The sequence below is a fragment of the Lactuca virosa genome, chromosome 9, assembly GCF_052849685.1.
Source record: "Lactuca virosa cultivar CGN04683 chromosome 9, Lactuca_virosa_CGN04683_v6, whole genome shotgun sequence".
Lineage (NCBI taxonomy): Eukaryota > Viridiplantae > Streptophyta > Magnoliopsida > Asterales > Asteraceae > Lactuca > Lactuca virosa.
In genome coordinates, this window is record NC_136434.1 from 113428352 (window position 1) to 113500440 (window position 72089).

Here is a 72089-nt window from a genome sequence, read left to right on the forward strand (position 1 = left end):
TAGTAAGTTCATATCCACTTTAATAGTGTAACGAGAACCATAATAAATTTATTGACTTATTAAATATACTATTAAATATATGACCAAATAGAAAAAACAACATTTTACATTTTATTTATATGCAAAAAAAACTTTTATCGTTTCAATTATCTTTCACATTAGCCTAAAGATCGGGTTGTTTTGTGACATGATATTTATTTTTTTGTTTGTAGGTTAATATGGAAACAAAAATAAATGACGTTGCCTATTTGTCTAAGGTAAAACGTGATAAATATATTATTTACTAAACGGCTGTTTACTCATAAAAAAATAAGTAACATTGTTTATTTTTTTCCATGTCAACTTAAAAAACAAATAAGATAATTGTCATGTCACAAACAAATGGTAAATTAAAAAAAAATATTTTTTGAGTAAATTTGAAAGATAACTCAAAATGTAATAGTTTTTTATATATAAAGCAAATGTAAAAGTTTTTGTAAATGTTGGTAAATAAATAGTTATGCTTTTCTTCATTTGCCCTTAAATACAATTAAAAATAAATAACTTAAAAAAGAATTATATATTATTGGTCGCCTATACTAACCCTTTTTATTAACATCCAAGTTATTATACATAGAATTTGATATGAATAAAATTACATTAATCTTGTTGTTAAGCTTTAAGTTTTAATATTATTAAATTTTAATAAAAGATTTCGTTGTTACATTTTCAACGATAGATGACCTTCCATAACATTCTCATATTTTTAGGTTAGAAAAACTGACAGACAATGATGTGTATCTTGGCATAGTCAATTGACTCTAGAACACCATGGTCAAGTCCACTGAGATTGAACTCAAAAAATACGAAAGAATCAACAAGAATTTTAATATTTGTGGAGTGAAAGTGAAGTCAATAACGCTGTAATTTCTCAGTAATTGTTTGTGTTCTTGTCTGCACCTTGCACCTTTTGATCCGTTTACACATAATTATACTCTTTATAAGGAAACCTTTATCATTACCGATAGGCGATAACCCACAATAGTTCCCCACTACCCTAAATTGTACCATATTCACTTCTATTCTCTTCGATTCAACCAAGTAAATATGGATGAAAATTAAAGATATCATGTAACTTTTTAACATTCATGGAAGAAATTTTAGTAATTTGGAGTTTGTTATTTGTGTAGGTGAAGGCATGTAAGGTGTGGATAGAAGCTGATAATGTTGAAACAGGTGAGCTGCAACTGAGAAGCTATATTCAAAGTATGAAATACACAATGACTTTCTTTATGCATTAAGTAAAAAAGAAACACACATATAAATGTTAATCAATTTGAGTTTTTCTCCTTCAATTTATCTTCTTTTTTTGTTAATGAACCCAACTCTTCAAGATTGTAGCGATATGTTGGAGCTCAAGTCTAATAAATCAATATATGTTTGCCAAAACGCCCAACTCACATGTCAAATATGGTCTTCTTGCAAGAAAACTCATTTATACAAGGTATTGTTATTGTTAATTTATTGAAAAATACATAAATAGCCCTTAGATTAAACAATGTGGTCTTACATGGAGCAATCTACTAGTGTTAGGTGGGACTTAAGGAGTATGAAGGCAGTATCCTCTTTGCCAACTGGCGGGGATACAATGTTGATACTTTGTTATGCAATTAATGGTGATGTGGAAGTGAAACCCATTCGGTGTTAGGAGAATTTAATGAAAAAAGGGTGTAGCTCTTCAACTTCAAATCATTTGATGATTAATGATATAAAAGATCAATTGGTTTAGTCACTTTCTGATATATTTCAATTTTTCTACGTACTTGTTCGACTGTTATCTATATATATATATATATATATATATATATATATATATATATATATATATATATATATATATAGATAACAGTCGAACAAATTTGTATTTTTACTATTAATCAAACTAGTTAAGGAAAATAATCAAATTTGTATTTTTACTATTAAAAATATTATCATATCCGCTTTCCATTCTTCATCAGTCATATCAAAAGTGTTTGTTACAAGTTATAAACATTTCCTGTTTTGTTCGTAAGTTTCACCCAAACCGTGTACTTTGATTTTAAATAGTCGTATCAGTTCTTCATTTGCCTTTGATCGACTACAAAATTGTGTTCGTTTTTAAGTTTATCTGCTACTACCTTCCATGCATTTGCTTTCAAACTACCACATTCCCGATCATCACTTGCAATTTCATGTATACATGCATCAAGAAAAGCTTTATCAACACTGTCTTGCTTCCAAACTATTATAGGATTCTTTTGGGACATGTCTAGTAGAAAGTAAATGAAAAAAAATATATAAAATTTCAACGTACAAGTTCAAGAAAACAAATTTTATCATACAAGTTTATAATTCCAACATACAAAGTTCAACATAAAAATTCTAATTTTAACATATATATACTTCAAAAATAAAAAAAAGATTTCAACAACACTTCAACATATAATTTTGATTTCAACATATTAGTTTGAAAATTAAAGTGATTACTTCTATAACATGTAATTTCAACAATACATCAACATATATGCATGTAAATTTCTGATTTGAGATCATACATAACAAATAACATGTAATTTTAGCAATACTTCAACATCAACATTTATGCATGTAATATGATTTCTAGAGCACAAATAACAACAAATAAAGTTCTGATTTCAGATCACACATAGTAACTAAGTAAATAACATGTATTTTTTTTATTATTTATTTATTTATTTATTTATTTTTGCGATACTTCAATACATATGCATGTAATCTGATGTATATAACACAAATAACAACTATTGAATTTCCGATTTCAAATCACACATAGCATCTGATCTGATTAACACATAGCAAATAATAAAGTAACATCATACATAGCATATGATATGGTTAATACATAGCATCTGATATATTTGCATCCAATTTAAAAAAAAAAAAATAGAAAATAACATTACCGTATTCTAATGTAGAAGGTGGAGGCTGATTGGCGATGATGGACTTGTGCCCGCAATACTCCTTGAAAGTTGCATCGTCTTCGAATAACAACGTATCCTTAACAAATAATTTAAACTTTGTTATGGAAAAATTTGATGATCATCTTCAAATGCAAAAAAAAAAAATAAAAAAAAAAAATCTAGAGCTTGAAATGGAATTGGGACATGCGCAAGTACTCCTAAGTGATATGAAAATCTTAAGGATGTCGATCAATGTTGATGTTACATATGAGAACCTCAAAGCGAGATTAGCGATAAAGAGTAAAACTCGAGAAAAATATAAAAACAAAATCTAATTTTGTCTTACAGTTATTAATGTAATTTTTGTTTAAGTTTATTAATGAAAATTTTATTTAAATCTGTCAATGAAAATGAATGTTCATTCTCTGTCATCGTATACATCATATTAAAATTACATATTTGACCACTAGTATTATTAATTTACATCTTAGATTATAAGTTTTATATTCAAGGAAACTCTAAGATCAAATTAAATAAAAAATAACAAGTGAAAAGAAAAGCATTGGCCATATTGAAGAAAACAACAAAGTAAAGTTGGACATGTCATTTCTACGAAAGTAGCTTTTGAGTAATTGAAAGTTGGACATGCCATTTCTATGAAAGTAAAATAATCACAACTGCAATATATAATGGAAAATTTTGTCATGGAATCATTAATAAAGTGACATTAATGTTTTTCTATTGTTATAAATTTTTATTCAATAAAACAAGTAGATTGTAAATGGATTTTCGTGTTGGTAGACGTTTTTGTGGGCAAATTTGGTCAAAGCTGCAAACAGTAAAATATCATTGATTATTTGATTATATATTTGTTTAGTGGTAAAATTTAATACTCCGTAGATAATTTTATGAATTGCAAATGGCTTAACCAAAAGAACTCCTTTTATGGTCATTGGTCAATTTCTTCAAAGAGTTTATACGTGTACCGTTTTTATTTTATTTTAGGATTTTTATTTCTACACTCCACCCTATAAAAAACTTTGATCTATATTGATTAATTTTTATTATTTTTTTTAGGCTTTGGTAAAAAATTGCAGAGTCAAAATTGTGGCATCTTCCCAATAAATATTATCTATTTTATTTATTTAATACACGCATCTTTTTTGTTTTATTTATATATCTTTTTTTATATTTAAACATTCATATATTTTTTTTTCACATTCTTTCAGCAATAATGATTAAACTCATACGTTACTAATTTATTTTGTTATAAAATATTATATTTGCAATAAAAATATAATTTTTTTATTATATTAAAACGATATGTAGATATACATTTTTTTAATAAGAATAAAGATTTATCTTATATAATAGAAATATAATTATTGTTTATGTAAAAGAATAGAAAATTTTTATATGATTAATGCAATATGAATAATTTATTTAATAATAATTTTAATATAAAATATTAATATTTTATTTTTGAAACAAAATATTCAGATTTTTTTTTTTTTTTGCAAATATGTCTCATAAATTTGTTTTTATAAGATTTTTATTAATATATGTATTTATTAACATTACAACTTTGGGGTTCTAAAAATACAACCATTTTTTTAAACATATAAAATGACAAACGATATGTTTTTTATTTAATATTGTAGTGATGTTTCCTATGAATCCTTTGCATCGATTGTCATTAAAAAAAATATTTTTTGTTTAGAACATTTTTCAATACATATTTACTTTTTAATGTTTTTTTTTCTAAATTTTGGTATTTATAATCATCTATCTTGTAAAAACATTTAAGAGAAAATTTAGAAAATAATAAAGTAAGTAAAAATTTAATTGAATATAACAAAATAATAATAAAGTTTGAAAAAAATTTAATAATCTGTAATGATAAAATAGTAAAATTAGTGTAATGATTTGAAATTATAATGATGAAGTAATAAGGTTAGGAAAGAGAAATTTTTTTTTTTGGAAAACAATATCTAGTATATTAGAGTAGGTGTAGAATGGAGTGTCTATAACATCATCATTTATTTTATTTTATTTATTTATTTATTTGTTTTTGTTTTGCACAAATATTTTTGATGCATCAATGTTTTTCTTTTGAAAAAGAATTTATTTTCTACCTGTTATGATAATAATTTATGGATTCTCGTTGAATTTAATAAAAAACAATGATACTTATGCTTGAGTGATGTAATTGAGATGCGTTTTAAGCCAATTAGTTGAACTATTTTGGGTCTAAAGTCTAAACCATAATTAAGACAATTAGTTCATCTAGACAAGATATTTTTAAAGATGGTAGTTCTTTAAAATGTTATAAAAATCCCAATTGAGGTAAAATAGGTGGTATTTAGGAGTAGGTTAATTTGCCGGTTCAAAAAAAGAAATAAGTTTATCATAAGTCATAACAATGGACAACACATGAAATGTTGTGTTTATGTCAAATTTAGGATGAAAATATTAAAATCGGGTTTAATACATGTTTAATTGGGTGAGTAATACTTTTGGGATATCGATAAAAATGACTACCATGAATGAAGTATTTAACTTAAATGACCATTTTTTGTGTTTTAAAAATTTGGCATTTTTCTCCGAAATCATTTCAAACTAACTTTATGTCATATTAAAGTTAATTTTTTCGACAAAGAAGTCCATTTCAAAGTGATATTTCGAATTTGAGATACCAGACAAAAAAAATATATTTCAAAATCTCAAGAACAACTACGAAATCTGATATACAACCCAAAATTTTGAGAAACTATTTTGTTTTTTCATAAAATATAACAAAATGTTAAAAAAAAAACATAATAGAAGAAATATATAAGATACAAGGACTTAATTTGACATGATTGAAAATTGAGTAATATTAGATATTTCAAAATGCTCATTTCAGTCATAGATAGAATAAGTTTTTGAAAAGTGTTTGATGTAACTGAGAGAAGAATACATATTATATAATTTTTGTTAATTTAGAATCCAGTGTTCCCGACTTAGAGGTTATTTCTGTAAAAATGCAAAATTTAATTAAATACATTTACTCTAAACAAAAAATAGTTATTTTTATTAAGGTTGATGTCATACAATGCCCAATAATAATAACACACAATTTGTTTTTTGAGTAGTTTAATGTTTAATTGTAGTCAATATGTCGGTATACTTGGTGTTACCGAGTTATCATTACATTATTAAAATACATGTCAATCGAGTAATTGTGTCACATTAGATGCTATAGTGGACATAATTTTGATGCCAAATTGAGTTAGAAGAATGATTCTATCATATTGAATGACAATGGATGCCACACAAGAATTAATATGAGTTTAGCAGGTTGACATCCATTTTAGTGGTAACGAGAACCCATAATAAATTTATTGACTTATTAAATAATTGGCAAAATGCAGAAAAAACCAACAATTTATCTATTAACATTCATAAAAAATTTTACATTTTGTTTATTTACAAAATAATATTTACATTTTCAGTTACCTTTCACAGTAACCCAAAAATCCGGTTGTTTTGTGATATGACATTTATGTTTTTTATTTTTAGGTTAACATGGAAACAAAAATAAGTGACATTGTCTCTTTCTCTAAGGTAAAACGTGATAAATATATGAGTAAATCTTGAAAGCTAACTCAAAATGCAAGAATTTTTATATAAACAAGATGTAAAAGTTTTTCTGAATATTGGTAAATAAATAGCTATATTTTTCTTTGTTTGCCCTTAAATATAATTAAAAATAAATAACTTAAAAAAGCATTATATATTATTGGTCGCCTAGAGTAACCCTTTTTATTAACATCGTAAGTTATTTTACATAGAATTTGATATGAATAAAATTACATTAATCTGGTTGTTAAGTTTTAAGTTTTAATATTATTAAATTCGAATAAAATATTTGCTTGTTACATTTTCAACCGATAGATGACCTTCCATAACAATCTCACTCATTTTTAGGTTAGAAAAACTGGGAGACAATGATGTGTATCTTGGCACAGTCCATTGACTCTAGAACACCATGGCCGAGTCCACTGAGATTGAACTCAAAAAATGCGAAAGAATCAACAGGAATTTTAATATTTGTGGAGTGAAAGTGAAGCCAATGGCGCTGTGTAATTTCTCAGTAATTGTTCGTGTTCTTGTCTGCACCTTTTGATCTGTTCACACGTAATTATACTCTCTATTAAGAAACCTTTGTCACTACCGATAGGCGATAACCCACAGTAGTCCCCCACTCCCCTAATTTGTACCATATTTACTTCTATTCTCTTCGATTCAACCAAGTAAATCTGTATCAATAGTGTTTTGGTTGGGGTTTCTGAAAGCGTTACTAATTTCAAAAATTGATGGGGAGTGAGGTGGAATTGATCGAGGAGACAATCGAAGAGTTTAACGACGTCGAAAACACCGTAATTGTGGCGGTGGGGAGGAACGTTAAGGAGAGTAAATCGCTGATATTGTGGGCGTTACAGTGCTTTGCTGGAATGAAGATGTGTCTCCTTCATATTCATAAACCTGCTCCGTTAATCACACTCGGTAAGTTAATCACTTCACGTACTGCTGTCGCTGCTGCTTTATGATATGAATTTGTTAGTTAATTTTGGTTTGAAATTTGCGAATTAGCCTACCTATTGCCAATCGATTGGAGCCCTAGCAATGTTTACGTTACGATTACATAATCCGGACTGATTCCAATGTTCGTAATTTTACAGTGGATGGAAAGTTCTATGAAAGTAGCCTAAAACAACAGGTGGTTAAGGCTTGGCGAGAGCTTGAAAAGCAAAAGATGCACAAAATCCTAAATCAATATCGCCTCATTCTTGATGAAGCTGGGGTATTGTTTCAATGTTTTTGCTCTTTCTCCTCCTACATTTTCTTCATTTTTAGCAGATTGGATGAAAATTGAAGATATATTGTAACTTTTTAACATTCATGGAAGAAATTTTAGTAATTTGGAGTTTGGTATTTGTGTAGGTGGAAGCAGGTAAGGTGTGGATAGAAGCTGATAATGTTGAAACAGGTATTGTGCAGACTATAGAGCAACATGGGATTAAGTGGCTTGTTATGGGAGCTGCAGCTGAGAAGCTATATTCAAAGTATGAGTTTCTATATGCATTAAGTCAGAAAGAAACACACATATAAATGTAATCAATTTATCTTGTTTTTTTGTTAATGAACCAAATTCTTCAAGATTACAGGGATATGTCAGAGCTCAAGTCTAATAAATCAATATATGTTTGCCAAAATGCCCCACCCATATGTCAAATATGGTTTGCTTGCAAAGGCCACCTCATCTATACAAGGAGTATGAAGGCGTTATCCTCTTTGCCAGCTGGCAAAGAGACAATGCTGACACTTTGTCATGCAATTGATGCTGATGTGGAAGTGAAATCCATTCGGTGTTTGGAGAATTCAATGAAAAATGGGTGTAGCTCTTCAACTTCAACTCATTTGATGATTGATGATACAAAAGATCAATTGGTTCAATCACTTTCTGATATGTTTCTGGTATAATACAACAAATTTTGCTTGTTCATTTTGGGAAAAATATATATTAAATGATTTTTTTTCCAGGAAAAACCTCAAGGGCTTTCGTCTTCTGAGTTGCATGATAAACTGGAGTATGCCAAAACAGATGCTGAAAACTCAAAACAGAAAGCATTTGAAGAGTCAATAAGAAGATGGAGGGCAGAAGAAGATGCTAAGGACATTTTGCATAAGGTGAAACTGAATTTCTTTATATCGATTTTGAAAACATGAATTAAATAGTTTGTTAAGTGTAACTTTTTAACCATGTTATAGGCAGAAACATCAGAAAACACATGTATGGAGGAAATCACAGAAAGAAAAGCAATGGAGGCTAAACTGTCGAAACAAATTGAAGAAATAGAAACAATGAAGAACCAAAGAGATGAATTCATAAAAGAGCTTCAGAAAGTCAAAAACCAAAAACCAGAGCTTGAAGACCAAATTTCAAAGGCACGTGATACAGAAAAAGAGTTGGAGGAGAGAATCATTCAAGCAGTGAATCTGTTAATCACTTTCAAAGAAAGTCGAGACAAGTTGCAAGATGAAGTCGATAATGCAAGGAGACAAATTAAAAAACTTACAAAATATATAAAAGAGGACACCACAACGAATTTGTCACAAGCACAATTTTATAAACCCTCGTTCATGGAAATCATGGAAGCTACTCAGGATTTCAATCAATCATTGAAGATCGGAGAAGGAAGAGATGGAAGTGTTTATAAAGGTATTCTTCGCCATGTAAGGGTTGCGATTAAGATGTTACCTTCCCTTGGTTCTCAAAGCGATGCAGAATTTGAACTTGAGGTAAATTACACTTTTGGTCCCTATAGGTTTTGATATTTTTTACAAGAATACTAAATTACAGTTTGGGTCCCTGTGGTTTTGTGTAGGTAGAGGTTTTGAGTAGAACGAGACATCCAAATATCGTAACCCTAATCGGCGTTTGTTCAGCAACAAGGTCGTTGATTTACGAGTACCTCGAAAATGGAAGCCTTGAAGATCGAATCATTAGTTCTAATTCTAAAGCGACAACTCCACCTCTTCCATGGCATACACGAATACGAATCGCTTCAGAGATATCTTCTGCCCTAATTTTTCTCCACTCCAGTAACCCTCAAATCATCCATGGAAACGTAACCCCAACCAACGTTCTTCTCGATTCAAACCACGTATCCAAACTAAGCGACTTCGGAATCAGTTTCGTTTTCTCTAAAATTAATGATCCCGAGGTTTCTGCTTACATCGACCCTGAATTTGTTGAATCCGGAACGCTTTCTCCTTCTTCTGATGTATACTCATTCGGAGTTGTGTTGTTGAGAATGCTAACAGGGAGGCCAGCTTCGAGTGTTGTGAATGACACGAAATGTGCGATGGAATTTGGGAATTTTGTTGAGATTTTGGATTTATCGGCTGGGGATTGGCCGATTGAGCATGCGAATGAGTTAGCTGATTTGAGTTTGAGATGCTGTGAGAAGAATCCATTGAAGAGGCCGAATCTTGTGAATGATATTTGGAAGACATTTGAGAAAATGAAAGATCGATTTACAATATCACCTGTTGAGCCTGAGTGTCATCGCAAAATCCCCTCTTATTTTGTCTGCCCGATTTTTCAGGTATCTAAACTCAAGAAATAGCAATGTACAGATGAATGAAAGTATTATATGCATTCATTAAAGGATTTTGTTGGTGATTTTCAGGAAGTGATGAAAGATCCATACATAGCAGCAGATGGTTTTACATATGAAGAAGATGCAATAAAAGGGTGGTTGAACAGTGGCCACAAGACTTCACCCATGACTAACCTTCAACTTGAACACTGTGACTTACTACCTAATCATGCTCTTTCCTATGCAATTCAAGAGTGGCAACAAATTTCCTAAAATACCCTTTATAGTTTTTGACTTTGACTTTTGACTGTGGTATCTATCAGTGCATAATTTGTGCAGCACAAAGTAAAAATTATATCTTTTGTTTGTTGATATAATTCATTAAAGCTTAATATAAAGTATGCTTTCCAACACAAGTTCTTGATTGTATGTATAGTTACAGTAATAATTTTATATTTAATTTATTTCTTTTTCTTTTTAGTTGGTTTGCTTTGGTTTCTTTCGACTTCTTTTAGGTTTAATGGATCTCTTCAAAGATAAATTAAATCTTAATTTACACGCTTCTTTTTAAAAGAATAGTTAGTTAAATCTTAGTGCATCTCAAATGGTCGACATGTAGTATGACTTAAAAGTTATGGTTATATCATTTTTTTTACTAACTTTAACCGCTATTTAAATATCATTTATAATGGTTCTTTTAATATTTTTTAGGAAAAAAAGAAGAAGACAAATTTAGCTTAATTATATAGTAATTATTAGGTTTAAACCCGTGAAAACCACGGTTTAGAAAGAAAAAAAAATTATTAAAAATTCAAAACCGTATTTTCTTATTAAATATTTACAAAAAAAATTATTAATTTACAAAGGTATAAGCTTTGTAAATAAGTTTATAATTTTGTTTTAAAATAAATATATACATTATTGTTAATATCCAATTTACATTTTGTAAATTGAAATAATATCCTGCCCGTGGACGAGTTGTCCGATAAATAAAATTTCGTTTAGTGTTTATTCAAATAAGCATGTAGATTTATGTATACTTTCTATATTATTATTTTATTTTTTTGCATCTGGACAAACTACTATTTAGAAACAATTTTTTAACACTTTTAATATCAACATACATTACAATAAAAGTGCAATAATGTAATAAAAAATAAAATATAATGAATTGTTCTTTCTTTCAAAGAAGGCTAATCTAATAAACATTTAGAACATGAAGTCAAAGAACGTTAGACCAATAATAAACAAAAAATGGAACTACATATTTCGATGTATTTTTACCATCAACTTGTTTTTGTTCCTGTTATTGAGTTGCTCTAGTAAATCAATTCATAGCAAAACTTTTTCCTTGTAGCCTTCCAGTTTCAAATTTTCATAATCACATTGATGGAGAGCTTTAACAAAAAAAAACATATTAAAACTATAAATAGAATCCCCAACCATCTTCAAATTTGCATCATCAAGATTATATAATTCTATCAGCACCCCACAATTGCTCCAAGAGCAAGAAAGGTCCCACCTCTCATATCCTAGTTTTTATTACAAGGATATGGAGAGATCTAAAATAAAGAACATATATGTCAAGTTAATTGAGGAATGAAATAAGTAATATTTAGGACCAAATTTTAATAAACTAACTCCCATAATAGGTCCCTAAAAAAAGGGAAAAAAAGCTACTTATAATATCAAAAATGAAAATTTCATCTTTAAGATTTCTACCAAATGTTACAAACTAACAATGCAGAGCATCTGCATCATATCAGTTCCTATGGTTTTAATTCAGTTTTAAATTTTACTTAATTAAAACACATCTTGGAGTCAAACATAAGCAAGCATAAAACAAAAGCAATGAAAATTAATTTAGTGTCAAATAATGAACCACCGTTTCAACCATTCAAAATGTGTCTTAATTTTACTATAGGCTCCATTGAAGAGGTGTCTTAATTTTACTATAGGCTGCAAAATGATATTTATTCCCACTTCAAATTTTATGTAAGTTAATAAATTCCTCAAAAGAATAAATGAAAAGAAAAACTACATTAAATAACTACAAATGATAATATAACAATAACATATTCCAGAAAATGCACTATGGACGTTTTCTCAGCAAAAGAACCAAAATTTTGATCTTCATGCTGTTCTTTTGTCGCTTTAAATGTAGATCTCGAGTTCAAAACTTATGGATGAAAACATAATACTATAAATACAATATCGAAATTAAAATTAGTTTTAGTTAAATTATTAAAAATACAAACAAAGACATAAAACATACAAGTCAAAAATTACCTCGGCCAAGTAAAACTTATAAACACGCAAACTACAACAGAGAAATCCAAACGTAAGTAGAAGTTGAAATCCACCTCGCTCATGTAAAAATTAAGTTGTTGCATTTTGATTTGATCTACAAAATCATACTTTAACCTACCCAACTGATGACTTTCTTTTTTACAAAAACTAACTCATTAATCCATCGTCAACGCATACCGCTTTAATAAAAATAAAAATATACATAAATTGTAAAAATTACCTTGGCAAGATTTGGATTTCTAATCTATAGAGATAGGTTTGACCCATAATTTAATTATTTTGGAGACAGAGGCAAAACATGAAGGATAGCTTCACTTAGTCATTTCACCAAACACCTAGTATGCAACTGCTCAATTTCTTCCTTAAGTGTACATGAATGACGTCTTCTTCCTAATGAGGACAATAGATATGGAGAATGTAAAGAACGTGCAGTGGGGGTGAATTGAAGTAGAACAACACTTTAGCACCCTCACCAACAAGACTTAACCCTTTAATAGTATATATGTAGCAATGAATCCATTGTGAAGTGTCATGGAGGATTGCAATAAGTTAGAATGTGAGGATGATACAGAAAACACACACACACATCGTTAAACACAAACACAAAGTTAGCGTTTAGAGGAATTATAAGAAGCTTGTACCTCCAGATTTGAGAATCTTGTGATTTAAATGCGAGGATGATTTTACAAGGTGATTCTATTGATTTTGTAACCGAAGGGAGTGAATGAGGAATTTTGAAATCCAAATAAGAACGAACCAAATGATCGAGATTTGAGGCTGATTGAAGATTTAGAAGATGGATTACTGATTTTTCGTGATTTATTAAAATATGAAATTCAAGAGCATAAAAGGTCACAAGGATAATTTCGGAATATCACTTTGATAGAATGAGCGGGAAAAATAAGGTGGAAAGGGGCGTAAGGAGAAGCCACGTGGCAATATAGGTACTTATTTATTAGGATAGGATTTAAAAAAATAGCCAAAAAGATTAGAAATGTCTCGATTCTACTAAGTCACTTATTGGAGTGCGATTAGGCCATAATGGGCTGTTATGGACTGTGATTTTTTTATGGACTGAGCCTAGAAGCCTATAGTAGTTAATGTTTGAAAAAAATATCATTAATTATATAACTATATAACCATCTACTATTTAACATTATACATTAAGCACTTATACAATATGAGCTGAAGAGAAGATATCAAATGCGATTGAGGAAAGGAAATCGTAGATCGAGCAAAGAAAATGCCAATGACGATTTCATCATGCAAAAATGACAAAATTCGAACTTATATTTTATTTTAATTTTTTTTATGAAATCGCAGACCATGAAGGTTTACTTGCATTTTTGATGAGTATATGAATCATTTCTATATTTTTTTGGGTATTTTTTTGGAAAAAACTTTAAAACGTTAGCTAAATTTGTTTTTTGTTTTGTTTTGTTTTGGTTTTTATTTTTGTTTTTTTTGGTTTGTTTTTTTTTTAATTTAACTAATTCAATCTAAAAAATAGTTAATATTCATCTATCTAAAATGTTCAATTTAAAACTTCCTTATTTAATTTGTCCTTTTTTATTTATTTTTCATAAATTAGTGTTAAAAAAACTTAGATATTTATAAAATAAAATAAAATGCCTTAAAAGACTTTTTATGATTTTTTTTTCAAAACATCATAACATAAATAACAAACCTTTTAAAAGAGCTTTTGATTTGTAGAATAAATATTTCACCTCTCAACTTTTACTTTTATTAAGACAAACACTTTTATAAAAAACAAAATCACAGTAAATAACATTTTTATAAAAAAAAATGTAATATCTTAGAAAATAGATTTTATGAGGTATATCCTCTTAAATATTTCGCCAGTATATAGTAAATGTAATTATCCAGATTGATGATGTGATTAGCTTTTTTGTCCAAATACAACACTTTTTTCAGGAAAATGCAATACTTTACATATCAAATGCAATACTTTGAGGATCTTTTAGTTATTCTTTGAAGTATGATTGGATGATGATTTCTTTTCCTAATTTGATCGAGCCATTAAATATAATATTAATATACATGGTTTTGTTAGAAATAGATGTATCTCAGGTTTTGATTTGATCATAGTTAAAACAAAGAGACATTGGACGTGTTTAACAAAATTAGCTGAGAGACAAGAGTTGTAACCAATGTTTTAAAACCCGGGTCGACCCGGCCGGTTCAACCGGTTGAACCGTGACCCAGGGTAGAAGACGGGTCAATTGAGATCGGTTTTTTGTAAAAATACGGACCGGATCGAACCGGCTGGGTTTCCCCTAAACCGCGGTTCGACTGCTTATGTCGAACCGGTTAAAACCGGATTGACACGTTTTAATAGGGCTTGGATAGTTGGATACAAGTAGCGAACGACAAAACAACGAGCCGTTTACGATTTCTTCAATGTTTTTCAATGTTTAAACTTTGTGGACATCAAATTATTGGTTATATATGTTTATGCATTATGTCGGAAAGTAAATATATATAAAAATAGAAAAAGACCATAAACCGGGTTGACCCGGCAGTTCAACCGGTTGAACCGGTTGACCCGTGAACCGGTCATCACACCGGGTCAACTAAAAACCCGGGTTTTAAAACATTGGTTGTAACTTTTATTTATATATAAGTGTTTGGAAAACTAGATGAAAGCTTTTAAAAGTGTAAAATTACATAAAAATGAAAAGTTAATAGTTGGTAAAAATTAATAGTTCCCAAAGCTATTTGAAGTAACTTTAGATTATGAGCTTTTTAAAAAATAAAAAATAAAAGCTTGAAGTTCGTATTCCCGTACGAAATTTTTTCTTTAGTTTGAGTTTTTTAAATGCCAAAACTTTTTGAAATCACTCAATGCACCAACAATGTTTATTATTGATACCGATATAATTACATAAACAATGTTTATTATTGATATTGATATAATTACATTTTTCTGTGGTGCATGAAAGTATTGAAATAATCGACATTAAAACGTTTACAAATATGTTGATTTTTATAATTAAAGTAGCAACAGACTATAAAACGTTTTATAATTAAAGTCCATCACTATTCCATCAGTAATACGACTCCAAATAATCAACATCAATCCATCACACAATACATCTAATGTTATTCCATCACTTAGGATCTGCTGCTAATCATTTACAAATATGTTGCTTTTTGGTTGTTTAAACTTGGTTTCAAAGTTGTTTGAGCGATAAAATATGTTAGATTAACCACAAATATTTTCATCGTGAAAGGACATGTTAAGTTGCTAAAATTATTAGCCACCAATATATACTAACTATAAATTTACATTGCTAATTCATTGCTAATCTGTATTTGTAATGGATTAACGAGAGATTTAGCCTTGTCTAAAATCTATATTTTTTGGTAGTGGTAGATACATCAGACAAGCATGAATATAGAAAACTTTGAGGTTAGTGGCAGTTTATCATTGCAATTTTCTCAAACTAAGGATTCATGATTCATATGTGTATATCTACTTAACTAATATGGTTATATAGTTATATAGTAATATGTTAGAAGATTCACATATGATTTTCAATACTTTATAACATAATGATCCACAAGTGAATAATTATTTTGGGCTATATAATTACATAATCATTATATGTGTTTGTAAATTTAATAAACTTACGTTACAAATATTTAAGGACATTAAATTTATACAAATATAGTATTTTGGGCTATATAATTACATAATCATTATATGTGTTTGTAAATTTAATAAACTTATGTTACAAATGTTTTAAATGAAAAACATATACTAACGAATTAACAATAGAAAGACATGAGATGTGGAATGACGTTAAATGACGTTGAGGTTAAGTTATCTACGATACAAATTTGTAAAACAAATCATGCTTTTTATTGGATTAATGTGTTCGGCATGAAATGCATTTAAAACTTCTTTTATGGTTTTAAATGAACACAAATATATAATTAGCTTTATACATATTTGATGCATCGCACATTTAAAATTAACGTTTTTAAATAAAAAAAAGTAAGTGCAAACGCCATCTAATTCATGTGTTAAAAAATGCTATAAAGCAAATTTCGTATACAAGAGCTTATTATTAACAGATGGCTTGTATACTAATACTTTAGCCATCGTCTTTTTTTAAATGCTTAATTTTATAAAAAGTAGACCACATAAGATGACTTGACCTTGATTAGACTTGGTTAATAATGAATTTTGCCCATTTATTTGATAAATATTTATATATTTTGGTTACATTAAAAAACCCTTTATAACAGCAATTGACAGGGTATAATATATAGGATGTGCTAAGCTTCGTAGAATCCGGTTTAAATTTGTTATGTTTATGGCAAAAGTTTCCAAAAAAAAAAAAAAAAAAATTAGAGAGATATACGACAAGTAATTCTAAAGCTGATTTTTTTTAAAAATAACTATCAATTTCCTTGATCATTATTATATATATATTAAAGTTATGAAGAAAAGGAACAGTAGAGTTCCTAAGATGTTGGCAAAAATGGCCCATGTTTATGTGTTTGGTTGCAATTTCGAGTTCGTGGGCATTTTATGGACTTATCAACATTCTCAGATGTTTCTCGATTTTCTCCACCGCCTTATCTTCCTTCTCTAATAATATCTCTTTCTTTCTCTTTCTCTTGCTTTCTGGATGGTTCCATCCACTGCCCTAGACGGCGTCATACCGCTGTAGGTAATCGATTCTTCCAGTTTCTTCCTATCACCGTTCCTTATCCAAACCATCTGTTCTTTTCCCTCTTTCCTCGAATAACAAACCTTCCGTTCTTTTTCCTCTTTTCTTGGATAATGTTCATCGCCACAACCATCCAACAAGAATCAGTGCTCCACCAAATTGAGGTTAAACAGATGAATAAATCGTTCAATTTTGGGGTTTTATTGAAGCATCTGGGATGAAGATATCCGCTCTCCACCGTGTGCCGTCGCCCCCCATGTGAAACCTTCGACCGTTGACCTTCGCACCCTACAGTTACAGGTTCTTCCTTCCACCGACCTTCGCACCCTACAGTTACAGGTTCGTTTTTTTCAACTTTTTTCTGTTTTCGTTTCACGATGTCTCACCTCCCCCTTCTACATAGCTCTTGCTCGATCGAGTTGTTCCGACAGCGCATATGTTTCCACTCTACCACACCACCGACTTCATGTTTGTTCTTTGCTTCCATATGTTTCGTTCGTTCACCACCTTCCTGATGAATTTGTACATCTAAACCGTTCATACAGTGCGGTCGATCATTTGGTAAGGTTTCGATTTTCGATTTTCACCATCCTTCTCGACTTCTTCTTTTCTTTCTCTTTTTCTATAGTTTGATTGATTAGTTTTTTGATGATACAAAATCGAGTATATAAGATTTGATTGTAGCTCTTAGGATGCACACCAATTGCTCGATAAAATACTTGAAGCAAGTTTTTCAATTTTTTTTATCAGATGATAACAACCATAGGCATGGGGACGGGATTGTTAGGGAGTGATGCAGAGGGTTAAAGATCAGCAACTTTCAACATCTACAAAACCAGCAACCATTGTAATTGCACCCCAAGTGTTCGTTAAAATGCACAGGTTAGTTATTATTTTCATTGTATGTCCCAGCCAAAACATATGCTGAACTGTGTACAAAAAACTTCATTTCACCACTTGAAGATTTGATTCCCTTTTATTGTAAGCTCTTGGATCCAACCAACCTTACAAATCTTTTCTCTATCACCAAGTTCCTTGGATTGTTAGCTACTGGAACTACAGGTTATTTTCTCAATGATTTGCAGCCTCAAATCAAATATTTTTGTGTAAGGCAAGAATAATAACTAATAAATAATGTTTTGTACATATTTTCAGCTGATGCAAAGACATTGGTTCCACAGGCAAGAAATGAAGCAACTGAGTTTCGTTGTAAATATGGCTATGAGATGGTTGTTTATGTATTAGCAAGATGGTATTAATCCTACAGTTTTTTTGAGTTCCGTTTATCAGATTATGTCATATCATTTTTTATGTTGATAAATCTATATGTTGCAGGATTGCTGACAAATCACAAGTTTATACTCAACATGCTTACATGAGACCACTTGGAGTAGGTTAGTTTCTAGATGTGAAGTTGTTATTAGTTGCTTATTTTTGTGAATGTGCATGATTTTATTGATTTGTTTGAACTTCAGTGGCTATGTTGTTGGGTATTGATGATGAGAATGGGTCTAAACTCTTCAAATGTGATCCAACAGGTCACTTCTTTGGACATTAGGTGTGTAGAATTTTGTAATGGATTTATAAAAAGATATAAATTTGTTATCTGATGTAGTTTTTGAATTTTGTTTGTAGGCAACAAGTGTTGGATTGAAAGAGCAAGAGGCTATTAATTTCCTTTAGAAGAAATGGAAAAATGACACCCTCAATTTACTTATGATGAAACTGTACAGGTGAATTACTACACTTTCTTTGAGTTGAAACTATTGTGTAATTGTATTTAACATTGACATATGCTTGATGCATCCCATGTTTGACTGTAGACTGCAATTTCTGCTTTGCAATGATGCAATCTGTTCTACAAGAAGACTACAAGGCCAATGAGATTGAGGTTGCAAATACCGGTTTGGAGCTGAACCATCAGAAGTGTATCTATTTCAAATCGTTGTTTGTTGCTTTCTTTCCATTTCTAGGGCAAAAACAGGTGACTGTCTCTGTTTCTGATTTCGTTCTTCATCTGCTAATTTCATCGATTTCTTTTTCTATTACGTTGGCAGTGATAACAAATTAGACTTAATTAATCGGCTTGGTGTGAGATGTTATCCCAGGAACATGTTCCAAAGACCCACTTCAAACACAAGGTTCGTTTACAGTTTTTTGTTAATTTTTCCGTTTTTTTTTCAATACCTACTGAAAATGAATCAGTACCTGTTGATTTTGTTTTTGACCATCTAATGCCAGAAAAATCCTTAATAGTTTGTTACTGTGGAAGATTTTTTTTTGGCAGGGAGAGATGACATTTTTTCATCCGTATTTAGGGGACTCTATACTGAAGACATAAATACTTCTACAGCAGTGATCGACCAGGTAAATCATGCTGACTTCGCTGTATTATCTTTTGGTTTTGGTGTTTATTCAGGTGTGAATTAGTTTCATCTCAATTCCTTTAGTTTTTTTGGTTATTTTAATGAGTTTATCTCATGTTGCAGTTTGAATAAGATGAGGATTGACATTAATTTCTTGGATTAACATCATCAGGGTTGTTGAATAGCAACATGGTTCTTCATCTCTTACAAGGGCGTATCTGTTATTGATGCTTTCAACTTGAAATTAATCTAGAGAATAAGAAGTTTGATCCTCCTTATAAAGTGTTTGTATATACTGTTTCATTTCACTGGAAAATGATTGTGTTGGCTGTGAGTCTTTTATCTTTTCTATAGCTGAGAAGTTTGATCAGTATATGATTCCTTTGTTTTTTTGTAAGGTAGTTTTAATGGTAACTCCATGAAGGTAGCCAGAGTTATTGTTCAACAATGGGTTCAAAGAGGCTTATGTTATCTGAGTTGGAGTTAGTGGCAACAATGGGCGGTTGGTATTATCATTCACTTTTTTCTTCATGGAAGCATTCAAATAGGAGAATATTTGGACAAAGTATATGTTTAATTTATCGTAAGTTTTCGGTAGTTGGATACTCAGGTGGAAGCATACATACATGGGCTGCACTCAAGTACATTCCTGATAGAATTGCAGGTATTTCACCATTCTTTAAATCAAATACTTTTTTTTAATCTGATTATCTTGAACTGAAAATATAGGTGCTTTCATGGTAGCACCTTTGGTGAATCCATATGAAGCAACCATGACTAAGGTTGAGACACGTAGGACATGGGACAAGTGTATGCAGAATCTAGGTTTCAAATGGGACAGTGTATGCAGTAAAAGAATATGCAGTTTTTTATGTTTAGAATTGAAATAGATTAAATGATGAATGCTATAAACACGATTCTAAATCTCTTCTGTGGAGAAACTAACCAAAAAGCATAAATTTGTCTTTGTATGTCTTTAATGACTTAGACAAAAAAAATCACACATCTGTCAAACACTTGGTTGTTGGACCAATAGTCTTGAAGGGTATTGGAAGCTCGCTTTTCATCTTTAGCAGTAAAATCCGTGCCTTTCTTCTGGTTAGTAATTAATTTCTGACTGTAAGTATCATTTTCTTGATTTGTTATGCTAAGAAACAATTATTTAACATATTATTTTAACATCATTTTTTAGATTTTTCTTCAACTGATTGCAATTGTGTGTATGTATCATGTATGCAAATAGGTAAATTTATGATTTCATATCATCAAAATATATTGATTATGAAGAATCTAGGTTTATAACTTCATCATACATACTGTTTTTTTACCAAACTGCCCCTACATACCGTTTTTAAACTTTAAAAAAAATGATTTTAACAGTTTTGGACCAAACTGCCCCTGCATACTATTTTTATAGTTAAAAAAATTTGATTTTAATAGTTTTGGACGAAAATGCCCTTGCATAATGTTTTTATACTTAAAAAAATTGAATTTAACAATTTTGGATGAAACTACCATTGCATACTGTTTTTATAGTTAATTTTTTTTATTTTAACAGTTTTGGACAAAAGTATCCCTAATGTTTCAAATTTATTGTGCAAAATGATGAGCGGGTGTGGTTTATTGCCTTTGTGTCTGCGGCCCCACCACACGATGATGAAGCAACGAAGATAACTAAAAGGTTTATGCCAAACTTGAAGGTTTTTTTACCTCAAAGAAGAGCGAAAGGTAAGTTTCCTATCTTAATAAATGTATCTTGATTTCAATACAAAAAAAGAAACATAACTTCCTTTGTAGATTTGTAATTGTAACAGGTGCTAGAAATTGGATATGCATGAACCTGGAACAACTTTCTGGGAAAATTTGGAATCTGAAATGGCAGAGTCCTGATAAGAAATTTTGCAGCTAAGTTTTATTTCTGTTTCCTGCTTTCAAAGGGTTTTGTTTATTGGGTTGTAAATTACCTTTCATTTAATTAGTAATTTGTTGTAAGATTAGGCTGTTTTAATGAAATTGAGGAAACACCCCAAATAACATTAATAACATAAATAATAGATTCTGTTAGAACGAAAAGAGGTACAACATCTATTTATTCGTTTATGTATTTATTTACATGCTTTATACTCAAAGTAGTTCAACAAATACAATCCAAGTACAAAAAAAAAACCCGAAGACGTGGCCACCACCCCAGTCTCATCCCATTAACCAAACAATAAACTCATGAAGTATATATTTCGATAAATAGCTTAACTTGCATTTGCAACTTGCAAAGGGAGAAAAAAGACATTAATTTGATAATGCCACTTAAGAGGTATTTGGCAAACCGACAACAAAACAATACCCAAACTACAAAAAAATAGTTCGTCAACTAACATTTACAAACAACAAACAACAGAAAAAATTGTCGCATCTGACCCCGCAACGCGGGGTTCCCCACCTAGTTGTAATGAAAATAATTGATTGATTCTGATTGTAAAACTATAATAAAGAAAAATATTCCAAAGACCCCATCCAACATTTATAGTTTGTTGCACTCATAATTAACTTTGTCCACGTGCTTTAAAATCTCAAAATTTCATAAGAATTAAATGCAACAATATTTATTCGAACATTTTGATATTATTTTTTTCTTTAAAGGAAAACAACTAAAATGTAACTGAAAAATCCAAACTCTTAAGTTAAGACATACCTATTTTATTGATAAACTAATGTATTTCTAAAATTATATGCAGTCATTAAAATAAAAATCAATAAAAGATAAGGTTTCCGATTCATACAAATATATTCAATGTATAATCCTAATAAGTCGTTATACGGAAATAATGAGAAAAGTTCAATAAAAAGTCATAATTAATCAATGAATAAAGGAACCAAAGAACCAATAATAAACGTCAGAATGTAAAGTGATTGATGGTCAAGTGATGGGTTGTATATTTGTACGTTGGACACATATGCATTCTCACGATCCAAAAAGTACCTGAAAACATTTAATCCCTAACTCTAAGCACAAAACTTAGTGAGTTCTCCAAAATACCATATACATCACATACCAATGGGCCCCACCGTAGGGGTATACTTCAACCTATGTGAACGCTATGCCCCCTCATAGTCTTATAATCACTTCCATTGATGTAGTCCCATTGCACCATTTTTTGTTATGGTCCCACCATAGTCTTTCATACAACTATTATGGCCCCCATAGTCTATCATACCATTGCTATGGTTCCCCATAATCTTTCATATAAAAGTCACAAAGACAGTCTAGCATACAATAACACTTAACATACTACATAGTGTAGTGCGAAGACTCACCTTACAGAATCTGAAAATCTCAGTTCCGCATGAATAATCAAGGTTTGTCTCACGAACCACCTATGCATAAAATATAGGTCAAACCTCATTCTAAAACCCTAACCCCAAAGTTTGACCCAAGGTCAAACTTAGCCAAAAGTCAAAAAGTCAACCTACTGGTCAACGGGCGCGCCACGCCTTCTACTGGGCACCCCGCGCCCACTACATGACAAAAATAACCGGGATTCGGTTAAAAAATCAGACGTGTCCAAAAAAGCCCAAAAGCGTCTCGCGTCCTACCCTGTCCAACCTATATATATTTTGACTTAAACAATTAGGTCCATGTCTCTAACATTCAAATCTGGATCTCCTTGATGTCTGAATGGATAAAGTATCCAACATTATCCATTAAGACCTCCCAAGCAAACTAGATCTAAAACCCTAATCTCTAAAATATCTAAGATTTCATTTTTCTTATACATGAAATAAAAGAAAACATGTAAGCACTCAAAGATCCACCCAAAAGGTTAAGTCTAAAAAGTAAAATGATCCAAACACCATGGAGTTTTCCAAACTCCATAGATCAAGCCATGAAGGGACCAAAACACCATAAAAGTGGACTAAAACACCAAAATCTCTTAGAACCAAAGATGAAATGTAATAAAGCAAAGATCTTTGCAACTTACAAAGGTCCAGAAGTAGGGAGAATGCAAGGATCTTCAAGCTTCAAACTCCCAAGAATCACCTTTATTGATTCCTTCACCAAAACTCTTCAAATAAGCAACAAAAATGGTTCAAGGAGAGAGGATAAGCTCACAACACTCAACGAAGGCTAGGATTTCTCTTAAGGGACGTTTTAGGTAGACCTGACAAAATTTGGCACGACACGACAACCAGACACGAACCCGACACGAAATTAATGGGTTTGGGTAAGAGATTTCGACACGTTTATGTAAACGGGTTGACATGACACGACACGATAATTAAACGGGTAAGGTTAGGGTCAAGACTTTTGTGACATCCCCAAATTCACGGCCAGAAAAGAACGGTTTAATTTATGCTTTTGAAATAATTTCAGAGTAACCATTTGATTAAAAGTGTTGCGGAATTTGTTCCCAGAAAAACATAATAAATATGTTATCAAATCATTTCCGAAGAAATGTATTTTATTCACTTAAACCATTGGGATGTCATTGTCAATACAAAAACATAAGCATAAACAAAACTTACATTCATTTACACTAGCGATCTACTTCTCTTTTAATCTCTCAATGTAAAGCAACTTCGTATCGATACCTGTGATACAAATAAACTGAGTGGGTCAGGTTTGGAAGCCTGGTGAGCATATAGGGTTTTCAACCCACAATAAATAATAAACTTATTAAGTTCTCAATCAACAATAAATTTATTAATTTCATCAACCAAAATAACCCTAATTACCCATTCCCATTATCCTCACTTTACGTCCCTAAAACAACTATCACAAGGGACCTAGCCTAAGGATTATCACTAGGGGTGACACCATTGCTTTGGGGTTCCTCAGCAAGTTATGTCAAATAAAACAAACATCGGGGTGACAACATTGCTTTCCCTCAGCAAGTTATGTCAAACAAGACATCCTAACATAAAACAACCTATAAAGTGACAACATTGCTTCCCTCTGCAATTTATGTCAAATAAGACATGAAGTCACATCGTTGCCATGTGCTAAGTCCATAACTCTTATTTATCGACAATATTTCCCACGGGAGTTCCTCCCCGCAATACATGTCAATGGGTTTTCCATATGCTAAGTCCATAGCTCTTATTCATCGACGGTATTTCCCACGGGTGTTCCTCCCCGCAATACATGTCAATGGGTTTTCCATATGCTAAGTCCATAGCTCTTATTCATCGACGGTATTTCCCACGGGTGTTCCCCCCCACAATACATGTCAATGGGTTTTTCCATACAGCTGATGAACATACTAAGGGGTTTCCCCAACCATACATGCCCTAAAGGCACTCATGAGGGGAATAGAGTACAGCGAATGAACACTCAAGTCCATTAACACCTTCAGGTTGCGAGCCTGCTAGCGTTCCACAGACCGTCTAGAACAATCCATGGTTGTCATCCATACTCTGCTGAATGACGGGGGTAAACGTTTGGGTAAGGGCTTTTCTCATATTGCACCACTCACGCCAACGTTTGGGTAAGGGCTTTTCTCATATTTCACCACTCACTCTCAACTCATGATCTATATCACTGATCATCTCATCTATCCAACTCACCTTTCATCACACACCCACTATTTAACTCATGATCTATATCACTAACTCATGAAGCTCGTCCGATCACTTCATAAAAGAACAAAGACTCCAAAGCCCTTCCAAATAAAAGTATAGGGAAAATACTGATAAAGTACTCTCGTACGCTCCCGTGCCCTGACACGTAATAGTGTCAAAAAGATGAACTAACGGATGAACACATAGTTCAAAAACACCTAATGAACATATAGTTCAAGAACACTTTATGAACATATAGTTCAAACATACGTACCGATTACAAGTCTACTAACGTTCCACTGGACTATCTAAAATAGTCTGTGGCCATTGTCTATACTCTGCTAGATGACTAGATCATCTTAAACATCGATACCTCTCATCACTTTTATTTCATCACACATCATCTAATTCATCTACCCATGTTTTACCCAATATATTTGTAGATAAAAATATATATATAGTTTAAAACTTGTATAAAACATCTATTCAACAGTCACCTTATTTAAACAATCAATATAATTACACATAGCACGTATTTTAAAGAAAATACTTCATATATATGTGTAAGGTGAAAGTAACTACATACTCACTTGATTTAACGATAATCGGGCAGCATTTCGTTGCCTAGAATGATCGTTTCTAATAAAACCGGGAGTTTTATTGAGAAACCGGGCTCTGCGAGGGTCGGGCTTCGAAACCGAAAAAATAAATTTACCGGGCTTCTCGGGCACTCCGGGACGTGTTCCGGGTGTTGGAAATGATCTCGGGGCATCGGGGGAGGTCAAAATGCTAAAAATATGAGTTTAGGGGTGAAAAAGGGCAAAATCCCAAAATTACCCGGGAAGTCTCGCATGCCCTTCTATTTATAGGGTAGTCCGAAGGTCGGCTTAGAAGAGAAGTCATCAGGCGAGGACACGCGGCAGCAGGGCGAAGGCGCGCAACACATGGCTCGCATGTGCGAGGGTCTCAGTGGCAGCCTCCGATTGGACCGCGGTCTAGTCCGAGGCTTCGGACGTGGCTTCCTTCTGCGAGACTCGGACACGAGGAAAAGGACACGCGTCAGACTCCTAGTGGACCCCTTCGGATGACTCAGCAGCTCGGATGACTCATCCAAATTTTGGACACGTGGCATGCTCTAAGCGAAGGTGACGTGGCCGAAGCCACCTATGCGAAATTTGTTTTCGTGCCAAAACTTCTAAAATCCATAACTTTCGCATACGAGATCCGTTTTTGACGTTCTTTATATGCACGCGTAGGTAAAATTACGCTCTACAACTTTCGTTTAGACTTTGTCGGCTAATTTTGACTTTAATTTTTAAATTATTATTTTTAACAGACCGGGACAGGAAATCCGTTAAAAATTCATAACTTCTTCATCCGACGTCCGTTTTCATCAGACTTTTTACCGTTGTGCTACTAATGACGAGACCTTCGATTCTCGTTTAGGTCGTGTCGGCTAAAAATCGCTTGATCTAAAATTCGAGTTTTTAGCTGTCTACTGCTAAGCTGAAACTTCGAAAAATCATAACTTCCTCATACAAAGTCAGATTTGGGCGTTCTTTTTATACCTACTCTCGGTTTAACGAACACTACAAGTTTTGTTTAGATCACTAAGGCCAAAAAGTAGTTTATCGAAAACTCGCTTTTTACGACATTCGGCACCGTGCCGGTTTTGTCGCGAAACTTCGGCATTCTTTATATATCCGTAATCCTTGTCACGCTCACTACAAGTTTCTTAATAGATATCGGCTTTATCTAATATTTATTTTCGACGCTCATTTTTATCCTTAATTAATTAAACCCTAATAATTAAGCATAAAACACATAATTCACATAATTTCTTTTCATTTATTCTAAATGAGTTACAAAGGTTAACCTAGACCATTATGTCAATATTAATGCCTAGCCTAGAAACATGAGCGTTACAACTTTCAACTCGAAGATGACTCGAATATAACCCATTTGATTATATATAACTTTTTATAAATTTCATATTTTTATAGATATTTTAAATATTATACATTTTTTCCCGTTCCACCTCCCAATTCCAACATTTCACTTGTTCATTTTTTTTCCTCCATGGGAGAGTGGGTGAGCTTGCTTTCGAATGTTTATAGTTTCCCGGCTAAAAATCACCTGCTTGTGTGACTCTTACTTTTGAACATTTAAAATGTTTCAACCCGACATGACACAACATATTTATATGGTTTAAACCTTAACCCGAAACCCGACACGAAATCAACATGAAAATAAACGGGTTGACACGACACGACACGATAGTTAAATGGGTTGGGTTAGGGTCAAACACTTTCAACCTATTTAATGTCTTGACACGGCACGAACCCGACACGACACAACACGTTTGCCAGGTCTAGTTTTAGGGTTAATGGAGGCTGAGAAATGACATGTCCTGGGAGTTAATGCACCTTATATAACCTTAAAACCCTAAAAACACGTTCGACCCACTGGGCTGGAGGCGCGCCACACCTTTTAAAGTTTGCTCCGCGTCCCTTCCGATAAATTCCAGATTTTTCAGCAAATGCGATAAATGGCTTCCTTCTTCGTCCCATCATTCTACTTTCTTATGGACTGTAGAACCCCAATTAATGAGTGAGAAAACATAGTCAGAACTCAGATGTTACATTTTTCCATAGAGCTATTTTGGAAAGACAATTTTGGATTATACATATATTTACATGGTATTAGAGTCGACATCTCGCACCCATGTGACTTAACACATCTACGTCTATCCTCATCAAATCTTCGACTCTGAGGGAGACTGTTAGTGTATCTCACATCGGTGCAACATGTCTTATAAGTGATTATATATGTTGGAGTCTTCCATCTCATAAGAGTCCTTTACAAAAACAAACTTGACTCCACATATATTTACATTTCTTTCCAAAATTCTACAGAGATTTGGTGACAAATTTGTCTTATATACAATATACAAATATACATTATGCATTTCATTTGATGGTCATGTTAATTTAAATGAATAATGATATTAAATCTATCAACAAAAAGTAAATTATAAATGAATTTTGTAAAAGAGATACATTATTTAAGGAACAAAAAATATCATTTTGATATTTCTCCCAACCTCCTCGACCACCACCATACTTTTCCCTTTCAATTATTTTTCGGTTTTTATTTTTATTTTTTATTTTTTATTTTCCGGTTTTCTTACTCAAAGGGTTTCCGGTTTGACCGTATATATATAAAGGATTTTCACCGGCTCCTTTTTCTTTTAATTCACTCTCTCTCTTTCGTTCTCTGTTTCGCCGACTGCTTCTCTCATTCCTCGCCAGCTTCGCACACATCAATTTCACCGGTTTTCGCAATCATATCGCCGTCTTTCCGGTGATATCCTCCACTTATCCGATCTACGGCGATCTCTTAACTCCTTCGGTCTCACACTGGTGCGTCAAGCTCTTTCACTACGTTCGTGCTAATCATAAATCACATGATTATAACCCTAACATATATATTGTAATTTGATTCGGATACTTCTCGTTTGATCTTCTATGGGAGACTCTTGACACTTAAAATTAATCTGTTTCCTATGATCTAATTAATGTCTTAGCATTGCGGATTCTTTCTTTTTTCTTTTTATCTATGCACGGTATGGCGATTTTCTGTTATCGCCGATTGATGTCTCTTCAACTTTATACAAAATTTTGGCAATGACGCAAGTATGATGGAACGTCTTATTGAATTTTGTAGAAATGTGTACTTGTTGGATTGCTGCGTGGCCTTTTACTCTCTAGCAAGCTCCATTAATTATTACTGATGTTTATCTTTTCTGTACATCATACATAATTACGTAGAAATATGGATCTTGTATTTTTTAGGTTAGTAATTGGGAGTTCGGGTCAGCATTGTAATTAGGGTTCCTTTTTGTTGACATCATTATTGAATCTGTATTCTGTAGTAGTACATTTCGCGCATAACAAGATATGTTTTTAGTTCAATCTGTGTCCTCAAGGGTGCTTGGAAAATTGGCATATAAATGCCATTCAGATTATTATCATAATGTAGTAACTTTTGGGGGGAAAAAGAATGGACACTCTTGACGAAGGTGTTATATACTTATATTCTTCTTGGAACACATTTGTCACCCAATATGACTTATTTTGTCAATTCTGTTTCTTCTCTTTTTTTTCCCTGTATCTTATTGGTCATGGTGGTGGATTTACCTGAAAAAGGCTTGGAATGTGTATTTTTCTAGTTATCCATAGAATCAGAGTACATATGAGTAATGACATGATATCTTTGGAACTTTAAGCATAAGAAGCATGTGAAATGTGGTTAGTATTATGTCTATGAGTGTTGAATGTGCATGTAATATCTTCACAATACAATTACATTGAGGGGTTAATCAAATGCCAATGGTTAATGAGGCTATATATAAGTTGTTAATGAACGATTCTTTAACTAATGTTAAAATTATTATGTTAATATGTATATGCTAATGCTAACTCATGTGAATATAGATGCCAGTTGCAAAACTTTTGGGCACCAGTTCTGCAGATGCAATGAAAGCAGAGGAAGGAAGTGATTCCTTGGATACCTTCATCAAACAAGCAGTTGGAAAAGAACCTTCATTTTCATTTTCAAGAACTGGGGATAGCCCTGTGCAGTGGATACAATTACTTCATGCTTTGGATCAACAAGGTATTCACAAATCTTCTTATCTTTCAACATTAGCTGCATGAAAAAAGACAAATATACCCCTAAGTCTAACCTTTTTTGTGCAGATCTCCCTGGTTGGCCCTTGTTGGCTCCTATGAAGATTCAGATGCAGAAATGTGAGAAATGTGCCCGTGAATTCTGTTCACCTGTCAATTATCGAAGACATATACGAGTTCATCGTCGCTCTTTAAAGTTCCATAAGGTTTTATTATATCTTTATTATAAATTTAAATTCAATTTCATGCATCTTTAAAGTTTAAACTAATTGCTACTATCTTTTCTTATACATATATGTAGATATTTGTTTGTTGATACTAAATACTTAATACACTTGTCTCTACTTTCATTATATAGGAGTCCCAGAAGTATAGGGATTTATTGGGGGCATTTTGGGACAAGGTAAGACTCGAATCTTTTATTTATATTTGGAAAGTTTTGTTCTTTAACCAGTTTTTTGTGCTCATTATTATTGTGTCTTATGTAGCTCTCATTCGATGAAGCTAAGGAAATCATGTCTTTCAAGGATGTTAACCTGGAGGTACTTTCTCTTTTCTAATTCATTCTTCTTTAAATTTTGTAAACAATTAATTAATGTGTTGAATATGATTACGAAAACTATGTTATCAAAGTAGTTAAATATTTAATACAACCCATTTCCATTTTAGGAAGTTCCAGGGTCTTCAATAATAAGAAACATTATAGCAAATCTCCGCAAGCCAATCTTTCTATCTCTCCCACAAATTTATGTCAAAGCTGGCTCTATGCTTGTGGTAAGTAATCAATCACATCTTATTTCTAACATCTTTTAACTCTAAATGAATTTTGTTATTTATTATTAACATTTTGTAATCAATTATATGTTATAACTTATAGGACATAATCCAAGGTAGACCTTCTACTTCTAGACTTCCAGTTTCCTCCCAAGAATTATTCAGCATCCTAAATGATGCCAGTGAGACAACATTTCTAAGTGCTGGAACTGCTGAATCATTACAAAAATTCGTCTTTGATGGAGAAGCTGGTAAAATTGGGCTTGAAATCAAAAACCTAATTGCTGCCACTAGCTTTCTTTTCGAACAAAAATTGGTATTTTCTTTTTCTTATTTAATTTATTAAATTATATTAGAAGTGGTAATAATAAATAGAAAACTTTACATACATACAGGTCAAAGCATGGCTTGCAGACAAGGATGCTGAAGCATTAAGATGCCAAAAGTTACTTGTTGAGGAAGAAGAAGCTGCTCAAAGGAGGTATGTAGTTTTCACTATTAACAGTTTCTTCTTAACGAAGTTTTTTTTGACTTTTTTTATTTTATTTTATGTAGGCAAGCGGAGATTTTGGAAAGGAAAAAACAAAGAAAGCTAAGACAAAAGGAACAAAGAGCGAAAGATCAGTCAAACGAAGTCAAACCGGATTTATTTGAAACAACAACTCCATCCACAGAAACATCCAGCTCTCCAACTTGTGCGGAAGTCGATTCATTTTCTCCAGATGATGATGATGATGATGATGATGATGTCATCGTTCAGTTTTCAAACAATGTAGAAGAAGAAGAAGAAGAAGATCTGAATGTTGTGGAGCCCACGGAGCACCAAAAGGTGCACGGGAACGACTTACATCAGATGGTGGCTCGATGGCAGGTCCCGAAATCACAAAAAGGCGGTCGAAATGGGTTTTACGGATCCAAAAGGGAACAAACACATAATAAGCATAGAGAACAAAGGACTAATGTTGTCAATACTAGTAAAATATGGACGAAAAAGCCAAAACCGGAAAATGGAGGGGTGGAAGTTGTGAAATCTAGAGTACAAAACGACGCAACCAGTCAGAGCCAGAGCCAGAGCAACAACTGTCAGCTTATGATTGGTTCCATATCTGTGACAGTTAGAAGTCCAGGTCAAGGTCAAGGTCAAGGTCAAGAAAATGGAAATACAGAAGTCAAAAAGAACAACGTCCAGCCTGGCAGGGAACGTTCCACTGTCAAAATTTGGAGGCCACGTCATGACTCAAGAGGTGTATCTGGAGATAGTAAAGTAAAAGGTGAGAATGGTCAAAGTCAAACTCCGCCTACGTGTCAGTCAAACGATGACAGTGACGGTGGAAATGAGCCCGAAGCAAAGCTCTTCTCTCTTGATGCTGCAAAAGCTTTTCTTGCACAAAGTACACCCTCTCTCTGTCTCTATAAAAAATGTAACTTAAATTTGTGGTTATTTATTTAGTAAATAATAATAATAATAATATGTAATGTAGGATGGAAGGAGGCAATATCGGGGGAGCATTCCAAGTTGATTTTATCTTTATCATCATCATCATCATCATCATCAAGAGAGGAGCCACCTGGCGAGAATAATGAAAGTTCAAGCAATAATAATATGAATAATAATACGAATAATAATTCGAGTATTAATAATACGAATAATGTGAAAGTGAAAGTGAAAGGAAAGTTTGTAGTGAAGGGTGAGAAAGGAGGAGGGGTGAAGACAAAGTATATTCCAAAACAGAAAGGTGGTGTTAATTAGGAAGGGGAGGGGGAAGAAGTGAAGTGAAGTGAGTTTAGGTTGATTGATTTTGATTGATTGATGGTTATACGGAAGGAAGAACAATGTGCAGCTTTTTATTAACCACAACACAACAGAGTGAGAGACATTTTATTAAAAATATTATTGTTTAGCCGGAGGTTCCAGTTTTACGAGTGGGTCTTCTGTCCTGATTTCAAGGTAAGAAAGAAAAATGATTCCATATCCATATCCAATATCATACTAGTTTTTTTTTTTTTTGATCTTGTGGGGTTTTTTGGATTATGAATCTGGATAATCTTTTGGAGGTGGTGCTTGTTTTTGTTTTTGTTTTTGATGATAGGATACACTATTGAAATAATCGCAATGCAAATGCAACAGCTCGCATCTGTTTTTGGTAGATTGTTTGTTGAATTCAATTGATGTTTTTTTTGTTGGAAGAAATTGAAGGTGAGAAATGAGATTTGTAGCAAAAGGAGTTGGGATGGACTCCATGTAATTATGATTCATGAAGGCAGTAATGAGTTTTATTAGTTTACATGTACAAAATTTTAAAATTATTATTCTTATGGAGGCTGCTTCTGAGGTCCCTCGACCCTGTATTTTTTTGATAAAATTTTACCAGAATCAGGCGGTAGTGACGATATGAACGAATTTATTGCATCTTGTTCAACTTTGTCCAAAATAGAAAACGATCCAGATTTGAATAGATTCTCAAAACTAAGTATATTATTCACTTTGATTTGATTGTCAAATTTGTACCATCTTGGTAATCCATAAGATGGAAGAGACTAAGAAAAAATTCTTACTATCTTGAAATTCATGGGCTGGGTTCGGGGACGGTGGCATCTACTTTCGCCTCCGTTTGGTCATGTTGACATCTCTATAAAAAAATTCTTACAAAAAAAAAACACGTACAATATGTAAAAAGTCTTAAGTCGTAGGGACTATTGAGGGCTACACACTTTATATTACATCTTACAAACTTTACGTCATATTCTGGATACCTAATGACACATGATATGTAAAAAAAACCACGTACAATATCGTTAAGATCTTTAATAAATCTTGTCCAAAGAGTCTTAAGTCGTAGGGGACAATTGAGATTTTCCGTATGGGCCGTTCTCACCATGGACAACCTTGATAAATTTGACCAAATAATGCATCGATATTATTGAAAAACACATAAAGATCACAAACTATTTTATGACAGCAAGAACATACCCTTTGTGTGTAATCATGTAGACCCAAGTATGTTTGCTAAAATCATCAACAATGGGCACAGAAAATTTATATCCATCATAAGAAATATGTTTGTATGGTCCCCAAACATCAATATGAACCAAATAAAATTTGTATAGAAGATGATACACTAGTAGGAAAGAGTAAGTGGTGATGTTTAGCTTTGAAGCATATTCAATCGTCTGTTTGAATCCGATTCTAATATATTGTCATCGAGTTTTAATCTGATTATAATACATAGAGAAAAAAAAAATCTATTTTCCTATTCATTTGATCAATAAAAATGTCAAAATAAAAAAAAAAAGTTAAAAAAATTAATAGATTTCATATACATATTTTATATGAATAAAAATAAATGAGAAAAAAGAAAAGAAAATATATAACTTTTCTAAGGCATATGAACAATGAAATGTCATCATATTTTAGTTCAATTTACATGTACAAGATGATTCGAACAAATTACTTAAATCAGTCAGCAAAAATCAAACAACAATATCTAACACGTCACCTTCTACTTCCAACTCCTCTCTGCCACGTGTATACTTAACCATAACTCAAGGTTTCACAGTCACCTCCACCCATCCTCCTTCAATCTCTCTCATCCTCACAAATCCCATTTTTTACTCTCTTTCTCACACCAAAACTCTCATTTTTGTCTCACAAGTCATCCACCATTTTTAATAAAATCTCTTCACAATTTCACAAAGAAAAGCCACCGGGAAAAAATGTCGGGTGGGGTAGCCCCCAGCAACGACGACGTAGTTAGAGAAGAAACAAAATACGAACAAAAAACACCACGCTCCAGAAGGCAACCAAAATCCCATTTCCTACGTCGCATATTCTCCTTCCAACAACTTAACTCCCTTGCCCTGGTGGTGGTGCTCTCTGCCTCTGGCATGGTCGCCATTGAAGACTTCGGCTTTGTAGTTCTCTCCTTCTTCTACATGTACTTCATGTCCAAGGTCGCATTTCCCACCCTCTCTCCGGCCCACAACCAATCCGTTTTTGACGACAACAACAACCTCCTCATCCTCTACTGTTTCCTTGGAGCTGTCATTGGGCTATTTCTTCCGGTAGGATACATATTTGAAGGAATTCTTGAAGGAGATAAAGAGGGTATCAAAGCAGCGACTCCACATGTATTCTTGTTGGCTAGCCAGTTGTTTCTGGAAGGGGTGGCGTTTTCCGATGGGTTTTCGTTGCCGATGAGGGCGTTGGTGCCTGTGGTGTACAATTCGACAAGGATATATACGGTGATGTCGTGGGTGAAAAGTGAGATATCGAAGGTGGATGATGAGGATTTCCATGGGAGTAGAAGAAGGTTGTTAATTGGAAGAGTGTTGGCGATTGCTAATATGATGTACTGGAGCTTTAACCTGTTTGGGTTTCTATTGCCGTTTTATCTTCCTCGAGCTTTCAAGAGATACTACTCTGATGCCAAGAAGATCAAAGATAAAGATCGATGAGGAAAACATTAATTAAGGCTCTTTTTTTGCAAACATATATATATGATACATTTTCATTTTTTATTAGGATGTATATATAGGGTGTACTAATTAGAAGACCTATAACTTGATGATGCATGTGGTTTTAGGTAGACAAAGGTGGTGCTGTGAATTGTGATGCCAGCCGGCGATATTTGTCGATTGACAAGTGTAAGTTGTGCTTATTACTTTGGCAATTTTAGTGAAGATGTGATCTTGTAAAACGTTAATATTGAGTGCTTAGAATCCCTCCAATCAGGGCAAGGACACGGGTGTTCACCCGGAGGTTGGAGTTTTGATGGTAACAAAATTGTGAACCATGAACACGCATTTGCATCATTAAAAACCAGAAACTACCCAAACTAAATCGTGCCATGAAGAGGCGGATAACCTCATGGTGCCCCTAAATGAACAAAAAATCAAAATCATTAAAAAGCACAAATTATAATGTTCAACAAGACTTGATTTAGAGCATCAATTCAAATTGAAAGCAAATGGTCTCTTTCCACCCCAAATGAATATCTAACCACCTACCAAAACATGTTTGTCGGAAGATAGCCTCACATGACAGTTGGTTGAGTTCACCACACTCTTTATGGCGTTACAAAATGGATTGTTCTACACATTTCAGAGTTGCTCTTTATATTTTTAAGTTGTTCTTCGTATTCCATAATATAAAATACATTTCAGAATTCTCTATAGATTGATACTTTTAACCTAACTAGTTATCTAATGTATTGGGGCGTTACTAAGGCTAAATAACTACCTACCCAAGGCATTTCATATGAATTCATACTACAATCCGGACTATTGTATTTCACATAATAAAATTTCACTTAATTTATTGAGGCGTTACTAAGACCAAATAACTACCTAGCTAAGGCTTTGCATATTAATTTATACTACATTCCAGATAAGTACTTCGCATTCCGGACTATTGTATTTTACTTATTAAAAAACATTAAATAAATACAGCTAAAGGAACCTAGAACTTATCCGTAAAACCTCCAATTTGTTGGAACTAGATGTTATTTTTTATTTGTATAAGTTCAAAATATTGGTGCATATTGCAAAATGGCATAAGTAATGGCCATTTAGTTTAAAACCTAATAGTGCAATAGGCTGGGTTAGTTTACTCAATTTGGAATGTCATTCGGTTGGAACAAACCATGAACTTTTTTCTAGGATTAGTCTTTGTATTCATAAAATGAATCACATAACCAAGAAAATATATAGGAGAATGACATGATAAAGCTTTCAGTTAAACTTACTGTTCGGTTGGGACAAATCCTGAACTTTTTGTCAGGATTAGTCTGTGTGGTTGATGTGCAAATTCGAGAAGGGTGCCCATAGCCACAAGGGTTTGCATCATCAAATATCTTTGATGTCTTCGAATTGTGAGCTTGAGTTAGAGATCATTGATTTAGTTGAAGAATAAACAATCATAAGATAAGAAATCGTTTGTTCATGAAGTAGCCTAAATTGATATATAAATGAGGAATATATCAATTAATGTCATGTCATCAGTTATTATGCCATTTCACCAATAAACATGGAGATGAGTACCCGTGGGTAACATTTCAACAAGACATATAGTTCGTTGGGGGGTTTTTGTACAAAGATGTTATGTTGATTGTGTATTTTAAATATACCAAACCGTGATGTTGTTTTTTGGACGACTTTGAAACATAGTTATCCTCGTGAATCCTTTTTTTTCCATCAATTAAATTTTTATCGGTAATATTTTGCCCCTCACCAAAAAATGCCGGTTACCATAAGGTAATATTTGAATAAAACGTATAGTTCATTGGTGTTTTTTACAAATACCTTACTTGGAATGTATTTTTTTTTACCATACTATGTCATTTTCCCTGTAATCAAATCCATTTTGTTTGCCTTGTAGAAAAATGGTATTGTTTTATGTAAATTAAATTTAGGGCTTTTAAATTTGTTTTGTTATGAACGTATTTCCTTTTAAAAAATTGAGGGGTATTTAGATTATTCTGCACCTGCATGTTCCAAGTCCCAATGGAGTTTGAAGTTCTCAATTAAAGATTGGAAAAGGCAATCGAAGTTTAGCAACTAACACAAAATTTCGTAACATAATAGCAAAATTATAGTAAACTTGTATTCGATAACGTGGATATAGTTGTTTGGATAGAGTATTAGCAATAAAAAGTAGATGCTTCATTTCTTCCAGAGAACGATGTTTGGATTAAAAGGGCCATCTGGGTTCTCAAGATTCTCAACGGCCGAGGAAGTTACCCAGGGAATTGATGGATCGGGTCTCACTGCCATTGTTACAGGTAAGTAACTCGCCTCATCTTCCACTTAACTGAAAATGTTCTCATTTTGCCTTCCAAGTGTTCGATTAAAGTACTAACCGAACTCTGTTTCAATTTTACCTTCCAAGTGTTCGATAAAAGTACTAACTGAACTCTATTTTTGTTATAATTATTCCATGATGCTATTTCAGGAGCCTCAAGTGGCCTCGGGACTGAAACTGCACGGGTTCTTGCACTTCGTGGAGTCCATGTAGTTATGGCTGTTAGGAATACGTCAGCAGGAAGAGAGGTCAAAGAAGCAATCCTAAAACAAATCCCATCTGCCAAACTCAATACCATGGAGCTCGATCTCAGTTCCCTAGCATCAGTAAACAATTTCGCATCAGATTTCAAATCCTCAGGTCTTCCACTCAATCTCCTCATGTAAGATCAATAATCCCCATCGTAATGCTATTCAAATTGTTAATTTCTAAGATTTTTTAGTCTTTATTCCGTTTTTCCAGAAATAATGCAGGAATCTTAGGAACCCCATATATGCTATCCAAAGACAACATAGAGCTACAATTTGCAACCAATCATGTCGGCCATTTTCATCTAACAAATCTTCTCCTGGAAACCATGAAAAAAACTGCACTTGAAAGTAGAAAAGAAGGAAGAATTGTGAATGTTTCATCACGTAGACACCAGTTATCTTACAGCGAAGGGATTCGCTTCGACAATATCAACACTCAATCTGGGTAAATTACAAAATTCGATTCATAATTTCTCATTATTTGACTCTTTTTATCTTTCTATACTTTTGACTGTGTTTGTTATAACTTGTAAAAGGTACAATGCTTTATCTGCATATGGTCAATCAAAGTTAGCCAATGTTCTTCATTCTAACGAGCTTTCACGTCGCTTAAAGGTACTCTAGGTAACCGATTACCTGTTCTCCAAGTTAAAAATTGGTATAATATAATGATCGATAATGAGAATTAGGGTTTCACAAGCAGGAAGATGAAGATGAAGCACCCATAACTGCAAACGCGGTTCATCCCGGAGCAATTCCCACCAATATCTTCCGCCATCACACCTTTTTTGGAGGTGACCTAATTACACTAAAAAACATTTTTTTTAATATATAATGAATTTATGTACAATTGTTTGTGGGTATTGATGCAGGACTTACTAACGTGTTTGGAAAATTGGTGCTTAAAACTGTGCAACAGGTGATTGTTTAAGAAAATTGAAAGTTAAAAGAGTTTGATTTTATATTTTTATATGATATGATTGTTTGTTGTTATTTATATTTTAACAGGGAGCAGCAACTACATGCTACGTGGCATTGCATCCTCAAGTGGAGGGGATGAGTGGCAAGTATTTTGGTGATTGTAATTTAGAGGAAGCAAGCAAAGAAGCTAATGATAGAGAATTGGGAAAGAAGTTGTGGGATTTCACTACACATTTGATCAACGAAAATTTTACCAATTAATCTCAAAGATACAAACATGGAAAACCTTGTTGTTGACAATATAATCTTGCGAAAAGCATAATGTGTGTAAAAGTATATGCAAAACCCTGTTGAAATGGCGATGCCTTTTGGAACCATGTCTTCTCAAGATTAAATCAGCTTATGCGACACCTTTCAAGCTTGCAATATAGCTAAAAGCAATCTCAACTTTCTCGATTAATCTTGATTATGTAAAAGGTTTGATGAGACTAAAATCATCGATGCTTAACTTAATAAAGCCTTAAACAAAATTGAACTCTACAAACCCAAATGGAATTGATGAACACATTGTCTCCATTTAAATCAATAAAACGGAAAAATAAGAGTAAGATGAAAGTTGATTAAGGGAATAAGTCGGAATTCAGAACTATCCTTCAACTACCAAAAAAAAAAAAAAAAAAAAAAAAAAAAAACTTAAAGAAACAAAATCTGATTCAAAATTGTGATGTTTCTAAGGCTAAAAGGCGTTTGTAATTTTTTTTTCTTCTTTTTACACAACAACGTTTGTAATTTCAAACTGTCTATGTTGTGATTGTCAATTATATAGTTTCACTAATTTTTAAAGTTGCATTCTTTTACTCTTTAACAAAAATATTTATAAACCATATATTGTATTGCTATTACGCTATTAGTCACATATTTTTATATCTTTCGACTAGAAAATAAAAATGCATTACATGATGAACACATCACATGGCATTGTGGTTAAACAAAACAAATGAAAAAAGGCACATGGCATGAAACCATACATATTATTATTTTTTTAAGAAAAATATATAAAATTATAATGTCATATTGTTTCCATCAATGTGTTTTGAACAACATAGAAAAATAAATCATATTTTCGGAACAAAAAATATAATGTTTATGTTTAGAAACATGAGATGTGGATTATCGCGTCCTTACTTTTATTAGAAAATGATACATAAAAAGTACGATTTGGTATTTTTGATTCAAAAATTGTCTAATTAAATAATTGATTGATAAGCAGATGTTATTAGAAAACTAACGAGAAACTAGAACACATAAAATTACATAGTTATTAACATCAAAGGGTTTCACAATCACGACATCCAACTAACTTTAAATTTACGGAATGTAAACAATAACCAATTATACAAGATGATCACTACATTATCGAAGAAAATTTGTTATCTTCTTGGACCGAACGCTACCAAATTCCGATTCATCTAAATATACTAAAGCATGGTCAACATAATCGAATACATAACATTCTTTTTGGCCTTCGACATCTTTAATACATAATACCATATCACACACTTATCTATCGAATTAAAGTTAGTTGAGGGTCATATTTCCATCAATTCCTAATACTATTAGACCATCCTTTATACCCACCAATCAAATACCACATATGTGGTGGGTGCCACATCAGCACCACATTCTCCTACCATTAGCATGAGATACCTACCACTAACACACCACTCCTACTCATTTTTTTAATTGAATTTAATTCAAAAATACATTAAAATAATTTTTTTAATACTAGTTTTCCATTAAATTAAAAGACAAAATTACATTAAATAAAAACTACATTAATCGAAAAAAAACTAACAATAAAAATAAAAATTATATTACTTAAAAGAAAAAAACTAAAAATTCCAACCATAAATAAAACAAACTACCCCATACGTCTACGTTGGGCTCGAACCGACTATTTCATTGCTTGGAAAAGTTCCAAGTCTTCGCCCTCGAGGTCGTCCGCTTTCATTTTCAAGATTTCCATATCGGTTTTTGTTTGGATCGTCGCTTGTGCCTCTTGAAATGATGTTTGTGCTTCGATCATTTTTTGCTCCATCCGAGTCATCACCTCGGCCTTCGTTTCTTGAAGTTGCACATATCGATCAAATTTATCGCCAAACATATCCATAACACTAGAATTCGAAGATGTTGAAGCCGCTTTTTTTTGGCTTTATTTCTTCCAACGGGCCGACGAAGAGGTTGGTCGTTTTCAAGATCTAGCGGATCGTCGTTGATGTCGATGTGTGTTCGGCCGTCCGATTGTTGGGAAGTTGCATCGGGGTTTCTCGAACGTTTTGAACCGGAAGATTGCGAAGTTCCTTCCGTTTGCTCTTTCCATTTTGGGGCGTCTTTCAATTTTAGCCACGGTTTCATATACGGAAAAGCTTTGTGTGTTGGCGTTGTTTTTCAAATTGCTCCATTGCCGCCTTGAAAACATCAAAGTCGTTCGAGCCGCTTTTGCGTATGTTTAGGAGGTTGTTGTAGATTCCTCCAAACTCGTTGCATTTTAGTCGAATATGTCGCCATTTCGACGTAATTTGATCGGCGTTTCGAGTTTCACTTTCCATTAACTCGTAGAAAATGGCTCGGACTTTCTCCCAAAAACTTCCGTAAGGCTGACTATCTCCTACAATTGGATCTTCGGAAGCCGCCACCCATGCCTCCGCTAACTTTTCTTCTTCTTCTTTTGTCCATGGGACCCTTTCTTGGGCGGTAGTGGGTCGGACCGGTTTTTTTCCTTTTTTCTTTTTTGGTTGAGGTGGTGGTGAAGGTTGCGTTTCCGCAACAAAATCCGGGTAAAGTGGTGGTTGTGAGCTTGGTGGTTGTGAAATTGGTGGTTGTTGTTGTTGTGACGATTGGTGTTGGAGTTGTTGTAGTTGTTGGAATTGTTGAAATTGTTGGTATTGTTGTGAAATTTGTTGTTGTTGGAAAGTCCGAAAAGGTTGATATTGTTGTTGGAAAAGTGGTGTTTGTTGGATAGGAGAACCGGTTTGAAGTAGATTGATAAAACCGCCTTGAGGTGACTCTATAGTCGGGAATTGGCGAGGTGTTGTATCTAACGCAAAAGCGTTATCGGGTTTGCGATTTCTATAGTTTGGAGGGGTATTTTGGTTGGGATCCATGATTTTTGGTTGTGAAGATGTAGTGTGTAGTTTGTGTATAGAGAAATAAAAGAATGGTGTAAAAAATAAGGAGTAAAAAAGTTGTATTTATAGGTAAATAAATTGTTTAATTTTTTTTTAAAAGAAACTAGCCGTTCAACGGCTATAGCAACGCTCAAATGGAATGCTTCGAGTTGATTGGGCGTGCGTTTCCGTTGTGCCGAGCACGAGAGACAACGACAACGTGCCACCACGAAACAACGGGGTAGTGTGCACGCCCGTTGTTCGTGGCCAGCTCAACCACGAACGTCCTCGTGCTCGGTATACCACTTGGCCTTATGTTACAAATCTTGTTGGAGTTTTGGTCATGGAAGATAATGTTTAAAATGTAGGTTTAGCTATGCCATTTTTTTTTGAATAGTTAAATAGTCATGAATATAGTTAAATCATATGATAGAATTCCCTCCTCCTCCCAAAAAAAAAACAATCTTTTGTTTCGAAAGAATTATTTTCTATTTAAATTATTGTGAATTTGTTTTTTTACAAACAAAATAACTTGCATAAAACTTTAAATACTATAAAAACCAATATATATATATATATATATATATATATATATATATATATATATATATATATATATATATATATTCAGTTTAATCACCCAAGTAATTTTTTCTTCTCAATTTAATCATTGAAAGTTTTATTTCCTTAAACCACCTTTAACCAAAAAAATCTTACATTTGTTTTTTGCAAGTCATTAATGAAAAAAAAAAAAATACAATCGGTGAAAGAGGAAACTAGAAAAAAAATATTTTTATAGTTAAACCTAATATTTTAAAAGTTAGTTTTTTAATTGACACGGTATGGTGACCAGATCATGGGCCAACCGATTCAACCACCAGGTTAATTCGGTTTTAAAAACTTTTATGCATTTTACATATCCCCCCTCACAATATATGTGACATCCCCATTTTTCACAGTCAGAAAAGACCGATTTTGTTTATGCTTTATAAAAATCAGAGTACCTCTTTTAATAAAAATGTTGCGGAATTTGTTCCCAGAAAAACATGATAAATACGTTATCAAAGCATTTCCGAAGAAATGTATTTTTATCCATTTTAAAACATTTGGGATGTCATCGTCAATACAGAAACATAAGCATAAACAGAACTTACATTCATTTATACTAGTGATCTACATCTCTTTTAAATCCCTCAGTGTAAAGTAGCTTCATATCGACACCTGTGATACAAATAAGCTTGAGTGGGTCAGGTTGGGAAACCTAGTGAGTACATAGGGTTTTCAACCCATAATAATTTAATTATTATGTTTAAACATCAAACAATCAACCCAATTACCCATCCTCATTATCTTCCTTACTCTTAAGGATCTACCCTAAGAATCATCTATCCTGCATTCGTTCATTTCGAAGCCCATTGCTTCCAGGGTTTATATGATAGACACTAAGTCCACAGCTGTCAATGCTTGTTCGTAAAGCACTAATTCCATAGCTGCTAAAGTTCATTCATCGGGTACTAAATCCATAGCTACTGGTGTTCAGCTAATAGGTACTAAATTCATAGCTACCAACGTTTATTTAACAAGTACTAAGTCCATAGCTACCAATGTTTATTCTATAGGCACTAAGTCCATAGCTGCCAATGTTATTTGTTAGGCACTAAGTCTATAGCTGCCAATGTTCACTCATATCATCTTTCATCTCTTATCATTCATCTACCCATGTTTTACCCAACATATTCGTAGATATAAAATACATATACATTTTAAATTATTTAAAACATGTATAAAATCGTTCATCCAGCATAGAAAGCAAGTATTCAAATAATATGCACACATACCACGTAATTTATATAAAATACTTCATATCTATGTGTAAGATGAAAGTAACCATGCACTCACTTGATAAGGTGGTGACTCGGTACTCGGACAACGCTTCATTTACTTTAAAATAATTTCCTTCGATGAAACCTAGTATTATTACCACTAGATTTTAGTCTAATATTTACCGTGACTAATTATTAGTCTTATTATTATTATTATTATTATTATTATTATTATTATATAAGCGTTTAAACAATATTTTCCAACCACTATGTACAGACAGGGGCCAGACATAAAACACCGGAGGGCAGGATCATTTTGGCATATAGCACTTCTGAAATCCAACAACCCAGGCGGCCCTTCAAACCGGATTCCCCGTACCGTGAGTGGTTAAATAGATATTATAACGACATTTATATAACCCATAATAATAGCTCAAATAATTATTATAAGGTCCTAATAACGTTAGTATATTTAAATAAAAGCTATATTAAAAATTAGGTAGATTCCCCGTACCGTGAGTGGTTAAATAGATATTATAACGACACTTATATAACCCATAATAATAGCTCAAATAATTATTATAAGGTTCTAATAACGTTAGTATATTTAAATAAAAGTTATATTAAAAATTAGGTAGACGTATCTTACCTACGATGGGATTTGGCTAGAAGTCGGGCTCTGCAGGGGCAGGACTTCCGAGCCGAAAGCGCTTCTTCTTGGAGCCGTCGAGCGCTCCGGGGATTTCTTCTAGCGCTAGGGGAGTTTTTGGGAGGTTTAGAGAGAGTGTAGAGAGAAGAAAGAATGAGAAATGTGTAAAGAAAATGAGGGTGAGAGAGGTTCTATTTATAGGGTGAAATATGGCTGAACTTGGTGCCACATGTCACCATCTGGTGGCAAGACTTGGGAAGAAAGCAATGGCCAAGATTGTGCCACGTCACCCATTTTCGCACAGCACACTTCCGACTTCTAAAATCCGTAACTTTCGCATACGAGCTCCGTTTTTGACGTTCTTTATATCCACGCGTAGGTAAAAATAAGATCTACAACTTTCATTTTGACTCCGTCGGCTAAGTCTCGAGCGATCTTAAATTTAACAGTAGGAGGAGATTATACTGTTAAATGACCGTGAAAAATTCATAACTCTTTCATACGGACTCCGTTTTTGTTTTTCTTTTTATCGTTGACTTCCTTTTAATGAGAGCTTCAAATCTCATTTAGGCCGCACATGCCAAAAACCGCTCGATCTAAAATTCGAGTTTTGGGCCGTGCACTGCTATGCCAAATCTTAGAAAATTCATAACTTCCTCATACAAAGTCAGATTTGGGCGTTCTTTTTACACACGCTCTCGGTTTAATGTATACTACAAATTTTGTTTAGATCACTAAGGCCAAAAAATACTCTATCGTAAATTCATTATTTACGTCTCCCGGTGACGTGCCGGTTTTGCCGTAAAACTTCGACGGACCATAACTTTTTCGTTATAACTCGGATTTCGGTGTTCTTTATATGTATGGAACCCTTGTAACATATACTACCACTTGGTTAATATTAATCATTATAAATAATATTCCATCAATAACTCATTTTTGATGCTTCTTGTCTTTAAATTGACTAGCCCGAATGTGCGGGCGTTACAATATATATATATATATATATATATATATATATATATATATATATATATATATATATGTGTGTGTGTGTGTGTGTGTGTGTGTGTGTGTGGGTGGGTGGGGGGGGGGGGTAAATGAAAAACGATAAGAAACAATTTGGGCTTAATTTAATAAGAACTTAAAAAAAAAGGTAACTAGAAGTTCTAGATGAATCAAAAACATCAAATAATACCCTAAAGTACAATACTAAAGTATGGGGTAAGAAGAGTAGGCAATGTATTTAAGTGTTTGTGAGTTTTTAATTAGACGTCTTAATAATAGACCTGACGATAGAGTGAGTTTTGATCCTGGTCCGCTTCAAACCCGTACATAATTAATGAGTTTGGATCATATTTTATGATTCGTTTACCCGTTAACGACATGTACCCGTTAACCCTTTTATTAAAAGGGTCGGGTATGGATGATCCGATCCGTTTATGATCTGTCCCGTCTAATTTTAAAATATAAATTTATTATTTATAAACTATAAGTTATAAAATTATAATACATTTATCAATTATCAATCTACACGTACAGAAGTTGAGGAGTTAGACACTTAGACTGTTAGACGTTCCACTTCAACTTCCCAGTTCAGTTCCTAATCCAAAGCCGATTGCAGTCGACTCCCAAGTCCCAATATAATCGACTCTATAATCTTTGAAATCGACTGTGAAATCGATATTCCACACAATCAAGACACAAGAGCAAGAAGAAAATGGCCTTAATCAAGATTCAAGAACAAGAAGAAAAGGGCTGCAATCGAGTGATCGACAAACCACAATCCATAATCAGGTTTGTTTAAAACATTCTAATATTATCAACTTTAGAATCGACTCCAATTGTGTTATGTATTAAAATCGACTCCAACGGACTTCTGATGTTCTGCAAATATGCAATTGACTTCTAATTTCTTTTGTTAATCTATCGTTTTTGTAATCAACCTCTGATTATTGATTTATGATTTTTGTAATCGACCTCTCATTCTGAAATAGAATTCTGAAATCGACTTCTAAAATAGATTTCTGATGCTCTGCAAATATGCAATTGACTTCTAATTTCTTTTTTTAATCTATCGTTTTTGTAATCAACCTCTGATTTTTGATTTATGATATTTGTAATTGACCTCTGATTCTGAAATCGACTTCTAAAATAGACTTCTGCTGTTCTGTAAATATGCAATCGATGGTATAGTCGGTAATCGCTTATTAATCGACTTTTGATTTATGTAATAGTTTGTTCTGCTTTCTTAATCGTTTGTTCTTCTTTTTGTAATCGTATGTTTTGATTTTTGTAATATTAAGTTACAAATGATGAAGTGGGAAAGTAGTGACTATGAGTTTTTGCGCAAGATGGCTAACCCAATGAAGATAAAGTTAAAAAATATTAGAATGAGTGTTGCCAGGTTTAGCAGTTTCTGTTGTATTTGATCCAAGATACAAATTTTTTTTGGGTGAGTACTACTATAGTAAGATCCATGGTTCTCTTTCAGTTTCATATGTTGAAAATGTTCGTAGTGCTTTGATTGAGCTATTCAACGAGTATGATGAGTGCTTATTTCATTCTAAAGCAGAATCAATTCCATGTTTTTGTGGTTCCTCAAGTGAGGTACATTTTCCCGATGATGAGTTGTGTGGATTTGATTCTTGGTATGAGACGAAGAAATCTAATGTAGTAGCTACAAGCAAAACTGAGTTGGAGCTTTATTTAATAGAACCTTTGTTTCAAAGAAGCGACTCTTTTAATATCCTAGATCGGTGGAAAGCTAATAGTGCCAAACATCCAACTCTAGCAAAGATTGCACGTGACATATTGGTTGTTCCAGCAACTAGTGTTGCATATGAGGCATCATTTAATAATGGAGGAAGAATAATTAATGAATGTGGTTCTTTCTTAACCCTTAAAACCGTAGAAGCGTTGGTGACTACACAAGATTGACTACGGTCAAGGAAACAAAAAATATGAACGAGTGGATCGGTTGGACTTTGGATTTTTTAAAGATGTATTTTGAATTTGAAGTGTACATTTTCTCATGTAAGTTTGCAATCATAGACATTTTTTTGTTTTGGAAATGTTATTTATATACAGGGGCAGAGCTACTATGTAGTCCAGTGTAGGCCGGGTTACCCGTCAAATTTTCCCATCAAATGTAAATTTAGTGATTTTTTTCGAAAATCCATTACAAATCCGTTGGAAATCCATCACTAATCTGTCGGCAATCCATCACAAAGTCTGACAACTGTGAATTTAGTGTAAACTCATTGGTTTAGTGACGGAAACTTCCTTCAGAAACAAGTTTTTTTTTTCTAATAGTGCAACCCTTAAAAAATTTATGCAACCCCTGTTTGGATCAGCCACTGTTATATAACTATAATTGAAGTTTATTTTGGAATGAATGTTGTTTTGTTTTAGCGATCATGTTATATGTGTTTTAATGCATAATTATAGCCTAAACTTAATATTGAAATAAGTTGGGTGAAATGGTTGAAATTCGTTGATCCGATGGATAAGGGTATGAGTTTAATCATTCAAAATCCTATAGGTTATGGGTTGAATTTGGATCATCATTTGAAAATTGCTTAACAGGTTTGGATTAAGGCTGCTCCGCTCCAAACCCGTTCCATTGTCAGATCTACTTATAAGGTTGCCTAATTGTTTTTAAATTTTGTAAGTGGTTCAACCAATATTTTTATAAACCAGACCGAATTGACTTGAGTCATAAATAGGCAAAAATATATTTTTAATTGGCCCGATTTCTTTACTGGGTCACAACCTAATCCATTCAACCTGTTAAAAAAAACACCATAATTTTTTTTATGGAATTACCTTAAATCATTGATAATTTATGATATTATAATTTTATACTAAAAAGACAACTTTTCTTTAAGTTTGACCAAAAGAATGAAAAGGTTTATTTTCAGGATAAATTCCAATCATTTTTACTCTTTGTCTCCTAACAACTAACTGATAACTTTGATTCATTAGAAAGATAGCTTAGATATATAACAAATAAATAAAAGTCTTTGTGTGACAAGTTAAATGTAACATTTTAAAAAAATAGAAAACATCACGGTAAAATAATATTAAAGATAATTTAATTGTAGTATATTGTTATTTATTTAACACCTGAATGGATTTTATAAAAGATTAGGCAAAAGAAGTTATGTATTAATCTGATTAATTCTCTATGTTTGATACTAAACACAGTGTGTTAGTAATATAAATTTTGTGTTACTATGGTAGAAAAGAAGAATAAGAGATGCAATAATTTCAACATAGGATCCATTGTGATTTGATGCATTCCCCATAGTCTCATGTCATAATCAATCCTGCAAAGCTTCCCAACCAGAAATGGCCACCAATTGCTACCATTAATGCCTTCCTACATTCCATTTTAATTCCGATATCCGTTTACACTTCAAATATTTGTTTAAATGGGTACCCATTTCCCCCAAAAACTATACAAAAATAAACATATTAATTGTATGTCAAAAGCAAATATAACATTTATATACAAAATTCATTTACTCTTCCTATCTGAATCAAATCGGTACCAATTTTGGATCTAATACAATTCAATCCGTCCTAATATTGACATTGATGTTAACTGCAATTTTTTTCTGAATCGACCGCTACCTGTATCTATACAATGATTGTTTGAAAAAAAAAACACATCGAGCATTATACTATCACGAATGATATATCTTACATTAACAATTCTTATGAACGAGTATATTCATGATATTTTCTTTCAATAATAATATTTGTAATAATATTTGAACGGTGACAACTTAATTCTATATATTTATTAAAGAAAAACAATCTTATTTATCTTTTATATTTAACAAGCCAATAGACTCCATCAACAAATCTTGTCTTTTTTTTTTTTTTTAAAACGGCAAACTAATATAATGATTAATGTTTTGTTTGACGTACTAAGATAGTTGATAAAAAATCATTTTTGGTAAAAATTAATTGATAAGTTAGTTGGAAAATATTCATACTAATAAATGAAAATCTTTTTACCACATGTCACATTTTCATGTATTTTGACACACATAATTTTATGGTAATTATTGATTTTCTTAATTAACTATCTAATATTTAGGTTATAGAAAGTAATTAACGTGTCATTAATTTATTTCCTTATATTTTCAAATTTTAATATGTTTCCTTCAATATATATAATTCAAAATTGACATATTTCTTTCAAAGTTCATTGTCATTTTAGGCAAAATAGTCTATATAGAAAAAAATAATCAAACTTTGTTGTTTTTTATTGACAAACTAAAAAAATAGTTATATGGTCAAAATATAATTATTTTTTTGTAGTTTGTTTTATTAGTATAAATTGAATTATTTATTTATTCATCATTTTGTTTGTATATATTTTGAAATTTTATTTTAAAAAATACTTAATGTTTACACTTCAATATTTAATATTTTCTTTAAAAAAAAAAATACTTAATGTTTATATCTTAATATATAACTTTTTTAATCAACCCGTATAGTACACGGGTTTCACATATAGTGAAATAACATAAAAAAAGATATAAAACAATAGGTTTTCTATAATTAATTAATGATACATTAGAAATATTTTAAGAAACTCTTAAGTGAGATTTTATCGATCATGCAACAAAGTTCGCTTGATTAATCCGATCATATTCTTTTAACACAGACAAACTCTAAAACTGGTAAAGAAAAATTAAATTATTATTGTAACAATATAGAAACTGAAAAACTAGCCTTCAACTCTAGACTCTAAGATATTGTCAACATACGAGACACACAATAAGTCGTATAATAAGATAAACTCCAACTGGATCTTATAATGCAAGAAAAGACGTGAAAAAGAGTCATTTTTCGTCCATAAACTCCTCACATCTTATACCATCCAATTACCAATTGCCACGTGTCTTTTTATTTTATCTTTCTATTACGATAATTTAAATATCTTTCTATATGCAATCATAATACATGTAAAAGTGAACTAACTCATAACAAATTCTATATATAAATTGCATACATCAAAAGCCCAAATGACAAATCAGATATCTGTACCTCTTAAGGGCATAATAGTAAATTACCCATTTACCCTCAGCTCGGCTTAACCGGCGTCTGTAACATAGGGAAAAATGTCCAATTCTTTTCAGACCCCAATTCCACACCAACACCTGGATTCATGTTGTCAAAATTAAAATCCCTATGTCCTGATGAAGTTCTAGAAGATTCTAGATTGTTCACGAGATCCAAATGAGTCAACTCAAACGAAACCCTATGGTCAACCAACGTTTCTCCCTTCGGTGAATTCGTTGCTGAGTTGGCAAGCGACGCCACCTCAGAAATCTGACTCATTTCGCCTCCATTTGGGGTCAATGAACCCGACCCTAATCTCGAACCCAATCCATTTGGGGTCAATGAACCCGACCCTAATCTCGAACCCCATCCATTCGGAGTCAAGGATCCGGAACTCAATCGTGAACCCAATTTCTTCGTGTTGTTATAAGGCTGGAACTCGTATTGTGAAAATGGGAACTTCTGATTTTGTTTTCTCGCACGTGCGAGAGATGACGTCAGCAACTGTGCGAATGGGACTTCGGGGGATGAAGGGGTGGTGATTTGAACGGATTCAGGAGGGGGTGTGAAGGAGGCGGTGGAGGGTTCGGTTGTGTAAGTTGAAAAGACAGGGGGTGAAACTAGCTGAGTCTCGTAAGCGTAGGGACCGATTGTGAAAATTGATGACGCGACTCCTTGGGATTTGAACGAGAGTAGACCGACTGGTGAGTAGGAGGCTGAGGGGGGATCTGATTGGAGGAACGACGCCGGAGAAGACGGCGGAGCAATGAAAGGGAATACGACGGTGTTTGTGGTGTTTGTGTTTTGGATTGTTGATGGTGCTGTTGGATTGGGTGCTGTTGATGATTCAGGAGCTAAAAGGGCGTGACTGATTTGTTTGCTTTGTTTGTATGATCCGAAACACCAGTATAGACTCCAGCAGCTGCTCCATCTTCTTTTCTGATCATAAAGATATCATAAGGAATGTGAATAATTTATACTTGGATCATATGAAGTGGATAGAACAAAACATTATGTGATGATTGAATTTCTTAAATTGGATCTACATGTATACTTTGAGTAGGAATCAATCTTAAATCTCGCCATAATTATAAACATGGAATTGAAAAGAAGATGAATGATCCAGGATTCCAGGCAATTTATTGCATCCAATCACTAAAAGTCGTACCTATTTGGAGTAACAATAGCGAGAAAAATGAATATTATTCAGATGGAGCTTCAGAAGTGGTCCATCTATAATTAACTTCATAGCTTTTCCAATAATTTGAGAAAACTTGTGATTTTTCAATTCAACAGCTACACCTTCTTCAATTTCAAGCGATTATATCACTAAATTATACACAACTGATTTAACAAAACGAAATTTTTACTACCGATTGCACTTGAGAAAACGGAAAATGAATCGATCAGAATCGTCATGTAGCAAACGGAAACGTTCACAATATCAAGGATTCATTGGCTGTATCGATTCGTCAAATTTTTCAACACATATACAGAGAAATCAAATCGGTTTCAAATTGGAAACAAACCTGAACGGAGGTCGGCTGAACGCGGCTCTCGGCGGAAACTATAGCGGTGGCTGCAGCGTTTACTGTCTCGACGCTGTTATTAACCAAACTCATATTGATACAATCTATTCCACCGTCAACGCCGACTATGATTCACGGATTTGCCGATGATACATGGACGGAAAACTATAGGTTGATCAGAAATGCCACAAAAAATCATGCAATAATCGAAGAACATCACATCAACTACATAAAGTAAGGAACAGAATTAAAAATGGTGATGATTTAATTAAAAAGTCTATGAGAAAAGGGAGGATGCACACGACGCCCCTGTCTCTCTCTCTCTCTCCTCTTCCTCTATCTAGCTGTGATTTTGTAATTATGTCGCACGTAACGCTAAGATTTTAAATATTATTTAAATAAGTGTATATGGTTGGTGGTAATGATGAAGTAATTAACTTAAACATTGGGGTTTGATTGGTAAGATCATGGCAAATTGCCAAATTGGAAATGTTCTTCAACTTTATAATCAAATAAAGATATATATTAAATGTAAAATAAACATATTTTAATTTGAAAGATATTCTTTAATCTATGGTATATATCTTCAATGATCAAATAAGAATCTATTTAATATTAAATAGATTTTTATTTTAGATAATAAGTTTTTTAATTTGATACTAATTTATAAGATATATTTTAAAACCAACACCAATTTTACCATCAAAAAATATTTTATCTTTATAAAAATTAGAATAAAATATCTTTAAACTCCATTTACATAATTTACACTAAAATATATTTTAATATATAAATTCTAATATATGAATTATAATAGTTAAAAAAATAACAAACCAATTAACTACTAATATTTTATTTCACCTTTATAAGCAGAATATATGTATATAACGTCTCTGACCATTAACTTACCCAAACTCTACCCTATAAATAGAGGGTGTTATGCATTTGTCTAATTGTCTTGTATATCTCATGTATCTTTAAAAACACTTATAAACACTTTTATATGGTTAAATGAGAATGTTGTCATGATCCTTTGAGTTGAGCTAATTTGCCTTACAGCACATTATCAACACTTTGTTTAAAGTCGGAAGTATTATACTCAACGTTTATCGCTCGAGGTGTAACAAAATCGAACAGTTCAAGATCATTCGGTAAGTTTTTCTTGATATTCTATGATTCCATTTTTCGGCTTCAACAAGTTTAATACCGTAAAATTATAGTCATTTGATATCACATCGTTTTTAGCAAACTCTTAAATTACTGTTTAAGAGAAGTTTCATATATGCTAATGTTGTATGAATTTTCTGTGAATAGAAATTGCCATAATATGGAAACCTCTATATAAAATTTTCATTTAATTTCTAAAGTCATTTATATGTTGAAGGATTTCTTTTTATACACGATCATCTTTTTTTTTTGGCCTACGTGTGTATGAATTCGGCAATTCCCTTTTTTTTTTTTAGATGTAATATGATTGTTTTCTTAGTAGAACCTAACATTTCAAATAACAAATGTTCCCTACAATTTTTGTTTAACTTGCCATTTCTTTTGTCAAAAAAATAAAACCACAAGTTACATAATATCCTCTATAGTTCATTTGTATCATATTTCAATATGATTGGTACATTGTAAGTAGCGGTTGGATGAACAGAATTCGTATAATTATACGTTTTTATGAGCATATAATTACTTATTTATGTATTATAAATGGTTTTTTGTCCCTTTGGTATGCCTAAAGTTGTTTAAGAACTCTTTAACATTTGCATGATAGATTTCAACAGTTTTTTTCTCAAAACATGCATTTTTTTTATGTATTAGTCATCTACCAAACCATATATTCACATTTAAGTTCGAAAAATTATGAATAACTGATGTGTGCATAATTAACTACATATTTAAGGCATATTTCTAATACTTTTAGCTACAATTATGCTTAATATGGAACAAAAGATACTTATTATGTTTAAAATATGTTTTGTAGCGGCGAAGACTTGATCGGGACAAAATGAGAGCATACGAGGAGCTGGAAGCAGGAAACGTGAGCTAAAACAAAAGAAGAAAAGAAGATGACTGAAGACCACGTCGTGGTGATATAACCGCGACGTGGTGATTGGAATATTACCGAACCATATTCTGACTTGGCAGACATGGGATTTACTTGAAGCCCACGTCGTGGTGGCGGTCAACCGCGACGTGGTGGCCAGATTTCCACAATTATAAAATGCCAGACATTAGGTCGAAATCAAGGGATGCATTCGATTTTCAGAGGTTAATTGCAATTAACAACCCTTAGAAACCTAGAAGAAAGTCGAAATTCAAGTGAAGCTCAAGATTGAAGAAGGTTTAGAAGGAATTCAACATTGATCTAGTTGGTTTGCTTATTAAACTTATGTATAGCTTATTTTACTTAGATTTAATGTGTTTTTCTGCTACAATGAGAGATTAAACACCTTTTGCTTCTGTTTGGTGAAGATGAACTTGATCCACATGAGTTGATTTCAATTATTGGATGATTATATTTGATTTTTCTTGTGTATGATATATATAAACCCTAACATGTTCTAGTTCTAGTTTTTATTGCTTATAAATTAGAGTTTGTGTGTTAAATGATCATATTAATTGCATGAATCTATATCCTAATTGTTTATGATCATTAGATAATTAGAGCTATGATTAATCACATCTTAGTTTAAGTAATTAAAGCTGATAACTTTAACTATGTTAGAGAGCATAATTAGTATTAATTTGTGATTGGTTGCTTGAATTAATCATAGGAGAGTAACCCATATCATTCATAGTCCAATTGTGCTATTATCAATTTGGTGTTTAACTTATGCATGATCATTGCTTTGTCATTCATAAATTGTTAGGCCTAAATATTTGATCATAATAGCTAGATAACTGGTAATCAATATAATCTATCCATATGAAATCAACCATTGGAGAAAGTGAAATCAGATCTAGGCATAAGTATTCTTTTAATACTTGAAGTTACTTTGTTTTCGTTGCTTCATTACTTGTTAGGTGATAATTAAGTTATTCTGATCTTGAAAAATCAGTAAAACCCTCCAAATCATAGTTTGTTAGTTAGTTTAATTAGAAGTAGTTAATTTAATTAATTAAATTTCGTTCCTTATGCTAATAATGTTTGTAGGTCTTAACCACGAAATGGGAACCGAGACAAGGGTCAGTCGTCCCGAAATCCATGTGAGATTTCGATTCTAATATGAACCGACGCCATGTGGCTCCCAGGAAATCTCATACTAGGAACAACAACAATAGGGCTAGTCGTCCCAAAGTAACATATTATGTTGATGAGCAGACTTTATGTTACAAATGTGGTGTTTATGGTCATATACAACATACTTGTAAGGCTACTTCCAAAGAAGTTCAAAACTATCATATGGGAAAAAGTTGAAGCAAATGCTATCAAAATAAACACATTCCTTGAGACCCCTTATTTTATGGCTCAAATGAAATAATAGAGCTATAGTTTAGCTCCTAGATTATGTTTTATTTCTCCTTGTTGTATTATGTTTTATATATTTTAGATTATGGTTTATTTTACCTCGATCATGTTTTCTAGAAATAATTTAAAGTTTATTCCTTATAAAATTACTTTTTACATGTGACCGAATTTAAATTATTTTTACTTATAGGCATGCGACGTGGTGGCCATATTTCCACAATTATAAAATGTCTGACATTAGGTCGAAATCAAGGGATGCATTCGTTTTTCAGAGGTTAATTGCGATTAATAACCCTTAGAAACCTAGAAGAAAGTCGAAATTCAAGTGAAGCTCAACATTGAAGAAGGTTTAGAAGGAATTCAACATTGATCTAGTTGGTTTGCTTATTAAACTTATGTGTAGCTTATTTTACTTAGATTTAATGTGTTTTTCTGCTACAATGAGAGGTTAAACACCTTTTACTTCTGTTTGGTGAAGATGAACTTGATCCAGATGATTTGATTTCAATTATTGGATGATTATATTTGATTTTACTTGTGTTTGATATATATAAACCCTAGCATGTTCAAATTCTAGTTTTTATTGCTTATAAATCAGATTTTGTGTTTTAATTGATCATATTAATTGCATGAATCTATCTCCTAATTGTTTATGATCATTCGATAATTAGAGCTAGGATTAATTACATCTTAGTTTAAGTAATTAAAGCTAGTAATTTTAACTGTGTTAGAGAGCATAATTAGTATTAATTTGTGCTTGGTTGCTTGAATTGATCATAGGAGAGTAACTCATATCATTCATAGTCCACTTGTGCTATTATCAATTTGGTGTTTAACTTGTGCATGATTATTGTTTTTTCATTCATAAATTGGTAGACCTAGATATTTGATCATAATATATAGATAATTGGTAATCAATATAATCTATTTATAAGAAATCAACCATTGGAGAAAGTGAAATCGATTTAGTCAGAAGTATTCTTATAATAGTTGAAGTTACTTTGTTTTCGTTGCTTGATTACTCGTTAGGTGATAATTAAGTTATCATGATCTTGAAAAATCAGTAAAAACCCCCCAAAAAGCATAGTTTGTTTGTTAGTTTAATTAGAAGTGGTTAATTTAATTAATTGAATTCCGTTCCCTGTTATCGACACCCGACTTACCTGAGCTAAACTATAATCTGACTAGGTACACTGCCTATAGGTGCATAGTTAGTAAGAATTTGTTAGGTTATAAATTTAAAACTAATATCTACTTTCGTGCACATCAAAGGTTTTGGCATCGTTGTCGGGGAACGACTTATTTGGTTATTAGTTTAATTGCTTTTAGTTATTCGATTTTTTTTGTGGGGTAAAAAACCACAAAAAGTTACTTTGCTTGATTTTGTTTATTTTGTTTTTGTGGTCCCACTTCAGTGAATTTTTTAGTTTATTGATTTTTATTCCTTTTATGAGTTTTTCTTCTGTTTTTGTTTTGTTTCAGTGATTTATGACCCGAGTATCTAAAACTCCAATTGTTCCTCCACTAGAAGATCCATAATCTACTTTCCACAAGAAGAAGGACAAGAAGGGGGAATCGAGCAATACTTTCAAATCTGAAAATTTTGAACTTTTTGAGAAGACTCCAAGTAAGAAGGAAGTAAGATATGAGCTAGAATCCTCTACCGAAGGAAGTTCGGACGATTCAGAGTTAAAGATCGAAGAAGAAGAGATGGCGGACATTACGAGAATGACGATGGGCGACTACAAGAAGAGGACACGTGAAGAACATGGACCAGGTCTAGTTCCAGCCGAGAGAAGTTTTGAGCTCAAATGGAACATTTTATCCATGCTCAAGGACATACCTTTCACCGGGAAAGAGTATGAAGATGCTTTCAAGCACATTGATGAGGTTAAAGATATTGCAAAGTACTTTCACATTCAAAACGTGCCAAGAGAATCCGTGTTACCAAGGATGCTTCCGGTGACATTTATCGGTGAAGCCAAGGTTTGGTTGAAGTCTCTTGCACCTGGATCTATTACCACATGGGCGAATCTTCGTGATGCTTTTATTGAGCAATTTAGCCCACCTTCGAAGATTTCAAAGCTTAAGAAGAAGATAGCCAACTTTCAACAGGAGGTTGGGGAGTCATTGTATGAAGCTTGGGAAAGATACAAGAGCTTGCTTGGAAGTTTCCCTCAACATGATCTTAATGTTCAACAAGAATTTTCCATTTTCTATGATGGAGTGAATGTAACTACTAGACAAATTCTTGACTCACAAGGGCCAATGACGAAAAAGGAGCCGCCAACTATAAAAGAGTTAATTGAAGAATTTTCAAAACACTCACGTGAGTACCATAATCCATGAGACAATATTACAAGAGGAAAAGGAGATGGAGGGAATGAGAACTTGGTTGTAATCATAGCTAAACTAGATTCTATGGATAGGCGAATGACAAAATTAGATCAATCTGTTCATGCCATTAGAGTTGGGTGTGATAAATGTAGTGGTCCACATTTGACCAAGGATTGTGACTTCGATGAAAATGGGAACAAGAAAACACAAGTGTTCTACTCAAGTGGTTACAAGTATGATGAAGATTGGAGGAAGCCCAAGAAGGAGTTTTTTTTTCCATATAAAGAGTACAAGAAACAAAAGGATGAGAAGTATAGACAAACTGGTAGAGATTTCTGTCGAAAAGAGAAACCACCACCCGAAAAGAAGATGGATTTTGAGTCGGTACTTCACAGAATCATCTCAAAAGAGACATGATACTACTGATGCCAATGTGAGAAATCATCAAGCTTCCATAAAAAAAATATAGAGACTCAACTTGGGCAATTGACCACACTTGCCAATGAAAGATTACCTCCTAAAAATCAAGACCCAAAGTCACAACCTCATGTCATGGCAATCTACAATGAAGAAGAGGTTCATTCTAAGCCGATAATGATCTATTAAGAAGCTACAATACAACCCAAGTCGTGTTTGGAACAAGAGAAGCCTGAGGCAAAAAGAGAAAAAAGTGAAGTGCACTCTGATGCTTCACCACGTCGTGGTCTCGAGGCGAAGAAATTTTTTCTCTTCTTAAATCATATTAGCCACCTTTGCCAATCCCATATCGAGCCATCAAACATTATATTGAGCTCGAACAAAGGAAATTTCTGGAACAAGTGCTATAACTATCGATTAATGCCCCATTCCTCAAATCAATGGCGAAACTTCTCAAGTTTGAAAAAAATGTTATGACCAATAGAAAGGAGTTGGAAAAGGCCTCGAAAATAGTTCTTAATGAGTTGTGTTCAACCATAATTATCAAGGGATTACAATCAATATGGTAGATCCAGGACAACTCACATTGCCTTGTGAATTTGGCAATTCGACTTCCATTAATGCTTTAGCCGATTCGGGGGCGAGCATTAATCTTATGTCATACTCTTTCTACCAAAATCTCGGGTTAACTAAGCTCCAAGACACAAGGATGACCTTCGAATGTAGGATCACTCAACCACATACCCACGAGGAATCATTGAAGACTTACTAGTGAAAGTGCGAAAGTTTGTTTTTCCGTTCGACTTTGTGGTTCTTGACATGAAGGAGGATGAAGAACTTCCAATTATTTTAGGAAGACCATTTTTGAGTACCATAAGAGCATTAATTGACATCCACGACTCAAAGCTCACACTTCGTGTGGAATGCGATACTATTACTTTCGAGATGAGTCCTAAAGTGCATCATGAAGCGCAAAAAGATGACGTGTCAAAGATGGATGCTATGGAAGAAGATCTTGATGAGCTAGTTGCAATCGAGAAGATAATGGAAGAAGAGTTGAATGTTTGGGAGGAGCCCCATGGTGAAAAATTCAAACGTCTGAAACCATGAGCCTGGATTCCTATGACATTTGAGGTGATTGCATTTACTACACCTAAGGTTCAAGAGGAGGAATAAATTGATGAAGTGGAAGAGGATTTGTATGAAAAAGTGGAGATAATCGATGAAGACATGGGTGGGGAATTAGAGGAGCCAACCTTGGTAAAGATGGAGATAGATAAGGAGTTTAAGGAAGATGACAAGAAGGTGAACAAGGAAAAGAATCAAGGTAAAGGGGTAAAGCGCAAATATGACGACAATGCCAACAAGAAGAAGGATAATTCGAAGAAGGCATACAAGAGAAGGGTTCAAGCTTACAAGCGAAAATGGAAGGAGAAAAGAGAGAAAAGGGAGATCCCAGTCCCAACCAAAAAAATGTAGATTGGGAAGGAGTCTAGCTCATGACTCCTCAAAAAAAGAAGCGCTTTTCGGGAGGCAACCCGATGTTTTAGAGTTTGCATTTACATTTCCTTTTGATTTCTTTTTCGTTTTTAAGTTTTATTTTGGTTTTAGTTTTTTTATTTTTAACCAATTGATCACGTGTTTCTCTAGTCTTCTAAGTTTATTTTTTAGTTTTAGAAAGGAAGTGAGTGAAGAGGTGATGGAGCTTAATGATTAAGAAATTGTGCAATTTTTGAAGATCACCATCGAAGACCATGTTTTTAGATAAGTGCGGGGTTCCTACATGATGAAGAGAAGAGCACTTTTGAAGAATAGTTCCAGAAAGAAAAGATTGGGAATGGTTCTAAACATTACGAAGAGTCGGTGCATTACTTCGATCTTACAAGACAATCTGAGAAGGAACCGCGACATAGCCATCTACACCACATCGTGGCAATTTATTTTATCGCGACTGCATCCGAATGAACCACGACGTGTCATCACTAGACCACGTCGTGGCGTTGGTTTCCCACGATGTGGCAGTGGTTCAACACACTTTTGAAGAACAGTTCTTTGATTTATTCTGATCCGGCACATTTGCATTCACAAGAAGAAGGTCCAGAAGTACTGTTTCCAGCCTTTTTGCGAGAAGTCCAAGCTTACCACACAAATCCAGAATTTGATCTCGCCACTACTATCCAAGGGGAGTTTATTCCAATTATGACTTTTTAATTTATGTTCTTTAACTGTTTTAGTATGCAATGGAGACATTGCATCATTTATGTGTGGGGTAGGGGGTTGAACATATGAAAACAAGCATTCCGATTAAAAAAAATTGAAAAATGACTAGGATTTTAAAAATTATTAGAAAAGATTTGAAATAATAATCTAAAATTGAATCTAGTTGAGTGAAAAAAATAAGAAAAGAAAAAAAAGTTGCAAAAGTTGAAAAATAAGAGTCTATATAGCTATGAAGATCAAGAAATATCATGAAGAAAAGCTCCAAATTATCAAAGACTCAAGAATAAGGCGAAATTTGCCAAGTTATTTATTGTACTTTTATTTTCTATGTTATTTTTCCACATGTATGCTTGGGGTTTAACCAAAAATACATTGAGGTTAAGAAAGTTTTCTAGGGATGGATTCGGAGGGATGCATAAAATGAGCGTTGTTCAAAAGAATTGGGCAAGTGTTTATAAAGATTGTGCGTATTTAGGATTAGGGAGGTTCTTAGAAAAATATAGACACAAATACACGCATTGCGGTCTTGGAGTAATGGAGAGGCTGAAAATGGATTGTCTTGTGTGATGTTGGTAGCTAAAGTATTGATATGATGATAATAAAAGTAGTTTTAACAAAAGCCTAGTGTGGGGTATTTTGATGTGTGCATACTTAACTACATATTTAATGCATATTATATTTTAAGCTACAATTATGTTTAATATGGAACAGAAGATACTTATTATGTTTAAAATATGTTTTGTAGTGACGAAGACTTGCTCGAGACAGAAAGGGAGCATACGAGGAGATGGAAGCAGGAAACGGGAGCTAAAACAAAAGAAGAAAAGAAGATGACTGAAGACCACATCTTGGTGATATAACCGCGACGTGGTGATTGGAATATTCGCGACCCATATGCTGACTTGGTAGACACGGGATTTACTCGAGGACCACATTACGTGGTGACGGTCACCCGCGATCCGCGACGTGGTGGCTAGATTTCCACAATTATAAAATCCGGGACATTAGGTCGAAATTAAGGGATGCATTCAGTTTTTAAAGGTTAATTCCGATTAATAACCCATAAAAACCCAAAAGAAAGTTGAAATTCAAGTGAAGCTCAAGTTTGAAGAAGATTTTGAAGGAATTCAACATTGATCTAGTTGGTTTTCTTATTAAACTTATGTCTAGCTTATTTTACTTATACTTAATGTGTTTATCTGCCACAATGAGAGGTTAAACACCTTTTGCTTCTGTTTGGTGAAGATGAACTTGATCCATATGAGTTGATTTCAATTATTGGATGATTGTATTTGATTTTCCTTGTGTTTGATATATATAAACCCTAGCATGTTCTAGTTCTAGTTTTTATTGCTTATAAATTAGATTTTGTGTGTTAATTGATCATATTAAATGCATAAATCTATCTCCTAATTATTTATGATCATTAGATAATTAGAGCTATGATTAATCACATCTTAGTTTAAGTAATTAAAGCTAGTAACTTTAACTATGTTAGAGAGCATAATTAGTATTAATTTGTGCTTGGTTGCTTGAATTGATCATAGGAGAGTAACTCATATCATTCATAGTCCAATTATGCTATTATCAATTTGGTGTTTAACTTGTGCATGATCATTGATTTGTCATTCATAAATTGGTAGGCCTAGATATTTGATCATAACAGATAGATAACTGGTAATCAATATAATCTATCCATATGAAATCAACCATTGGAGAACGTGAAATCGGATCTAGGCATAAGTATTCTTTTAATACTTGAAGTTACTTTGTTTTCGTTGCTTGATTACTTGTTCGGTGATAATTAAGTTATTCCAATCTTGAAAAATCAGTAAACCCCCCAAATCATAGTTTGTTAGTTAGTTTAATTAGAAGTAGTTAATTTAATTAATTAAATTCCTTTCCTTATGCTAATAATGTTTGTAGGTAGTAACCACGAAATGGGAACCGAGACAAGGGTCAGTCGTCCCGAAATCCATGTGAGGTTTGGATTCTAATATGAACCGATGCCATGTGGCTCCCAAGAAATCTCGTAGTAGGAACAACAACAATAGGGCTAGTCGTCCCAAAGTAACATATTATGCTGATGAGCAGACTTTATGTTACAAATGTGGTGTTTATGGTCATATACAACAGACTTGTAAGGCTACTCCCAAAGAAGTTCAAAACTATCATATGGGAAAAAGTTGAAGCAAATGCTATCAAAATAAACACATTCCTTGAGACCCCCTATTTTATGGCTCAAATGAAATAATAGAGCTATAGTTTAGCTCCTAGATTATGTTTTATTTCTCCTTTTTGTATTATGCTTATTTGGATGTTATCTATCTTTTAGATTATGGTTTATTTTACCTCGATCATGTTTTCTAGAAATAATTTAAAGTTTGTTCCTTATGAAATTACTTTTTACATGTGACCAAATTTAAATTATTTTTACTTATAGGCATGCGTACGGGGTCAGTTGATTGTCTGGTTGATAGTGGTACCACACACATATCCTAAAATGAAGGATTACTTTATCAACATTATGCCTAAAGTAACTTTAGTGACAATAATTTTGGGCCCGTCGACTCTTGTTGAAGACTTTCATAAAGCCCAATTTATGTTGTCAAATGGTACTCCTTTAACAATATATGAAACTTTATATTGTCGAAGCTCAAGTCGAAACTTGTTGAGTTTTAAAGATATTCGAGAAAACAAGTTTCATATCTAAACTGCCCGAGAAAAAGGTATTGAATACCTTTACGTTACCTCCACTTAATATGACCAAAAGCGTATACTGGAGATGTTGATATGTTTCTCAATGGTTTGTATGTTACCACGATCCAAAACATTGAAAGCAATCTAATCATTCGTCGAGCACCTACTGACGAAGGTACTTATATGTTATGACATGATCGATTGGGACACCCGGATCAAAATACAATGATTCAAACAATAAACGCATCTCATGGGCATCCTCTTGGAGGAAAGAGTTTCGTGATCACACTGAAAATCCTATATCAATCATACTCGATTGAACGACACATCGCAAACCACTTCACGTAAAACCTACAAATGTGATTTCCCATTTTCTTGAGAGAATTCAAGGGGATATTTGTGGACCTATCCAACCAACATACAGGCCATTCAAATATTTCATGGTATTGGTTGATGCATTGACAAGATGATACCACATAGCTTTGTTGTCCACAAGAAATGCATCATTTCCTAAACTCCTAGTGTAACGACCCGATTTTTTCTCTCTTTTTATTCTAGGGATTGTCAAAATTTTCTCTAAAAATTTACAGAATTATATAACTTAAAAACAACTTACATCCCAGTGTACATTCGGGTTTACAATAAAACGTAAATCTAATATAACGCAACAAGGAAGTATCAAAAGTAAAACTACTTCTAGTCCAGTCCTTGTGCCCCTATCTTGTATTGTATAACGACTACTATCTAAACCTGTAAAAGATGAAAAATATGTATAACATCAGACCATAAGTCTAGTGAGTTATTGTTGGATTAGATGTCTACGCCCATAACTATTATTGGTATGTATTCGACCCGACTTGGCATGGTCCATTTGGGTTTCATGGCATCAGAACGATTTGTTCAAGAATATTATTTAATTAGTATTGTGCAAGAATTAATTTGGAATTAATTCTGTGATCAAAAGACACTAATTAAATATATGGGATTGATTGTGTAAATCATTCATTCTTATATATGTGGGCTTATGATCCATAGTTCTTCATGTTGGGCTAAACCCATGGAGTAACCCATGGATACTCCATGGAGGTTTTAACCCATGGAACATGAAGAATATGGAAAGACATGAGTTACATAGTGTAACCCTAATAGCCACAATATATAAGGACCCCATGGCTCAAGAAATTGGTCCTAAGAGGTTTCATATGAGAGGGCTAGCCGATTTGAGCATAAGGACTTTTCTCTCAAGTTATTCCAAGTTATTGTTGGTGTTGTGTGAACCATTTGAGGTGTCACACTTGAGGCACTCAGCTCTTAAGCTCCATGGAATCAAGCTACAACACAAAAGGTATGTTAATCTAACTAGTATCTTATTTGGTATATGAAAATGCATGCTAGTTATAGGTTTAATGCCTTGGAAACCATTTGCATGTATAATTAGTGAAAACATAGATCCAAGGTATTTAGGGTTGTATGTGCACCATAGGATGTTGTAGTATACTAAAACCCATCAGTGGTATCTTGAATATTTGCTTTGTCAAGGAATGGTTCTTGACAAGAGAATCTTATATGTCAAGAGGTCAGTGGGAGTCTTAAAGATTATGAAAAAGTTTCAAGAACTAATCAAGAATAAAACCTGTAGTTTATCACTAGCACACAACTTAAGGTTTGTAACCTGTCGTGTTGACATACTCTTATTTCTGTGCCCATTCCAGTTAAAGTTGACTATACATCTGAGTTCTACAAGTTCTCATTGTTGGGACAACTACTTGGAAGCAATGGCAGGCCCTTGTGCTGCCAGGTGGAAAGAAGTTAAGATTGCACAAGTTCGGTCCATATGAGTTTGGATTTGTCACTAACCTCCCCTTGTGGTTATGACAAATTCACATGGATAGGAACACATACACCATAAAATCTAAGTGTCATAAGGTTTCTCTCCGATTCATGAAAATGATGGTGAGGAAACGCTTTCACTAAGTAGATTTTAAATAGATAGAAATTGAGATATTTGCATTCTCAAAGTCGTTAGTGGAGCGTGTGTGGTTAACCGACACACTAACATGGACTTGTGAGAAATGGAAACGGTCTAAACAATTGAGACTATGATTACGATATCCCTTTTCATAGTTCTGGAAATTGTTTAGACACATATGTGAGCTATCTAAGGAAATGTGTATGATTCTGATAAAGTTTTATCAAATCATCTCGTATCAGAAATCTGAACTTTGGTAAGAAAGTCAATAAAGTATTGATTTCTAGAAGTCCAGCTGATTTCTGAGTACATGTCAAAGCTAGTGGGAGCATAAGTGTTATGCTAATAATCATCATGTTAGTGGGAGCATGATAATTATGATAAGTGTTGCAATATTGGCAATGTTAATTATAGAAAACAGAAGTTTCAATTGGGAAAAGTTGTTTTGCTATAATTAAGGGAGAGGAAATTATACTTCATTTCAATTCTAAAAGCTTAGATTGAGATTTTAATCATCTTTAGTCAAGGATATATATATGAATTTTATGTTGGAATGGTTCAACATAAGGAAATTCTATATATATATATATATATATATATATATATATATATATTGCATTCTCAAATTCGATTATGATTACATCATCCCTCTTCATAGTCGAATTATGAAAACATGGCAAATAAAAAATATTGTAGCAAAAGACTGATCTAGGCTCATGAATCGTGTCCCATATGCTTCAGGTATAGGATCGATTTCATGTGCTATAATATTTATCCGTTCTAAATTTTCCAAATGCCTAGGGCATTAAGAGAGGAAAAGGGCTAGAATTGGATATGACTAAAATGATTAAGCAATTGTCGAGGACAATCTGAGGTTTACCAAAGATTGGTTGCTCATGGACAGTTAGAAGTATGGTGCAAATTTTTGGAAAGGACCATATTGACATATTCTGGAAAGAGGCAACTCTTGTTCAGAAGTGATAGTCAAAATGGGAATATGGAAATGTTTCCATAGGTGGAAGTTATTCTTTAAATTTGTGTAAGATTAGAAAACTTAATGCAAGAAGGATGTTCAAAGCAATGTATATTGAATTTCAGACTTCGTTTCCATGGAATTGCTCTCCATTGGAATACTATGTAATGTTTGTTGGCAAGTCTTAGTGACTTTGTGCATAGTCATTACAAGAGGATCAATGCATATAAGTTTAGAATCTAACATATTTCGGTAAATGGTAGGAATTTGTAATTCTTACATTTACGGTAAGGATTTGGGATTGTGAAATGAGCATCATTGGAATCATGTTCAATTGGTCTATTTCACAAAGTAAGGATCATAGACTAACATAGTGTGCATACTTGGAGTATGACATAAATATTGTTTGGACAAACATAGTGTGCATGCTTGGAGCATGGCATGACTATTGTTTCGATTCAAGTATAAAGTTGATTATTTGAAACATTATACAATGAATAATGAGTAATCAATATGGTGTTTAAATAAAAGGTGTTTTATTTACTCTCAAAGGTGCTTGGGACCATAGAGGATTAGTATTATTCTTGTGTTTCACTTTGCATGTTTTGACTTGCAGAATAGCTAGGTTATTCTTTCCGAATGACTAAGTTATTTAAATTCTCCACAGTCGGTCATATGTTGGAAGTAGATATGAATCAAGACTGTCATGAAGTTGGCTTGTAGATGTCTAAGGTGTTGGACATAGCAAGAGTTGCTACAACATTCATGAGTGCTCATAAGTTCTGAGTATTGGATTAAACCCACGCTCATTTGAATCACTTCATGGATTTTATCACGAGTGATCATGAGATGATAATATCTTATATTCTTCAAACCTAGAGATATGAGTTGTTGACTATGAGTTGGTTATACATTTATTTTACGAAAACGCATTGGTAACTCGATGTTATAAAACGTACCTTTGTGTATGATTCAACGAGTAGTTGAACAAGCATATGAGTCGAAGTTTATACATTCCTTTTACCCTTGGAGGGATAAAAGCGATATCTATGGGCCCCTCGATGATTTAGTGATGACAAACGTAAGTGCTCGGCCGGGCCCGGACTGATTTGATTTGTTCAATTAGTTAGTCGTCATAAATCGGAAATCGGGAAACAACAGATGGACAGAGAGAATGATTATAATCCATGTCTCAGTCCAGATGATATCTAGAATGGAGGAATATATGATCCCTTATCTAATGGACGCATCATTGATTTGTTCAGAGTTCGACAACGGCTTTAAGAGCTACGATTGCTAGTCGGGTTTTGGAGTCATACGCAATAATAGTTTTAGACTTATCCAAGTGGGAGACTGTTGGATTAGATTTCTAAGCCCATAACTATTATTGGTATGTATTCGACCCGACTTGGCATGGTCCATTTGGGTTGCATGGCATCGGAACGATTTGGATAGACTTTTGTGAGAAAAGGATATATATGTTTTATTAATATATTATAAGTTCTAATATATTAATATGAAATCATATTATTTAATTAGTATTGTTAAATAATTAATTCTGTGATCAAAAGACACTAATTAAATATATGGGGATTGATTGTGTAAATCATTCATTCTTATATATGTGGGCTTATGATCCATAGTTCTTCATGTTGGGCTAAACCCATGGAGTAACCCATGGATACTCCATGGAGGTTTTAAACCATGGAGCATGAATAATATGGAAAGACATGAGTTACATAGTTTAACCCTAATAGCCACAATATATAAGGACCCCATGGCTCAAGAAATCGGCACTAAGAGGTTTCATATGAGAGGGCTAGCCGATTTGAGCATAAGGACTTTTCTCTCAAGTTATTCCAAGTTGTTTTTGGTGTTGTGTGAACCATTTGAGGTGTCACACTTGAGGCACTCGACTCTTAATGTTGGGTCAAAAATATGGTTTATACTTTACTTTTCTGGGCAATTGTATTTTTCTGTAATATTTTATGTGTTTACGGTCAGGTTTACGGCCAGGTGGGTGTTTACGGCCCATGTTGCTGTTGGATTAGTGTCTAAGCCCGTAACTATATTTGGTATGTACTTGACCCGGTTGTGCATGGTCCTTCTGGGTTGCCTTCACCAAAGCAACTTGACAAGGTAATTTGATATGAGAGAGAGGATATTATGGTTTATTAGTATATTATAAGAATAATATATTAAAGGAGAAATCATATTTATTTAATTAGTATTAGTCATAAATTAATTAGGAATTAATTTGGTGACTAAAAGAGATTAATTAAATAAAGGGGTATAAACTGTCAAATGTGTGATAGTTGGATTTTGGGCTAGGAAACCTAATGGACAAGAGGGGGAACGAAAATATGATGAAAGGATCATCATATTTCGTCCAAGGCCCTATTCCAGAAGGTTCCTTGGGCTGCTTGGTGGCTAAGCTGTCCATTAGGGTTTAGACTGAAACCGTAGTAGCCTGCAAGTATAAATATGACCCCTAGGCTATGGAAATCGGCTAGACATTATTCCAAGAGAAACCCTAGGCCGATTTCTAGCATCCTCCCTCCTCTCTCTTATTGCCTTCTTGCTACTTGGTGTTTGTGATCCATTAGAGGAATTACAATTGTGATTCTAAGCTCAAGCAAAGAAGATTCAAGCTATTTGAAGAGGTAAACATCTAGATCTGATGTTGTTTGTTATTTTGATAATATGTATGCTAGTTTAGGGTTTGCAAGACTTGGATTCAAAGCATGTACAATAGAGAAACCTAGATCCAAGCATTAGGGTTTGTATGAGCACATAGGATTGTTTCTTATGCATAAAACCCATCAGTGGTATCAGAGCCTTGATTGGTTTCAATTGTATGTGATGCTTAACTGTTTTGCTTGCTGAAAATCGAGTTTTTTTTTGCCTCTGCCCGACTCAACTCGGCGAGTCAGTATTTGGACTCGGCGAGTTGGCCCCTACTCGGCGAGTTCAGAGCTGACTCGGTGAGTACGAGCGTCAGACAGAGGATATTTCGGGATTTAGTTGCTGTTTTGACTTGGATACAATGCCTAAATCGGTTTTTGAAGTTAAAATCCGAATTTTATCTTAATTAAATGATTATCCTTGCCAAAACAATAGATAATTTCAAATCTTTTGAATATTGGTTGTTTATATGATAAATAAGGATTATTTAAAATTATTTGGTAATTATCTAATGACTAAATAAAGTTAGATCAAATATAGATAATTATGAAATTAATTGTTTAATTTAAATTATGTGTTATTTGATCCCTTATGTTTTGAAAAGTTCAAAACTTGCCCTCAAGTTTTGAAATTTGAATTTTGTGATTAAAAGTTTAATTTGAATAATTTAAATTTCAAACCCTTAGAATTTTACAAGTTTAAAATTCAACCTTATGCTATTATATTATTACAAGATTAATTAATATATATGTATAAGAATAAGCTAGTCTTATCGCTAGTAGGCCTCATTCACGAAGCCAGTCTATAAGGTGGGTATAAGGTTGCTGCCTATAAAATGACGCTTAATGGGTGTACACTCACACCTACCACTTGCTTGACTAGTGGAGGGTCGTTAGCCGAACGGATAGGATAGGGCATTTAATTCATCATCATAAGTATAATGGAAATATTAAAGTAACTACATTGTTTTATAAATTCCCAATCTTAGTTACTTTAGGGTAAAATGTGAAAATGATGCTACTCCATGGATTACACTTTGTACCCCTGTCAAACGTTAGTGGAGCGTGCGTGGTTAACCGACACACTAATTTGGGATTGACATTGGTGACAAAGGGTGGCTTGATGTTTTATCATAGATCAATGGAGCGTGCGTGGCTAACCAGCACATTGATTAGGTGATGAAGACATTGAGTGCACCATGTTGATTCGCATGGTTATTCACAAACTTATTTGCGATCCTCGGCATCCCAGTCGCAAATCTGAAGTGCATATCGAGATTTAAACATGCCATTGAAATGTTCAATGAATCTCAAAAGAAATCTAGGAATTTTCAAATACATTTAAAACTTAATTCTTTTCGTTTTGCATGGTGAAAATTAGTGAATCGTCATTCACTTACCTTCAATATTATTTACTTTTAGATTACGGCATCCCTTTTCTAAGTTGTATATAATGTTGTTGGATCCTAGCCCTAATTTCTCATTTGGGTGTTTAATTGGGGATTCATTTCTAATCAAACCTTGTTCCTTTCTATTTCAGATGTCTAATGCAAACGCAAACAACAACACTCTGGGTCGTTCTCGTTGATGAACCTGTGTCAAAAGGTGACATTTGATGGCTCGAACTTCAACGAGTGGATGAGATACATTCGTATGATAACTCGCTACGAGGACAAAGAATATGTCCTCGACGAGAAGCTAGAGAAGATTAACCCAGAAGAAGCTACTCCTGAAGAGCTGGCCGCCTTTGAGGCCCACGAGCGTGATGCAACGAAAGTTCATTGCATCATGTTGGCCACCATGAACCTCGAACTCCAAAAGTCCTATAAGGACATGTATCCATATGAAATGCATCAAGATTTGCTGGACAGGTACCACCAGAGCGCGAGGCAAGAGCGCTATGAGATCATCACCAACATGATCACTGCTAGGATGGGAAGTGGAGAATCCCTAACATCTCATTTGCAAAGAATGCAAAGGTATGTTAATCGTCTTCTCAAACTTAATGTTAAGTTTGATGAGGATTTGGCTATCGACATCATCCTCCACTCCTTGCCTTCCTGCTACAACCAAGTCAGGATGACCTACCACATGAACAAGGAAGAGGTCACCCTGAGTAAACTCCAAGGGCTCCTGAGGACAGCTGAGAGCAACCTCAAGGACAAATCTGTTGCATCATCCTCTACTGTAGCTGCTCCTGTGTTGGCAATTGGCCAAGGAAAGGGTAAGAAGAGGAAGGCTCCTTCCAAGAGCCACCATAAGGGTAAGACCCAAGATGGTTCCTCTTCTAGTGGGACCAAAGCAGGTTCTATTAAACCCTCTTCTGACCCAAAGGAAGCAGAGTGCTTCTAATGCCACCAGAAGGGCCACTGGAAACGAAGCTGCCCCAAGTATCTACAGGATATCAAGGATGGGAAGATAAAGCCCACCTTCGCAGGTATGCATTTAATTAAATCTAATAACTCATCACTTGCTACTTCATGGGTCCTTGATACAGGATGTGGTTACCACATTTGTTTTGATTTGCAGGGGCTAAGAAAAAGTAGGGAAGTGGAGCATGGAAGAATAAGCTTGATCATGGGAAACAAGAAGTCTTCACCAGTAACCAAGATCAGAGTTTATTCCTTAGTGTTGAGTAATGAGTTAGGACTAGATTTGAGTAATTGTTGCTATTCGCCAGATATGGCAAGGAACATCATTTCTTTTCATGGATTGTTTAGACAAGGTTTCAGATATTCGTTTGATAATAGTAATGGTTCTATTAATGCTTATTTGAATGGTGTCTTTTATTTCAATACATTACCTTGTAATGGGATTTATGAATCTGTGTTAGTTATTGATAATTTAGGAAATGATGTTTTGAATATTGATTCGTCCATAAGTTTGGACAAAGCATGCTTGTGGCATTGTCGCCTTGGCCATGTTAACAAGAAACGCATAGCCCAACTCCAAAAGGATGGAGTCTTGGAGTCATTCGACCTAAGGGACGATGACGTGTGTGAGTCTTGTTTACTTGGGAAGATGACCAAGTCACCCTTTACTGGCATATGTGAAAGGGGTGAGGGTGTATTGGATCTCATACATACAGATGTATGTAGACCCTTTAGATCCACCACAAGGGACGCTTGTCGCTTCTACGTGACTTTTACAGACAATTATAGCAGATATGGATATATCTACTTGATTAAGCAAAAGTCAGAAACCTTTGAGAAATTCAAAGAGTTTAAGAATGAAGTGGAAAATCAGCTGGGCAGGAAAATCAAGATGCTTCGATCTGATCGAGGGGGAGAGTACCTAAGTCTTGAGTTTCACGACTATCTAAAAGAGTGTGGAATAGTTTCACAATTGACACCTCCTAGAACGCCACAATTGAATGGTGTGGCTGAGAGACGTAATCGAACCTTGTTGGACATGGTTCGCTCTATGATGAGTTGTGCTTCGTTACCAATCTCATTCTGGGGGTATGCCTTAGAGACTGACGCCCATATCCATAACTTAGTTCCCACCAAGAAGGTTACCAAGACACCTCACGAGATGTGGACAGGGAAAGCTCCCACGTTAGCACATATCAAGGTTTGGGGTTGTGAAGCTTTCG

General features: G+C 33.4%; 5 protein-coding genes, 1 non-coding gene and 1 pseudogene across 7 annotated transcripts; 5 read left to right on the forward strand and 2 right to left on the reverse strand.

The window, feature by feature from the left end:
• The first annotated feature begins 6907 nt into the window (after positions 1–6907).
• Positions 6908–10585, forward strand: LOC145137015 (U-box domain-containing protein 32-like). 2 transcript variants are annotated; one of them, XM_079071157.1, is made up of 8 exons: positions 6908–7505; positions 7682–7803; positions 7944–8065; positions 8168–8477; positions 8544–8690; positions 8772–9302; positions 9389–10111; positions 10196–10585. In XM_079071157.1, the coding sequence occupies exons 1-8, from the start codon at positions 7316–7318 to the stop codon at positions 10376–10378; spliced, it is 2328 nt and encodes a 775-aa protein (XP_078927283.1). In that variant the 5' UTR covers positions 6908–7315; the 3' UTR covers positions 10379–10585. The 2 variants fall into 2 exon arrangements, with proteins under 2 accessions (XP_078927283.1, XP_078927284.1); XM_079071158.1 differs by lacking the exon at positions 6908–7505 and having other exon boundaries at positions 7683–7803; positions 8161–8477.
• A 7301-nt stretch (positions 10586–17886) lies between these two features.
• LOC145139678 (proteasome subunit alpha type-6-like) lies at positions 17887–19616 on the forward strand (annotated as a pseudogene).
• An 8666-nt stretch (positions 19617–28282) lies between these two features.
• Positions 28283–32841, forward strand: LOC145140920 (C2H2-like zinc finger protein). The gene is made up of 10 exons (XM_079074303.1): positions 28283–28462; positions 29537–29717; positions 29801–29937; positions 30090–30134; positions 30220–30273; positions 30401–30505; positions 30609–30821; positions 30901–30986; positions 31061–31896; positions 31987–32841. Exons 2-10 carry the CDS (start codon positions 29537–29539, stop codon positions 32253–32255), a joined length of 1926 nt encoding a protein of 641 aa, XP_078930429.1. The 5' UTR covers positions 28283–28462; the 3' UTR covers positions 32256–32841.
• A 1378-nt stretch (positions 32842–34219) lies between these two features.
• LOC145139679 (uncharacterized) lies at positions 34220–34960 on the forward strand. Its single transcript, XM_079073418.1, has one exon. It carries the CDS (start codon positions 34220–34222, stop codon positions 34958–34960), a length of 741 nt encoding a protein of 246 aa, XP_078929544.1.
• Positions 34961–36967: 2007 nt separating this feature from the next.
• LOC145137701 (short-chain dehydrogenase TIC 32, chloroplastic-like) lies at positions 36968–38871 on the forward strand. Its single transcript, XM_079071842.1, has 7 exons — positions 36968–37284; positions 37455–37686; positions 37767–38000; positions 38092–38170; positions 38259–38349; positions 38428–38474; positions 38564–38871. The coding sequence occupies exons 1-7, from the start codon at positions 37161–37163 to the stop codon at positions 38735–38737; spliced, it is 981 nt and encodes a 326-aa protein (XP_078927968.1). The 5' UTR covers positions 36968–37160; the 3' UTR covers positions 38738–38871.
• An 11235-nt stretch (positions 38872–50106) lies between these two features.
• On the reverse strand, positions 50107–52034 carry LOC145137905 (uncharacterized). Its single transcript, XM_079072046.1, has 2 exons — positions 51726–52034; positions 50107–51135 (listed from the first exon to the last, which is right to left on the reverse strand). Exons 1-2 carry the CDS (start codon positions 51816–51818, stop codon positions 50218–50220), a joined length of 1011 nt encoding a protein of 336 aa, XP_078928172.1. The 5' UTR covers positions 51819–52034; the 3' UTR covers positions 50107–50217.
• A 5242-nt stretch (positions 52035–57276) lies between these two features.
• On the reverse strand, positions 57277–57383 carry LOC145141744 (small nucleolar RNA R71). The gene has a single exon (XR_013722939.1). It is a non-coding gene; the product is annotated as a small nucleolar RNA R71 (small nucleolar RNA).
• Between the last annotated feature and the right edge of the window lie 14706 nt (positions 57384–72089).

Bases quoted from the DNA above. Each gene is read 5' to 3' on its own strand.
- LOC145137015 (XM_079071157.1), top strand. From the start codon at position 7,316: ATGGGGAGTGAGGTGGAATTGATCGAGGAGACAATCGAAGAGTTTAAC. The intron at 8,478-8,543 runs GTATAATACAAC...TTTTTTTTCCAG, and splicing joins CACTTTCTGATATGTTTCTG to GAAAAACCTCAAGGGCTTTC. The intron at 9,303-9,388 runs GTAAATTACACT...GGTTTTGTGTAG, and splicing joins ATGCAGAATTTGAACTTGAG to GTAGAGGTTTTGAGTAGAAC.
- LOC145140920 (XM_079074303.1), top strand. From the start codon at position 29,537: ATGCCAGTTGCAAAACTTTTGGGCACCAGTTCTGCAGATGCAATGAAA. The intron at 30,822-30,900 runs GTATTTTCTTTT...ACATACATACAG, and splicing joins TTCTTTTCGAACAAAAATTG to GTCAAAGCATGGCTTGCAGA. The intron at 31,897-31,986 runs GTACACCCTCTC...TATGTAATGTAG, and splicing joins AAAAGCTTTTCTTGCACAAA to GATGGAAGGAGGCAATATCG.
- LOC145139679 (XM_079073418.1), top strand. From the start codon at position 34,220: ATGTCGGGTGGGGTAGCCCCCAGCAACGACGACGTAGTTAGAGAAGAA.
- LOC145137701 (XM_079071842.1), top strand. From the start codon at position 37,161: ATGCTTCATTTCTTCCAGAGAACGATGTTTGGATTAAAAGGGCCATCT. The intron at 37,285-37,454 runs GTAAGTAACTCG...ATGCTATTTCAG, and splicing joins TCTCACTGCCATTGTTACAG to GAGCCTCAAGTGGCCTCGGG. The intron at 38,001-38,091 runs GTAAATTACAAA...AACTTGTAAAAG, and splicing joins AATATCAACACTCAATCTGG to GTACAATGCTTTATCTGCAT.
- LOC145137905 (XM_079072046.1), bottom strand. From the start codon at position 51,818: ATGAGTTTGGTTAATAACAGCGTCGAGACAGTAAACGCTGCAGCCACC. The intron at 51,136-51,725 runs GTTTGTTTCCAA...CTTTATGATCAG, and splicing joins TTCAGCCGACCTCCGTTCAG to AAAAGAAGATGGAGCAGCTG.